General features: G+C 43.2%; 1 protein-coding gene across 1 annotated transcript; it reads left to right on the forward strand.

The window, feature by feature from the left end:
* Positions 1-24,704: 24,704 nt before the first annotated feature.
* LOC144824581 (gamma-crystallin-3-like) lies at positions 24,705-29,476 on the forward strand. Its single transcript, XM_078683634.1, has 3 exons — positions 24,705-24,795; positions 25,753-25,995; positions 29,135-29,476. Exons 1-3 carry the CDS (start codon positions 24,757-24,759, stop codon positions 29,408-29,410), a joined length of 558 nt encoding a protein of 185 aa, XP_078539760.1. The 5' UTR covers positions 24,705-24,756; the 3' UTR covers positions 29,411-29,476.
* Positions 29,477-72,089: the final 42,613 nt, after the last annotated feature.

Raw genomic sequence — 72,089 nt, forward strand, 5'->3', positions numbered from 1 at the left:
GCAGCCCCCTCCTTAAAAAATTAAATATATTTAGTCATGCCCCGGGGGATGGGGTCCCCGGAGTCGGAATTTGCCACAGGAGGGGGGCCCACGTGACCCCTTCCTGTTCAGTTTTTGTTTTAAAAAAGGGGTCACACCCTGGGGGATGGGGTCCCCAGGGCCCAAAAAAAGGAAAAGGAAGAGGGGCCACACAGCCCCCCTTCTAAAAAAAAGAAATAAAAAAAAGACCGGCATCATGCCAGAGGCACCGCCCCCTCCCAGCAACACTCTGCAAACGTGCCCTGTGGCGCATTTTAAGTTGGGGATTTAATTCCCCTTCAATACTGGGGGTCTCCGATGGGCCAACTAGCCCACCAGGTACCTCCAGTATGTGCCACAGGGCTGCCTTGCAGAGAGGTGGTCCGAGGCCACGTCCCTTTTTACACCTCTCTGCAACGCAGCCCTGTGGCGCTTAGTGGAGGTACCTGGTGGGCTAGTTGGACCCCAGGGACCCTCAGGACTCAAGGGGATTTAATCCCCCAATTTATATTGCACCAGGAGGCGCGTTTGCACAGTGGTTCAGGGAGAGGGAAAGGCCTGATTTGACAAGTGTGCAAATGCGCCCTGTGACGCGTTTTAAGTTGGAGGATTAAGTTCCCTTCAATCCTAAGGGTTCTTGGGGGCCTACTAGCCCACCAGGTACCTCCTGTAATCACCAGGGAGCTGCGTTGCAGAGTGGTGGTCCAAGCCAACGCCCCCTTTTTATACCACTCTGCAACGCTGCTCTGTGGCACTTACCAGAGGTAGCTGGTGGGCTACTTGGCCTTGGGAACCCTCAGGATTCAAGGAGACTTAATCACCCAACTTAAAACGTGCCACAGGGTGCACACTTGTCACATCAGAATTCTCCTTCAATCCTGAGGGTCCCTGGAGGCCAACTAGTCCACCAGATACCACTTGTAAATGCCACAGGGATGTGCTGCAGAGAGGTGCTCTGAGGCCACGCCCCTTTTTACACTACTCTGCAAACACGGCTTCTGGTGCACTACTGGTGGGGCAATGAGGACCTCAAGACACAAGTGGACTTCATCCTCTGGGCAGCAGTACGGCAGAAGCCACGTTTGCAGCGTGGTGTAAAAAGGGCCGTGGCCTCAGAACACCTCTCTAAAATGCAGGGGCCTTATTTATGAAGGCCTTGCGCCCCCGGTGCATCACTTTTAACATGGGAAAAAGTGACGCACCGGCGGCGCAAGGCCTTCATAAATAAGGCCCCTGGTCTTTGGCGCTTACTGGGTGTACCTGGTGGGCTACTTGGCCACCAGGGACCTTCAGGATTCAAGGGGCCTTAATAGGGATGTCATATTTAGAAATTAGCTTTTAAAAAACCATTGAAATTCACTGAAAACACCATAGATGTCAAGTACATTATAGTTAGAAATTAGCATTTAAAAAACCTTAGAAATTCACTGAAAAAAATACCATAGGTTTCAGGGACGTTATATAGTTAGCTGGACATTTCCCTCTTACAAAACCATAGAAATTCGGCCGTTATAGTTAGTTCAGCTAACTATAACTTGCGCATCCGCAATGCACTGCTCATGACGTCATGACATGGCATGACATGGTCAGTGACATCACTGATGACATCACTGATGACACCTCAAATGGCATCACTGATGACATCATCCAGTGACTGTGTGTTTCTGTAAAGTTTAAATGTGTTTTATGTATATTCCAAGGTGTGTTGAAGAATGAGTGGATGTATAAGTGTCTGGATCGAGGATTTAGTAGGAGCGTGACTGGCTGTGTAAGTGAGTGATGAAATGTGTCTCACTGAATGCATAGGTTAGTGACTAAACTGTGTGAATGGCTGTATCAGTCTGTCTGTTGTTGTGCAAGCTGCTGCATGGGTTGGTCAGTAGCAACATGAGTGTCTATGTAGGCTATTGATTGGTTGTCTGAGTATTTTTTGGGGAGATTGAGTATGTGTGTGAGTGGGTGGTGGGTCCTCCTCCTGCCCTGGGGACTGCCACCTCCCCGCGCTATCTTTAAACAGTAAGTGTGGGAGGGCTCGAGTCCTCCCATACAGCCCCAGGGATCACCACCTCCCGAGGGCACAAATGAATCAAATGCGGGGCTCTGTTGCGACCCCCCATCACCGGGGACCACCACCTCCCCGGGGCTACACAGAAGAATGGAGGGGGGCCATGTGGCCCCTGCTCCAGGAGCCCTCCTTGGCCCTGGGGATCGCCAATCTCCAGGGCTGGCTCTAGGAATGTCCTGGGGTGCCTACCCTGGACATTGCAGTTTGCTATGGCTTGTCATGCCATAGCAAACACCGCTTCACTTCATGGACACAAGAGCATGGAAAATGATCTAGCTTCCATGAAGAAAAGCAGAATTGTTTTTGAGCAGAGGGAGGGGATCCCCGGGGCCAAAAATGGCCTGGGAAGGGCCCCCTACCCTTTTTCCTATTTAAAAAAATTATATCCGGCCCCGGGGATGGGGTCCCTGGGGCAAAAATTGGCATGGGGAGAGGGGCCACCCGGCCCCCTTCCTTTAAAATAATTGTTTTTAAAGAAAAGAAATGGCCAAGCCCTGGGGGATGGGGTCCCCGTCGCCGAAATTGGCCTGTGGGAGGGGGGCATATTAGCCTGTAATTCTCAAAAAAGCCTCAAATGTAAACAACAGGTTCATTGATCCCATGAGACATTGTACTGAACTTAGAACCTGTTATAAACGTCCAGTTCTCTGCAGTACATGCATTCATTCCATGAGCTACAGTAAAGGGATTAACACCTTTGATCTGAAGATCTGTAGTTGCTCCTAAGCATTTATATATTCTAAGGCTCTCAGGGCACACACTGATGTGTAAAGCAGACAGCATCACTGCAATCCGTGATCACACTGCTGCACAGGGGTAGGAAGAGCAGCCCCATTCAGGGTAATGTGGGCTACCAGGGAAAACAATCCTGAAGCAAGGGGGAGGGGCTACGGGTGATTCTTGACAGTCTAAGCCTGATCTACACACTCACAACCGCTTCAGCCTGCAGCTCGGCACCAGCCCTTATTAACACACACTGAGCTGGCCGAAGTCGAAGTCCAGGGTCATAACGAGAGCAGGCAGCGCCACCGGCTGGGAGCTTTTAGCGAGCAGGCAAAACCGTATCTCAAAGAGCACAGGCAGGAGCCTTCCTCTGTGATCACAAAGAGAGCAGACAGCAACTGCATCCTGGCGCAGAGAGACAAAACGGACAGTAACTCGAGCCTGGGGTCACGGAGAGAGAAGGCAGCTGCTCTAGGCTTTGACCACACACACTGCAACCTGTTGCATTGTTGCTCTGGGGCAGGCAGCACCCACTGCTGGTATCCATGCTGTTGGCCCTTTTTGCAGGGTCATCCCTAAACTGTTTGCCTTTCTCCTAGCCTTTTTGCTGACATGGTGTTGATGGTTTTTGGCCTCTGGGCACTTTAGCACTGCTGTCCAGTGTAAAGTGTGTCTGCGATAAATTTAGTAAGATTGGTCTACACCTGTTTGGCCTACTTAATTTACCTATCAGTTCCTTGTAAAGTGGTATCTAGGGCTGGTGAATTAAATGCTACTGGTGGGCTTGCAGGGCTGATTGCGCCACCGACCAAAGTAGCCTTTTAATCCTATCCCAGGCCTCTGTCATTGCAGGCCCTGTGCACGTAGTGTTACTGCCGCTGTGACATGGCACCTAAAGTGTGTGCCATGTCCATGACCTCCCTTTTACTACATGCCATTCACCCCTAAGGTAGGCCCTAGCTAGCCCTATGGACAGGGTGCATTGTGGGTAAAAGATAGGACAAGTACCTTAAGTGTGTGACATGTCCTGGTAGTGACAAAGAGCCATTTTTGGTTTCTCACTACTGTGGGGTTGCCCTCCCACAGGAATGCATTGGGGATTCCCTGAGAAGTGTTTCAGTGGTGATTCCTAATATGAGAGGAGTAGCATGGTTAAGTTTGGCATGTTTTAAATAGTAATAATTAATGCTACGCAATGTGGTGTGCAGATTTAGTATGACTCATTTAGAAATGCCACTTTTAGAAGTTGGCATTTCTGTGTACTATGTGTCTGCCTGCCTGATGTGAATTGCATGTCTTGCCTTTGAGTGCCAGGGGCTGGGAGGTGTGTGTGGCTCCAGGAGGGGCAGGGTGAGTCAGGGCTAGGCTTAATGGGACATCTGCATTTGGAGTGGTGGGAGGAAAAGTCCCTGGTCCCTGAATACGATGGTGCCTGCCCTAGTGAATGCTGGCTCTGCCCCATGACGAGCCCCCACCTAACAATAGGTAAGAGGAGCCTCGTAAACAGAGTGCTCCATAACAAGTTCTAACTGGTTTCCCCAAGTCCTGTGCCAGGGCAGACAAAGGAAAACTAAGTATAAATGTAGAGGCTGTGACCCCATGTTTTTTGGTGTGCTGTTTCTGATCCTGCTGGGGCATTCTGCTGCTGGGTCCCAGGAGGAACCACCATGAGGGCTTGCCTCCCTGGGCCCAGCATTGCCCCCTTAATCTTCAGGACTTTGCTGCATCTGTTCTTTTCACTTTTATGTGGACTTCGGGGATCCTAGTGCCTGGTTAGCTCTTTATTTGGATTTTCCCCAAGAAAACGAGCATGGGCTGCGGAGCACTGAGCTGCAGCCCTTTGAGAGGGAATCCCCATCGTAGGGATTCCCCCATGATGCGAGAAATGGCGGGTGCCCACCCCTAATTTTTCTCTCTTTCTCGCGGGTCCCCACCCCGCTTATTTTGATATTATTTGTGGGTGCCAACCCTGTGTTTTTCTCTATTCCTCGCGGGTGCCTACCCCGCTTTGTGCTTGTTTAAAATTGATGCATGATGGTGCTTTTTTGCGGGTGCCCACCCCGCATCTGAGCTTTGTTTTAAGGCGGGAACCTACCCAGCACTGTGCAGCGCCGAAAGAGGGGACAAAGCCGCCGTTCCTAGGGAGCGACCCGGAAGCCAGATGGCCATGCCTGACACGAGGTGGGGCTCCCCGTGAGAGAAGGGAGAGCCCCCACCTCTTCACTGAGGCTGTTGTGGGCACTTTCGTAATCCTTTGTCCAGAGCCCGAGGAAGGGGCCTCCAACTGCTGAATCCGGTCGCCGAGGGTCTACAAAGGAAGAGTGGAGGACATGTTGCTTCCTGAGCCAAGAAGTGGTGGCCGGAAGTCAGGCAGCTGAGTCTGGTGGTGGCGTGGCTAGCAGAAATCCCGATCCAGAGCCTTGCGGCTCCTGGTGTGAGCAGAAGAAAGACCGGAGTCCGGCTGAGGTGACTGAGGAGACAAGGGAGGCTCGAGGAGCAGAGCCTGTGAGCAGTATTGCCGAGCTGACATGGGAAATCGCATGGCAGGACACCGCAAGGAGCCCACAACAGAGCCCCAGTGAGTGGGGGGCTGCAGAAGGCACAAATGGGGCCCGCACTGATTGTCTCTTAGGGGGCTAAGGCGTATTGGTGTCAAGAGATATCACAAGGGGGAGCGGCACTGAGAGTACCAGTGCTGTTCTTTTCAGCTGCCCCGCTTGACAGAGGGCAGCTGCTACGTTGGGAGCAATCTTTGCTCCACTGAGGCACATTGTCGGTGCCTGGAACCGCGTTGGTGCTCCCTGGGGCCCCGTATTGCCTGTGCTTGTTTTGTTTCCTCAGCTGCGCCGCCAAAACGGGCAGGTGCAATGTGGGGCAAAGTTTTATTAACAGAGTCCCAGAGTGGGGGTCACCAGGCACAGTAGTGCCAGTGCCATTTTTGTTTGGGGGCAGTTCTTTGGGAGGGAGGAAGGGGTGAGTTGCACCCCATGCCCCAGTGCAACTGCGCACTTGCAAATTTGCAGCATTGACAGCCCTGACTTTGCTGCTGCCAGAATTGGAGCCCTGGAGAAGGCCAGATGGCCTAGGGTCATTGTGGGTGAGATGGGTAGAACACCAGGCTCCACAAAACTACACAATGTGTTTTATGCCCCTTGTGATTGTGATTGCATAATGTGATTTATGTAATGTGATTTATGCACCCTAATTTATGCCTCTAATGATGTTTATCGTTATGATGTTATTGCATACTGTGTGTATGCTGGTGAGGCCTAATGCATAATGTGTTTATGCTGAGGTTTGGGCCTAATGTGGTTATGTCTACTATCATGCTATTATACTTTAGGAGGGTGTCTAATGCTAATATGATAAAGCTTAGGTCATTATGGTACCAGTAGTTACTGGTTGTGTTTTGCATTTACTGCCTGTTCTGATGGTTCTGACCGTAGCCCGATTGGCCTGGTCCTGAATATAATCCCCTGTGAATATTGCCTAGTGCCAGTTGGCACAGGGTAAGTGTGTGATTATGTTTCTAATGTGTTTATGATAATACAAAGGCTATTATTTGATTTAACCTTGTGTAGAGTTTGTTTTTTGTGGTGTGCCTAGTTTGTGGCTGCTGTGTGAGTGTGTTGCGCAAATGCTTTGCGCATTGCCTCTGAGATAAACCCGACTGCTTGTGCCAAGCTACTAAGGGGGTGAGCAGGGGTTATCATCAGTGTGTAACTCCCTTGCCCTGACTAGGGTGGTGGTTTCTGCCTGGCTTAGGCTCAAGCCCTAGCCAACCAGAAACCCATTTCTAACACACGCATACAAAGGAGTCAGATCCCCTAGCCTGGAGGCACTCAGACAGCAGGCAGGAATGCCAGACTGGTGTCACAAATAGTTGCCCACTGGACAAGGCAGCAAACACCACCTCGGAGGGCACAGAGAAGAGGCAGTAACTCTATCTGGGGTCCCATAGGAGCAGGCAGCAACTGAGTGATGCCTTGGATGACAAGCACAGAGTAGGCAGTAGCGTTAGTTAGCATTTAAAAAACCTTAGAAATTCACTGAAAAAGCCACAAGTTTCAGTGATTTTATAGTTAGAAATTAGAATTTAAAGAATCTTAGAAATTCACTGAAAAAAACACAGGTTTCAGGGACGTTATAGATATAATGAGCATTTAAGAAAACCTTAAATATTCACTGGAAAAAAAAGGTTACAAGAACGGTATAGTTAGGCTGACATTTCCCTTGAACAAAACCAGAGAAATTCAGCCGTTATAGTTAGCTGAGCTAACTGTAATTCACGCCCCCGCAATGCACTGCTGATGACATCACAAATTACCTTCCTGGCATGGTCAGTGACATCCCTGATGACATCACTGATGACATCTCAACTGCCATCACTGAAGAATTCACTGATTACATCATCCACATAATCTCTGATGCACATACTCACACTCCAATATAACCTTTCAAACACTGACTCCAAATTTGAGACTACCATTTTCAAAATCATTGACACACCTATACCAGTACGTACATACCCACTCACTGTTTTTTTTTTTTAGATTTTTTTTAGAGAGTTTTATATAGCGCGAACTTGAACCGAACCGAATCAGTTATCAGAGCGCTTTACATAGCACCAGTTACGTTACATGAGGACACACTTTCATTTTAGGTACAGGGAGATTAAGTGATTTGCCCAGAATCACAGGGGGATTTTGGCGTCGTTACCGAGACTCGAACCAAGTTCCCCAGGTCCGAGGTCGAGCGCCTTAGCCGTTAGGCCAACCCCTCTCCTCTGATTCATAGGTCTACATACACATTCAGTCACTCACCTGTACAGGCGCTCATACAGCCAGTCACTCACCAATACAGCTGCTAATATTGCCACTCATACATCCATAAGGCCACTCATACACTTCCAATCACCCATAGAGCTACTCACACACATACTCACTCACCCAAAGACTCAATCACACATCCACGTACCTACACAGAAACACTCACATATACTTACTATTCATAGAGATACTAACAAATACTTACTCTCCTATACAGTCACTGACACAAGGACACACTCACCTATACATCCACTCTCACTCTCCCAATTACTCACTCACACATACAGTCACTTATATACTCTAATACTCATATATACTGCCTTTCACTTATGTAGTTACTCAGCCGTAAGCCACTGAGACATCCATTCACTCACTGACACAGCCATATGCACACTCATTTACCCATACAGTCCCTCACAGATGCACTCATGAACCCATACACCCAGGGATTCACCCACTCATACATCCATACAGGGAGTCACACACACCCTCACCCCCCCACACAGACACTAGACAACTAATCAATAACCCATTTAGACACTCATGTTCCTACTCACCAACCCATGCAGCCACTTACACACCAAATGACAGACTGATACACACATTCACACACATTAGTAACTCACCCATACATTCACTAAGACACTTATATAGTTAGTCACACACCCACTAAACCATCCATTCAGACACTTAGACACCCACTCATTCTTCAATATAACTTGGTGTATATACATATACAATATTCTTAAACTTTGTAGAACCATTCAGTCACTGGATGATGTCATCAGTGATGTAATCGATGATGTCACAAGTGATGTCATGAGTGATGTCACTGACCATGTTATGAGCGATGTAATATGTAATGTCATCAGCAGTGCATTGCGGGCACGAATTATAGTTATGTCAGATAACTATAATGGCTGAACTTCTCTGGTTTTGTATGAGTGAAATGTCAGCTTAATCATAATGTTCCTGTAACCTGTGTTTTTTTCGGTGAATATATATATATATTTTTAGATAAATTTTTAGCGGCTTTCTCATCCGCGAGGACGCCTTGCCGCGGAAAGCGGATCCAGCATCTCGTAAACACGAGCGGCATATGGAACGGAGAGACACACTATGCAAGACTTTTAAAGACTGAACTAACGACACAACTGCCAGTACTGGGCTAACTTAATTTCTATTCACCAAAGATCTGTTATGAACAAAACATATCAGTCTAATGTAACATTTGTTACTAGTTTATTTAAATCATTTTTTTACATAGGATATTTTTCATTTTTTCAAGGACATTTCTTGTGCATATGCAAAATATATACAAAATATGTACAAATAGATACAAATTTTACAAAACAGATTCTGAATAACTATACAAAACATCCACACCGAATCTTTCTCACTGCATACAAACCATTCAAATTCACGAAAACAAACAACATATACCTCTGAGGTATAGGCCAGTGTCAATATAAGCATTTCATTAAGCCAAAAGATGAAACATAGCCTACATTTTATTGTTTGTCATTTATAATTTTGAAAACACAAAATTCAGTCAGAACAGATACTATTGTGTCTTAACTAAGTTGTTCTGATTTTTGTTACTGACTCTGGACCCACAGGGTCGACGCGTTTCCAACCCCCTATTGCGGGGTTCTCCTCAGGACCAAAGACGATTTCTACAAAACAAAAACAAAATTGTGCCAAATTAAATACCTAGCCTATCTAGAACCATATTTGCGTTTTAACACAGCCACCAATAATTGCCTCCCTGATCTTAAAATTCATTATTCAGGGAGCTACTGCCTACGCAAAGCATTATGGTTATGCTTATATTGACACTGGCCTATACCTCAGAGGTATATGTTGTTTGTTTTCGTGAATGTGAATAGTTTGTATGCAGTGAGAAAGATTCGGTGTGGATGTGTTGTATAGTTATTCAGAATCTGTTTTGTAAAATTTGGATCTATTTGTACATATTTTGTATATATTTTGCATATGCACAAGAAATGTCCTTGAAAAAATGAAAAATATCCTCTGTAAAAAAAATGATTTAAATAAACTAGTAACAAATGTTACATTAGACTTATATGTTGTGTTCATAACAGATCTTTGGTGAATAGAAATTAAGTTAGCCCAGTACTGGCAGTTGTGTCGTTAGTTCAGTTGATTTGGCTTAGCCTTGCTGGTTAAGAGTCAAGACCCAGTTTTGTTCTTGTGAGACTTTTAAAGACAGCAGTTTCTTTGTTTCCCCATCGGCACCAACCCACAAGGGAAGGTATTTTGGGAAAATTGAAGAGGTTACAAGCACCCACTTGGGATTGAAAAGTTGGGAAACTGCAAGTACCATGATGCTTAGATTCACACGCCTATATCGGGCGGGACTTGAAAATATATAATATGGTTTCCCAACAGATGCGGATGTTCTCTTACCTTTGCCAGTGATCAAGGAATGTTAATTCCGAAACGCGTTTGGCTTAAATGAGGGAGCCGACTTGGAACCTTGATTCTTCTGTTGGTCTGCATTAAAGGAGGTGAATTAACTCTTCGTGTGGGTGTCTTCAAGGAGAGAGCCTTTTTTGATCAATATATATATATATATATATTCACTGAAAAAACCATAGGTTTTAGACCATATATAGTTAGTAATTAGCATTTAAAAAACGTTATTTTACTCACACAAAACCATTGAAATTCCATATATAGTTAGTTGCACTAACTATATATCGCGCACCCGCAATCCACTGCTGATGATGTCACATATTACATCATTCATGACATGGTCAGTGACATCACTGATGACATCACTGATGACATCTCAAATGACATCACTGATGACATCACTGATGACAACATCCAGTGACTGTATGTTTCTGTAAAGTTAAAATGTGTCTTACATATTGAAGAATGAGTGGAAGTATAAGTGTCTGGACAAAGGATTTAGTAGGTGCATGACTGAATGTATGAGTGAGTGATTAAATGTGTCTCACTGAGTGCATGGGTTAGTGACTAAACTGTCTTAATTTGTGCATCATTATGTCTGTTGTTCTGTAAACTGCTGCATGTGTTGATCAGTAGCTATATGATTAACTATATGGGTTATTGATTGATTGTCCAAGTATTTGTATGGGAGAGTGAGTGTGTGTGTGGCTGGCTGGGAGGTGTGTGACTCTGTGCAGATCAATGTGTACTTGTATCAATGATTGTATAAGAAAGTAAGTATGTGTTAGTATATGTTTGAAAATGTAAGGTGCTCTATGTTTAACTGTATAGACAAGAAAATGGAAGTGTGATTGATTCTTTACAGGACTGACTAGGTGTGTGAGTAACTCCATGGATGAGTGGCAGAGTGTGAGTGTCTGTATAGGTGTATGAGTGCATATGATAGTGTTGTAAAGATGAGTGATTGTATGTATGAATGATTGTATGGGTGAATGAGTGAATGTGTGTGTAGACGTAGGAATTAGTGAGTGCGTATGTAGTAACTAGTATTGGTGTGTCAATGGTTTCAAAAATTATACTCCGTATTTAACACTGGGTGAAACAGAGGTTATATTAAAATGTGAGGATATGCATTGTATTGTCACATGAATGATATCATCAGTGATGTGGTCATTGATGTCAAATGAGATGTCATCAGTGATGTCATCAGTGATGTCATTTGAGATGTCATCAGTGATGTCATCAGTGATGTCACTGACCATGTCATGAATGACGTAATATGTGACATCATCAGCAGTGGATTGCGGGTGCGCCATATATAGTTAGTGCAACTAACTATATATGGAATTTCAATGGTTTTGTGTGAGTAAAATAAGGTTTTTTAAATGCTAATTACTAACTATATATGGTCTATAACCTATGGTTTTTTCAGTGAATTTTCAAGGTTTTGTAAATGCTAATTCCTAACTATATATGGTCTATAACCTATGGTTTTTTCAGTGAATTTTCAAGGTTTTGTAAATGCTAAATCCTAACTATATATGGTCTATAACCTATGGTTTTTTCAGTGAATTTCAATGGTTTTTTAATAGCAAATATCATAAGCTGTCGAATGTCAAGTACGTGGTAAGTAAAAACATTTTCGTGTTTATGCACACTGATCTGCTTTGAATGCTGCCCCCCCCCCTCATTTCTATTAGGAGTACTCTCTCTTTGCAGATAGTGAAGGGTAGTTAAAGCAGGCCTTTGCCCCCGTTGTAATCCGTCGTGCCTGCTTCTCTCTCCATTTGATTGATTGTTATCCAAGCATTTACTGTTTTAGAATTGGTTCTCTTTGGTTCATTCTCTATTTACAAACAAGCACAGAGTCGCAATACTCTGTTTAGTCTTTGCAGATAGTGAAAAATCGTGTAAAAAAACAAAAGGAATCGAGCAAAATCAGTAGGCCACTAATGGGATCTCTTTTTGACCTCGCTAAAATAGAAACATTAGGAACAACCCCTCATGAGAAATACGAAACTAGTGAGATGAACTGAGCTCCACACCATGATGGCTGCAAGACAGCTCGGCTCCGCCACCCAACCCGCCCAAAATAACGATAAACTCTATGCAAATATTACAAATATATACAACACACCAGCAAAGTAACAGGGTAAAACATTTTATTAAATAACTATTTACATAACTATTTTATACTTTTTGTTGCCCGATCCGGCTAGCTCAATCGATCGAGCATGAAACTCATGCACTCTGATAGTTCAAAGTTTTGAGGAGTGCTTGTTAGACTGTCTGAAGCTTATTTGCACCTGCTACAGCTTCACTATTCTCAATGTAAGTGGGGGCTGTTTGAGGACGTGACTGCATTTGAAAACAATGTGATGCGGTGCCTCCCTGAACCGCTTGACGGAGGCCCCCGAGGGACGGTGTGATGGCGCGGACTCGGAGGGGGCGCTTGGCTCCGGCCCCCTCCCCAAGTCGTGTTGCCCATGTGTGGCCTGAGATCGCCCCCGACATAGGTGGCCGGCTCCTGGGGTCAAGCGGAACTTTTTGCCTTTTGGTGACTCTTCCTTTCTTGACCTTGTCCCACAATCCGTTTGACCTAAAGACACGCTGTAGTGGGGCGCCCCTTTACCGTTTCAGTTGCCATTCCGCCCGCTTTTGCTACACTGTGCCTCTTCCGCTATTCAGCTGTTTACCGCCCGCTCTTGCGACTACAGCGTCTCGCTCACCATGTAGTTGAGTTGCTCCCGCTCTTGCGGTGCAGCGATAGGCGGCTGCCACAGGACTCTCAAAATGGCGGCCGGCTCTTCAGATTTGGGCGTGGTCCACTAAAATGGCCCTGCGACACCTTGGAACTCGGACGCTTGTCTGCTAGGGCTTGGGCTCCATTCTCGAAAGCGTCCCCTCAGCCTTGAAGATTCTACAAAAGTCTTGGGGGCCCCCGACTCCCGCAGGCTTCTGGTGGGGAGCGGCTGCCATGATTGCTCGTGGAATGGCCACGACGGAGCTACGAGATGGTGGTGCTCTCATGCTGACGCCAGCTTCAGTCTGAAACATCCAGAAACACTGTAGACTACCAATTCGATCAGTTCCGGTAGCGCCCCAATGTGACCCGGTAGAGAAGAACTTGCCCTCCCCTCTTTGACTGATGGTTCTTGTTGCCTGTCCCTTCTGTTGTCATTTAACAGAACTATTTAGCCTGCTGAAAGGGGTTGTGTTCCGACCGCTGGTTGGTGGAGACATTTTGACTATATTCTGGACCTGCGTTGTCGCGTAATGCGTCATATGACGCGCCGCGTTAGCGCATCCGGAAGTGCTCCGGTGCGCGAAGCGCAGCTTCCCGGAAGCGATCCGGGGCGCGGCGCACAGCGCGTAACGTAAGCATAACAGGTCATGTGACTTGTTAATAAAACTTTTCATTGGTTCATTTTACTTTTCTTATTCTAATGATGAAAGGCTTGGTCATATGACCTAAAAATTACGCTTTTTATTACTTTCGAACATTATTTTTTCTTAAACATATATGTTATAATGTTCCAGGCTAATGTACTTTCCCGGAAAATTTACAACTGCCCTGCAAGTAAAATATATTCCTTTTTCGAGAAAAAGGGCGTTTCTTCGTCCCATGACGGAGCCGTTGAGCAAAAGAGGCTCGGCCTGCTGTCTTAGTCGCCGATACGCCTGAATATCAGATTCTTATCGATCACTTTATGTTGCAGGAGTAGAAAACACAACAGCCCTTGACCATTTATCTTTACTGCGTTCCTGCGTATTATACCTTTTACCCTTCATGTAATTGGACTGCTTTATTTCACTTGCCTTTTACTGATTCGAAAACAGTGACTATTATTAAAAACTTTACCAATGTAAATACTACTACCATGTTTTCTTTTAAAAACCTTTATTGTGAAAATGTCAGTATACAAATACGGGCCTATAACCACGTGGGCCGGCCACGGAGCAAACTGTAATCGTATATGATGAGGAGACATTTACACTGTAGAGGAACGTAACGGGCGGGCCATTAGGTTGCAAGAACTAAGGTGTCTAACAGTTGCGGAATCGGTGGACGTACATTTTATAATTAAAATACGACAGGGCCAGTTACAATAAAATTATCTAGATATGCATTTGCGGGCAAGTACCATGGGTGACGTTAATTCGAACTTTCAATAGTACAGTAATCAATAACACATCAGAACTTAATATCAATAGGGATGTCGAAATATTCAATCAATTCTCGTCCCCGCCCGCCATGTGCTTCAAAACTGCATACGTATCTCGTGATATCAAGGTTGTGCAACCAGTACACAACAAGGAGTTACGAGTCCCATTTATTCCGGCGCCATTTTGGGCGAGGACGGGCAGGTCCAGGATATAGTCAAAATGTCTCCACCAACCATCGACTATGATGATGTTCATATGCTGTATTTATTAGAGTAACACTCATCTGTCCACATGAAATTAATTTGCCACAATCTAAACATGTTATTTTAATCTTTCCAAAGTTCTTCTGAATATTTGGGACCGTTTCCCTTGCCTCTGATGCTGTCAGTGCCACTTCTTTGGTGAATGTACTGGCAGGTCGGGGGTTGTCCTCCAAATCTCTCTTTTGTGCAGCACTATAATTAATCGGTGCCACCTCTCCATATGACGATGCATGGTATAATTACCATAACTATATTTTTTTTCGGTTCCTCTGGAGAGTACATCGTGGCAGATGAGGCAGGTAACGTACCGGGCATTTACCTTTTTTGCATGTAGAGGAAAGGAAAAACAATTCGAGCGTCCGAGTTCTAAGGTGTCCCAGGGCCATTTTAGTGGACCAGGCCCAAATCCAAAGAACAGGCCGCCATTTTGAGAGTCCTGTTGCAGCCGCCTGTCGCTGTAGCAGCAAGAGCGGGCGAAACTCAGCTAGATGGCGCTCCACTGCAGATGAAGTGCCTCAACCTGGAGGCGGGAGAGGCTCGTTTGCGCCGCCTCCCCCCCCCCTTCGGGCACCCCACGCCGTCTTTCGGCGCAGCATTGTAGGATGGCCACACCAGTGCGGCAACTTGCTAGACACCACCTCGGTGCCATCCGGATCTCGGCGCCCCACTGCAGATGAAGTGCCTCCACATGGAGAAGCGGGAGAGGCTCGTTTGCGCCGCCTCCCCCCCCCCCTTCGGGCACCCCACGCCGACTTTCGGCGCAGCATTGTAGGATGGCCACACCAGTGCGGCAACTTGCTGGACACCACCTCGGTGCCAACCGAATCTCAGCGCCTTGTGGTATCTTCCATTCCGAAAATATTGTTGGCAGCATTTTGAAAGGAAAGATAAACAGCCGTTTGTAGCCCTCACTACACCGTTCTCCTAGTGAGTCTCACATTGTTACATTTAGGAAGAATGTTGAAGAGTAGTATGTTGAAAATCTGAAACCATTGTTCTACAAACTCTCAACCTGCCTTGGATGGAAAAATCCTGAAGAATGTACAAACTGAAAACCAGTTTTTGTCTGTATAGCATCAGCAGCAACGCTTGAGTCAGCTTTGTGTGAAGCCGTCATTTTGATTCAATCAATAGCGTCCCCCTGCACACATTCAGGGACCTGGTCGTGTCTTCAGGTCAAACGGATTGTGGGACAAGATGCACAAAGGAAAAGGAAAAAATTCCGCCGGACCCCGGGAGGCGGCCGCCTATGTCATGGGCGATCTTAGGCCACACCAGGGCAATAGTGAAGCTGCAGCAGGTGCAAATAAGCTTCAGACAGTGTTACAAGCGCTGCTCAGAACTCTCAACTATGACACCACCTCGGTGCCATCCGGATCTTGGCGCGTTGTGCTGCCTTCGGCCTATTCGCACATCGGTCCGCTACTGACGCCACCTCACAGGCCAATGGGGCACCCCACGCCGACTTTCGGCGCAGCATTGTAGGATGGCCACACCAGTGCGGCAACTTGCTGGACACCACCTCGGTGCCATCCAGATCTCGGCGCGTTGTGCTGCCTTCGGCCTATTCGCCGCAAGTGCGCACGCAACTCAGCTGCATAGCGAGTGAAACACCAAGGGGCGCCCCACTGCAGCCGAGGAACCTCCATCTTGGGGGCGACGCACAGCATCACATTGCTTTCCAATGCAGTCAGATCCTCAAACAGCCCCCACTGACTGACGCGAACTCACAGGCCAACGGGGCGCCCCACGCCGACTTTCGGCGCAGCATTGTAGGATGGCCACACCAGTGCGGCAACTTGCTGGACACCACCTCGGTGCCATCCGGATCTTGGCGCGTTGTGCTGCCTTCGGCCTATTCGCACATCGGTCCGCTACTGACGCCGCCTCACGTGCCAACGGATTTTCTACGCTTTTATAGCCCTATGCCGCATAACAGGTCATGTGACTTGTTTATAAAACTTTTCATTGGTTCATTTTACTTTTGGTTTCCTAATGATGGAAGGCTTGATCACATGACCTAAAAATAACACTTTTCATTGGATTAAAACATTTTTTTTTCCCAAACGATGAAAGCCCCACCTTGTTTCTGGATGTTTCAGACTGAAGCTGGCGTCAGCATGAAAGCACCACCATCTCGTGGCTCCGTCGTGGTCATTCCGCGAGCAATCATGGCAGCCGCTCCCCACCGGAAGCCTGCAGGAGTCGGGGGCCCCCAAGACTTTTGTAGAATCTTCAAGGCTGAGGGGACGCTTTCGAGAATGCCCCACGCCGTTTTTCGGAGCTGCATTGTAGGATACCAAAAACCAGTGCGGCACCCAGGTAACATCACCTGGGTGCCGTCCAGAACTCAGCACGTTGTGCTGCCTTGGGACTATTCGCACAAAACACAGCTACTGACCATTGTTGCTTCTTTTTTCAAAAAAATGTTTAAATGTATTTACTGTTTTTGTTGCGTTGTATATATTTATAAGTTATTAAAGTTTTATAATCCTACTACTTTGTTGGAGTGCTATATATTTTTAATGTGACACATAATTGTAAAAACTTTGATGTACAAAGAGGCATCCCTGGAATCTTCCGCTTCAGGCTCGGTCCCCTCCCCAATCACAATACAGGATGGTTTTCAGATAGTAGGAACGCGTGTGGTGTGACGGATCTCATCGGGTGGGGGCCTTGATCTACTGTAACTCCTTTGAAGAGGGGTGATTCTTTACAGCTGGGGCCATAAACTACATCTGCAGGGCTAGGTGATAGCCTGGGACCGGCCTGGACAATCGGACAAAGAGGAAGAGGAGTGTCAAAGGGTGCGGTAGTGAATAGGGCGTAAGGGAGGTGTCGGGCGGGCACAGGGTGTGATTCTCAGGGAAGAGCAGCGCAGATGGGGGGAGGTTTATTGCCCATGCATAAGACAGAGAGCGGGGGTGACCAGTGCCTGGGGTAGATGCTTGCGAGGGTGGGGAGCCATGCTAAGGATCGACAGCGTGCAGAGAGTGGGTCTGGTCAAGGCATCTAAAATGGCTGCCGTGCACGACAAAAGTGTGGCATTTGAAAAAAGGCAAGATGGCGCAGACAATGTTTATCAACACTTCCTGATTTCCTTCGAATCGAACGTTAACAGACGTTATCTCTCCCACACTACCGGTCCCCCTGGGCTTAAACGCCGAGATGGTAGGGACTGCATCCCGTGGAGATAGGCCGAGATGTCACTCAGCAGAGGCTCTTTTAAAGCCTCCACATCAAACCTAGGGGGTCAGGGAGGATCTACTATGCCCCCTTATGGTCATTTGCCCCTTCGCTTTGGCCTCCTCTTGTCTCTCGATCCTACCGAGAGACAAGATGGCGGCCGCTACGGACTGTTTGGAATGTTTACAGACACCGGAGAGCCAATCAGCTTCGCTTCGCAAAGCTCCGTAACGCGAAAAGTACGCGAAACGGAGCGCTACCCGGGACGCTGTCACAGATATATATCTTTTTTTGAACGTTAATTTCTCAAAATCCACTGGAGCACATATATTGAGACCTAGCAAAGGCACATCGGGCTACCGGTCCCTACAATTTTGCCAAGTTTCGTGCAAATCCATTCAGCCGTTCGGGCTAAAAGTGAGGCCAACCGCCCTATGGAAATTAACATGGGAAAAACGCGTTTTGGGGACCCCCTTTTTTCTCGGCCCCCCCTTGACGAACCCCACCCCCCCCCAATTTTCAGTGGCTGCTCAGAAACAAAATGTTCCATTTTCCTGAAAATTTCAGCCAATTCCGTCCACAAACGCCAAAGTTATTAGACATAGAATTTTCAAAAATCCCATAGAGAAAAAATCCTAACTATATATACCTACTGGCGACCGCCAGTAGGTTATATATATATTCACAGAAAAAAACACAGGTTACAGGAACATTATATATATATATATATATTATCAAAAAAGAACGAACCCAGCCGGGCTCCTGTCCGCAGCCCAGCAGCTCGAATTCACCACAGCACAAATGGAATCCAGACGTGATTTCTTCAAAGTTGAGGTCTTTTTATTATATTACAACACCATTAGAGCAAACAAGGAGGACGGTCAACGCGTTTCGGCGGATGCCTTCAACTGGATATATATATATATATATATATATATATCCAACAACTTTCGGTGAAAAAGAGACCAGCACCGCTTAGTTACGGCGGGCCACAGCGGAGTTCGCCAACGCCTATAAATCCAACAACAGTCATCCTTGGAGTAATAGACAACACGCTGAGGCCCAATAGTGCTCCTTAGTGAGGTTTATTTGACACAATCCTCCTGACACGTTTCGCAGCGTCCGCTGCTTGTTCACGAGTTCAGGCGTGACATCACATCAATAAAGTTATACCAAAGCTAGACATCACGTGATATTCATTTCACCACAAATGAAAAAAGACTTATACAAATCATTTGTGTCCTTTCTGCGGTCAAAAATAATGATTATGTTTCAAATGAATGAGCAAATAATAATGTTCATTGAATGAACAGGCATAATATCAGCGCCCTATGTACAACAGTTCATTTCAAGGGAATTGTAGCTTTGCCTAGGTACATGCCATTGTCAATTGCCATACTCCATTTCCCATGATTCCTCCATGGAAAACAAGGGAACCCGGTTACACCTTTCAGCGCGAACATCTAGTAAATGCTCATATCGGTAAAAAGCTGATTATAACAAAACATCATGCCCATTGTGGGCAGGGAGATTCTTGGAACATAATACCATTGACTATATACAGCTACTATTTTAAATTAAAACCCCCGTGGGTATCGGTTCACATTGTATACAAAGTAAATGCATGCATTCATTTCATGTAAATATTCTTACTGCATGTGCACTCTAAGGCAAATAATCATTTCAAAAAAATCGTAGCCAGTCATGTGTACCGACATTGTATATTGCCGGACTACAATTCCCATGATTCCCCAGCGGAAAACATGAAAAACCGGTTGAACAATTAAATGAGAACCTCCGTTAACCTACTGTTCCTTAAATACTGGATTTTGACGGTCATTATGCCCAAGTGGGCCAACATTCGTTTATATGCATGATATATACATATATATGTTTATATATATATATATATATATCTGTATATATTACAGGTAGTTATAGCTAGGACCTAGTTTCCATAGGAAAAGCATTTTTTTGTTTTTCTTTGGCGCCGGTTGACGAATCTTTAGAAAATTTTCAAAACTAGTGGCCTGCTCCAGTAAACGCCGGTCTTGAAAGTTTCGGGGTGAATCGACATGCAGGGGCTGAGAAAAATAGGGGGGTCCTAAAATGTGTTTTCCCCATGTAGTTTTCTATAGGAAATTTTAGACACAGCTACAGCCCGAACTGCTGACTGGAATTACACCAAATTTAGCAAAAAGATAGCCATTGGTTCAGAAATAGCCCTTTTTCTTAATTGTGTAAATCCATTTAGTAGTTCCTGAGAAATTTGAAAAATAAAAAGTGTTGATATCTAGGGACGCGGTGGAGTCGCAACCCCTACTGAGCACAAGCTTCACTGTGATTGGCTGCCAACACTCCAAAAAAGGAAGGGTTGGCAGCCATCTTGTGTCTCAGAACCTAGTCACAAGAAAACAGTGAAAAAAAGGTTTAAAAAACAAAATAAGTGGGCAGGGTAGAAACACCCTTACCCCCCAGGCCAGCTCAGGGGGTCCCACAAGGATCCCCAGGGCCAATATATTTTAAAATGAAGCGCAGGCTCCCACGCTTCATTTAATTGAGACCCCGGGTGGGCCAGGTCCTGGGGGCATTGTCATAAAATAATGGCGGTGTCCGCGGGGGCCCCCGCATCCCCAGGGACCGCCACCTCCCCGGGGCTAACCTTGTAATATGCGGGAGGGCACGTGGCCCTCCCGCTGCCCTGGGGACCACAACCCCAGGGCTTGTTTAATTTGTGGGGAGGCCTCCAAGGCCCCGCCAAGCTCCGGGGACCACCACCCTAGGCTTTTTTTAAATATTCACGGGGGCACACAGCCCCCCACAGCCCCGGGGACCGCCACCCTCGGGGCTTCAATTTTTATTAATTTTCTAACCTGTGGGGAGGGCTCACCACCTCCCAGAGGCACTAAAAATGTAAAATGGGGGTCTGTTATGGACCCCCGAGCCCCGGGGACCACACCTCCCCAAGGCTATTTTCACAGAGGGAGGGGGGCTGCGTGGCCCCCCTCCAGGAGCCATCGATGGCCCTGGGGACTGCTACCCCCCCAGTGCCGGCTCCTGCAGTGTCCCATGGTGCCCACCTCTGGGACTGCTGTTTGCTATGGCAGGGTGGGAGCCGTTTGGATGTTGGAAGCGAGAGCAGGGAAGCCTGCTCTCTCTTCCAAAATCCAAAGCAGATTGCTTTTCCACACGGGGAGCTGCATATCAGCAGCCCCCCATGTACAAAGTAATGCCGGCTCCAGCAGGAGGCGGGGAACCGGCGGGATCGTGAGGGAATTGGGGTCCCCCAAAGGGTCCCCCACGGATAGCGCCGGCCACGGAGGATGGGGTCCCTGTGGCCAGAAGTAGCCCTTGAGCAGGACCACACGGCCCCCCTTCCGTTAAAAATAAATAAATACAAAAAGGATGACCGGGCCCCGGGGAATGGGGTTCCCAGGACCAGAAGTGGCTCGGGAGGGGGGCCACGCGGCCCCCAAAAAATAAATAAATAAAGGCTGGCCCCGGCGATGGGGTCCCCGGGGCAATAGAGGCCTCAGACGGTGGACCACCCAGCCCCCCTCATTAAAAATATATATATATGTGGCCATGCCCTGGGGGATGGGGTCCCCGGGGCCAGCATTGGCCATGGGAGGGGTTCCACGCGGCCCCTTCCTGTTCAGATTTTTTTTTTTTTAGAGGGGTCAGGCCCTGGGGGATGGGGTCCCCAGGGCCCAAAACAAGGAAAAGAAGGAGGGGACACACAGCGCCCTTCTTTAAAAAAAAAAAAAAAGACCGGCATCGTGCCAGAGGCCCAGCCCCCTCCCAGCAACACTCAGCAAACGCACCCTGTGGCGTGTTTTAAGTGGGGGAATTAATTCCCCTTGAATACTGGGGGTCCCTGGGGGCCAGGTACTTCCAGTACGCGCCACAGGGCTGCCTTGCAGGGAGGTCGTCCGAGGCCACTCCCCTTTCTTCACCTCTCTGCAACGCAGCTCTGTTGAGCTTACTGGAGATACCTGGTGGGCTAGTTGGACCGCAGGGACCCTCAGGATTCAAGGGGACTTAATCCTTCAACTTGCACAATACTCTGCTCAGGGATAGTACATGTTTTTACAGTAAATGTGGGAGAGACAAGGAAATGTTTTGAAAATGGGCAATATTTACTTAGAAATGGGTTGGGGTTAAGGGACATTGATGAAGGGGTTTAGGAAGGGACATTCAGATAGTAAAACAAATATGCAAAAGAGTAACGAAAGTGCTATTCACAAAAGTTACACCCATATCTATTACAGTAAAGTCAGGCTCAAATCTACTCGAGCAAAGTCTTGGAGTCTATCAAGTGCAGAGGAGGGCTACTTGTTGGTACTGCAAAAGACTTTCAGTGTTATCAGGGAATAAAATTAAGAACCTGAAAAAAAATTGAAAAATATTTTTGACTTGCCAAATGATTACATTTATAATTTTTATATTCGAAATTATCTGAATATAATTTTAAAATTGTCAACTAATTTTTAAATGGAAGTAATATATATCACATATTTCAACTAGTCTTCAAACATGTGCAATAACCCTGCGACTGCAAGGAGAGCGAACATTCTGGACTCCACCACATGAATCAGCAGGTGTAACCCATTGCACAATATGCTTTTCACACACCCCTAAAATGTGTTCCACTATTTTGGTAAATATATTTATTGCATGTAAGAGAGGGTTGTTGAGCTCTTACCTGGCCTTTTTGTGCCTCACCTTGAACAGGCAGGCCACATAGCAGGTCTGGGTACATGGTGTTGAGGACAAGCCCCTTGAGGGGTATGGGACAGATACAGGATCCAGATTCTCCTGAAAGAAGAGCATTTACATACAGTATCCTAGAGAACATTTCCTTCAATTGCCACACCTTAGTCCTGCCACTTAGGTACCCCCCAAAATGCGGCCCTCTAGCACAGGTACTGAGTCTGCCAACACCTGCCGCGTCGCCACCTTCTCTGCTCCACTGAGGGTGCATGGAGACAGATCATGTATTTTTTATGAACATCAACATCGATTACAAAGGTCTGTGTTCTACATAGTGAAGTTCCTTTTCATCTTTTCTGGGTCTGCATGCATCTTGGAATCTATAGCAGTTGTGTGACATCCTGTTTGGCAGTCCAGTGGAAAGAGGACAGAGACGAGAATGTGCAATGTATTTATAGGTTTGGAGTGTTATTGTGTGTCAGGCATTTGTGTTTTTGACTATTTGTCTTTTATTTCCTTATTGTCTTCGAATAGGAATTCACTACACCAGTGATGCACCAGTGGAGGTCTTTGCATCAGTAAAAAAGACCCCTACCGCTGGATTGGAGAACTCCCCATACTGGCGTAGGGAAGTAACACAAATCTAAATTTACTTCGAGAGCATCTGTTGTGGGGCTCCATCTCATTTATGGGAGTAGAAACTCAAATCCTACTACTATTCAGTTGGGAATCTGTACTTCGGCATAGGCGGAATCTCCATATGCGGAGCTCTCCTCATGCACATTTTCCTTCACCAGCTCTTCTCTCAGATTAGCTTGTGCCTAGTATCCTGAGCTTTTTCCTGCAGTCAGTAGAAAGCCAATTGAGTAATGTGATGGTTTCTTATTTCTTCATGATAAGGTAGGTTGAGTATGTCTGCCTGATTCAATACTTGCTGAAGTTTGTGTATTTGTTTTGGGACATACATGGATCATTCACCTTGGGATAGCATATGGCACATTATGAGATGTCTGTCAGAGAAAAGCATTGGGAGCAATGACCCTTTTCTTCTGGGATAAACTCAGCCTCAAGGAAACCAAAAACAAGTGTTGGAAGGAGGTTGGTAGAACCATCCCTAACCCTCAGCTACATGGACTTATCGATTGAGCAGAATGACTTCTTCTGTCACAAAGGTCAGCGGGCATATTATCAAGACAGGCGATAAAATTATCGCTGCTTTAGCGACAGAAAACTGCCGCTAAAACAGCGATAATGGGCTTGATAATATGCTCTATGGAATTCCAATTGAAGCCCATGTTAGATGTCAAGGTCATCTAACCTGAGTTTCAATTGGAAAACCATAGAGCACATTATCAAGCCCATTATCGCCGTTTTAGCTGCACTTTTCTGCCACTAAAGCGGCGATAATTTTATCACCTGTCTTGATAATATGCCCCAAAATCTCTTGTAGAATTCTCAGGTGGCTCAGATGATTGACCTTCTCTTACACCTGACGTAAAACCTCAAAACCTTTCTTTGACACCCTTTTCTCTGTGCCGCTCTTTTGGGTGAACATGCTCATACAGCTTAAGTAGGATGATGTCTTTGACATTTCGTTTGCGGCTGATCTCACTGAAAGGCTGTAACGTTTCCAAAACAGTGTAGAGAAGTGCATCTTTAGAAAAGTGATGTAACATCTCACGAGGATGCCTAACTCCTCTGCCTCCTACTGGCACAGCACATTATTTTGCCTCATATGGCTTAGTGGACAGAGGGCTGACTGAAACTCCAACATATTTTTTAAGATGTTAGCTTGTGAGGGCACTACATTTGGAATATGCCCAATGTCTTTTTATACCTAAGTAGAATAAGTGATGTCACGGTGACGTTCAGTGGTCGGCCCGGCACATTGCTGGGGAAGAGGCTTGTGTCTGAGCTACGCCTTGAAGAAGACAAGGTTTACCCTGGGATTGTTTTGTCGAGCCTTTAGATATAGTACATTCTAATTTCCTTTCAAATTTTATAGAATATTTTTATAGGGTTGCAGCAATTGCATAGTCTGCAACATTACAAAATAAAGCTGAGTAACGTAAAGCCACAAGCAGAAGCCTTTTTGAAGCGTCTATCCCGTGGTGCGTTTAGAGCTGCACAAACCTACAATTTTCTTTCCTGTAAGCACATTTTTTTCCACACTCAGCTTAAATAAACAACAGCGTTAACAAATGCAGAACATTCTCAGCTGGAATGTATGTTGGAACTGAATGGCCTATACATTCACGCCAGTGTTCAGAAAAAATCTCCAACGTATTGTTTACTGACCCGGAAGTAGGGCTCCCGGGCGTTTAAAAGGGCCGCTGTGACTGCAGTCTCGTCAATGAGGACGCGCTACACTTCTGCAGCCAACATGGGAAAGGTGAGAGATGTTGTCAGGTAGCGTGTTAAAGAGGTGTGAGGTGGATTGAAGACTACGCAGCCTTGATATATGACGCACCGACATTTTTAATTGCGCCTTCTGTGGGATTCTGAGCAGAGTTATGCACCAGCACTTCTTCCTTTATAAATGAAGGGGCACATTTACCAAAAAGTCATGCAGTGTAGCAAGTCACCTCTAGGGAAAAGGGCAGGAAGGCACCGCATTTAGCATAATATGGCGCTTTCCTGTCTTTTCCCAGAGCTGACGCACAATGTGCACCATGGTCTAAGGGTGTCTGTGTTGTAAGCAGGATTGTTTTTGTGAGGGATGGGACACCTTCCTGCACAAAACCAATCATCTGAGGCTTGTTCCTCTGTCTATGTGTGCTGCAGCATGCAGCACAAAAAGAAAGAGGAAGTAATGAAGACAATAAAGATATTTCTCCTTGTTACGCCTCCCCTGGGAAGGCATAGCATTCTGACGCATTCCCAGGTCTTGCCAGTAGTGGTAAATCTGGGAATGCTTCAGAATCCATGGGTGGATGCGTGGGAAAATCCATACTCCACCCATGGAACGCCTTCCCAGGGCAGAGTTACGCAGCATGGCAATATGCGCTGTGTTGAGTTACTATCAATTTATCAAGTCACTCAGGGCCACGCAAGGGGGCCTTGCATGGCTTGATAAATGAAACTTGAGGGTTGCGTTGCTTTTGCACCCCGTTGCATGGTGCAAAGGTGGCACTACCCGATGATAAATATACCCCTAAGCATTGAAAGATACATAGCTAAAGTTTCTGTTTATTCCCCTGAATGATAATGTGGCTATTCCAACCAGATGTAAGACTTCACTTGTGCCTTCCTCAATACTTTCTCCTTTATTCTATAAGAAATTCTTTTAGTAACGGTTTATGTGAGTTTCCAGAGCATATTGACAACTCATGTTATTTCATTACAACAGATCACTTTCTACGAGGACAGGAACTTCCAGGGCCGCTCCCACGAGTGCAGCTCTGACTGCCCTGACCTGCAACCCTACTTCAGCCGCTGCAACTCCATCCGAGTTGAAAGCGGCAACTGGATGCTGTATGAGCAACCCAACTTTAGGGGGCACCAGTACTTTCTAAGAAGGGGGGAGTACCCAGAGTTCCACCACTGGATGGGTTTCAATGACTCCATTCGGTCTTGTCGCTTGACTCCACAAGTAAGTAGTCATTTTATTTTGGTGCATTACTTTTACATTGAAAATCAGCATTCTGCATCTTCGAGCAACTGGGTTTTGGGAGTATTTTGAAAAATGAACAATATTTTACAGAAGAGGAAACCACTTTGGGTTCAATGCTTACAAACTCGGTAGAAAACTATCTTTGCTTTCAAATGTATTTCAGTGATTCATTTTAATTATTGCCTAGTTGTCATCAGTAATTTGGTAATAAACTTGGGTCTCTCATTGGGACACTTCTAATGGAGAGCACTGCTTATTACATTCCCAGTGAGTGGCCTTACTGCGTCTCTGGAGTATTGGACACCAGGGAGGTCTAATATGGAAACCAACTGTAGCTCCATATAACATTACCAGGTGTATATCGCAAAACACATCTGGCGCTGTTAGGCAGCCTGGGAGAATTCTGCCATGAGAATTAATTTTAAAGATGAGACCAACAAATAAGTTTACTGCACAGTTTTCAAACTATACTGGCTAAGAAGCATTATGTAATGCCTCATAAAATTGTGTAATAACTCAAGGTAAAGCAAAGGATCCAGGAAAATTGATTTTCTGCAGTACCAAATCATATATATGCATATTGGATAATTATGTGGCATGACATTAGGGCTGCTTCATGGTTGAAACCGGTGATAATTCCTTAGCCCGTCTTTGAAGCGGCCCTCCTCTCACAGCCTAGTGGGAATTTCTCTGTGTACTATATGGTCAGTCCCTGCCAGGTGAAACTATGGGGGTAACTAACACATGTGTTTTCCCCAAGCCAATGAGGAAATTCTGTGGATGTGAAAGATGAAACCTGGATGGAGATATATGACAGCATCTTTGGGGCAATGTTCCCCAATACTCTCTTGAGATCTCTCTACCCAGAATCTGCTGTTTCTGCCATCATTGATAGAAACTCACATTCAATCGCCAATGCCCTCTTAGGTCTCTCTCTCTTTTCCTTGAGCAAGTGCTCCACTTAAACCTTATACCCACCTGCTATCCCTTCCATGTGTTTCTCTACCAGGATACACTCCAGAATTCTCTCCTTCTAGCTACAAGGATGAAATCCTTTAACCAACTAAAACCTCAGGCTGGCATCATTAACAATTACCTGTGCTGTCACTCCGTTGATTTCAAATACATTTTAAAAAGTAAAAACAAAAACTCGAAAGCAGAAACTGCAAATTTAAGGAAATGAAAATAACTTTCAAAAGAGCCTACAAAAGTCAAAAAACAAACACCAAACAGCAAAGTACTGACACACAAATACACGTTGTCTAATACCAGCTAGAGCAATAAGGAGGGGCAACCCAGTATTCCTTGGAAACAAGGTAGAGCAGAAAATAATAGGAGTAATGGTTAGTCAATGATTCTGTAACATTTGATAGAATTAATCCATCTAAAGAGAGGACATCCTCTCTTTCTCTTCTTGCAAGGCTCCTTAGTGCACGAGTCCTAGGGGATCTTTTTGACCCCACTTATGAAAGTGATAGAATTGGAAACAATGTTTCCTGACTGCCTTTTCTGTTGTTTTGGTGATGCTGACCAAGTAGTTGATTAAGCAAGCCTCATATTTATTTTCCTGATGAAGACCCCACTTTAAGTTAAAATATGATATGGGTTGAAACGTTGACTTTTATATTTACTGGACTGCCTTCCAAGTCAATGTTGCTGGTGGAAATCATTTGAAATGATGTTGTTTGACCACTCAACAAATTTGCAGCCAATATTTTATTCTGATTTGAGCTGCTGTTTCATTCCCACGAGTCAGTATTCCACAACTCTCACACACTGCACCATTTTCTTTGTTTTTCTAACAGAGCAGGTTGTTATGTTTATAACTATTGCTCATTTCCTAAACTTTGCGAAAAAAAACTGTGTCTATGATTTAGTACTTCAAGGGATCATGGGTTTTCTTGTCAGTAACGTTGTGTGGATATTCATTGATTGATCCCAGCAGGTGTTACTTAAGCAATGAATAAGCAAGTCAGAGGGTACCCTGTTATTATTTTTCATTATGTATTACTGCCACCAAACCTCAGAACACCTATTAGCAGATTCAGAAATTCTTGCTTTCTCTCCAACGGCAAACAGTGGGCACTAATTCATTTTCAGTTCGACAACCAAACTCCTATGGATCTGACAACCAAATAAATTTAACCGTTTAGATGCTTTAAAATTACAAACACAACTCCAAAAGAGATGTGGGAGTTGGAATACGATTATAGGATAGGTCACTTCCACTTCAAATAATCCAGGGATTCGCAGGTCATTGGAATTCATTTACTGAGAGTTTCACTCAGTTTCACTATTTATATGGACCCATCCTCAGAAGCGGGGTATAGCAAATAACAACAATAATAACAAATTGCCTGCAAAGTCTGTTGAGACAATTTGAGACAAAGCTTGCACGTCATGGAAATATTAGGAAATGTATCAAATTGAAGCAAACATTTCCCGCTAAAACATTTTTGCAGGAGAAGTTTCCCCTAAGAAAGCTCTTCAGGGGACAATTTAATGAAAGTCAAGAACGGTGGGTTGGGGTTTTCTAATGAAAAACCCAATTTCAGAGTGTTCTTTCATGACTTTTTAATATTGATAATTTCGTAATTTTTACAAACCTTACAAAAAATTAAAATAACCTAACATTGTCATACAAGGTGAAATTTCATGATTTGATCATCCCTGCGCTGAAGGTGGATTACTATGTTTTTTTCAAGAAATGCTTTGCCGGCGAGTATTTGCTAGGAATAAACCCCATTCCTCAGTTGCTTTGATATTTAAAGGTTTCGACGTCTACTGTTCTGCTACAATTGGAGCAGCAGGTACTCCAGTAACCATTTGTAAGACACGTGTAAAGAACTTCGATATGATTCTCAACAAACTTTAAATTAACTTTTTTGAACTTTGGACACTCTGCTATCTCCTTGGAACAGCACTGTGCCACATGAATCCCTCTTCAATAAAATAAGTATATAAGGATTAGGTTATGCTCAATTTAAATGACATGAAACTCCTTTCGGTGCTGGTTCAATTTCCCCTCCCTAAATGTTCTAGTACAAGTTTTTCAAAACGTGTAATACACATGATTTTCCCTCTGTTTTTTTTCTTTCTTTCCTACTTGCTATCACAGCACCGTGGTTCCTACAGCATAAGGATTTATGAACGAGAGAACTATGGTGGCCACATGATGGAGTTCTCCGAAGACTGTCCACATGTTCATGAACAATTCAATTACCATGACATCCACTCCTGTAACGTGCAGGACGGGCACTGGATCTTCTATGAGGAGCCCAACTACAAAGGACGTCAGTACTACCTGAGGCCAGGAGAGTACAGGAGATACAGCGACTGGGGAGCTATGAGCCCCAGGGTTGGTTCTTTCAGAAGAATGAGGGAAACCTATTAAAGGCACGTTGTTGTAAATCAAAATATGCTGTTTGAACATTAAGAAATAAAGTCTCAAGAACATGTATATTAAGCAAATTTGTATTTTTTATGACTCAGCTTTGCAACTCGCATTATCATTGAGGCTACCATGTTGAGAAATTACAAGCCAAGAAATTATACCTTTATAACATAAATCATGAGACCTTTAAAGACACATCAGGGATGTTTTCAATATAACCCCTCCCTGCACTACAAGCATACTTATGCAAATGTAAGTGGTCTGCACACCTGGGCCCTCAATTATGGGGATTTGGCGTAGGGGAGCCCAGCAAGTCAGCTTGCTGCCCCACGCCGAAGTGAAAGGGCAGGAATGCACCATGTTTATGCAATATAGTGCATTCCTGTCCTTTCTCCCGACACTGATGCCATTTCGGCAGCCTAGTGCCAGCGTAGGCAACCCTTGCAACATGGTGCAAGGGTGCTGTGTTGTCAGCAGAATTGTGTTTTGTGCAGGAAGGAGCACCTTCCAGCACAGAAACAGTCCTAAATAAAGTTATTTCTCCTCGTTACACCTCACCTCGAGAGGCATAAGGTTTTGGCGCTTACCAAGGTTTGCATGGTCTTGTAAATCTGGGGAGGTGTAAAAATCCACTGGTATTGTGTGGGAAAACCCACTGCAATGCCCATGGAGCTCTTGAGCACAGAGTAAGGCAACGTTGCCTTGCCTTTCTCCATATCTATGAGGCTATTCAAAGTCACGCACGTGGCCTCATAGATATGATTGTTTGATTTTCATTGCTGGAGTGTCATAAAAGGTGATGGTCTGGTCGCACAAGGGGCTTGTATATATGCCCCTGGTATTAAGTAAGCATCTTAACAGTATATCAGATATAACCCTTACCTGATCGAACACACTCTATAAAAGAATTCTGCATTCCTATTCTAGGGCAATTTCAAGCATTTCCCCAAGATTCCACCAGCAGGGCCTGGCAAATTTGTTCTAAAAAGTGGAGTATGTGGCTCAATTGGTTGTGAAGAAGTGTTCAAATGTGGCTTCACTTGGAGTTCCAAAAATCTGGACCTTTAAAGTTTTATTCATTGAACAAACATTTGTTAATCACTCACCAAAGCACAAAGTATTATTCACTTTTGCTTTTACTTTAAGAAACAGGTTATCATTGCACTGCCTGCCTATATTACTGCTCCACATACTATACATATCTGGTGCAGTCTGACCTTCCATTCTGGAATGGCCTTGTCAAGGTACTGTTTGAAGGAAGCATTGCAACACCACTGTTTTTTATGAATTGCTTTTAATTAGCAGTATAGGCTGCTAAGTTCCTGTTGCTAACCAGTGGTAAAATGAATTTACCCCCCCTTTCAACATGATGAAAATAAAATTGCATTGATTGGCATATTTAACTTACCTATATGTCACTAGTATGTGGTACATCAAGGCCTGTAAATTAAATGTCACAAGTGGACTGCAGCACTTAAACTATAATGACAATGTAACCATCACTGCAGGCCTGCTACCAGTAGCCTGGCTATGCAGGTTTAAACTGCAACTTCGACCTGTCTAAATAAACCCTTTTTACAGGCCTGAACCCTGCTTTTAAATATTACTACGTTACCACTAAGATGGTCTAACATGCCCATAAGGCAAGGGGCAAGGTATTTAAAAGTACAACACGTAAAAGTTTAAAGCTAAACAAGTCCTTACTGTGAAATGTCCCTAAAGCTACTTTCACATTGGCGGGGTTAGCTTTTCCATAGGAAAGCATTGGGATACAATATTTATAAGAAAAGGGGTCATTAGTTGAGATGGGTGAAGTGATAAACACAGTCCTTGTCAGCATGAACCACATAAGTCAGTAAATAAAACTGTGCTTAACTATCTGGTAGCTTGGCACAAAAGCAATCAGGCTTAACTTCGAAGCAGTGTGTAAAGTATTTATGCAGGACTCAACCAGTAATAAAGGGAACACACAACCCAAGAAAAAACCCAAACCAATTGAAAACAATGGAGAACCAAAGTTATGAATTGTTAAGGTGCAAATAGTGTCAAGAAGTAAAAAAGCCCCTTGCGGTCATCTGGTCACGTTGGACTAAGTCAAAGTCAGAAGAATTTCAGGCTGACATCAATGAATTGCGGGTCAGATACAGGCACCAGGTTCGTCCCGTTGGAAAGTCTACCTTCTACTTAGTCCAGTTGCAGGTGAGGAGCCCGAGCCAGAGCTTAGTGTTGGTGGGAGTTGCGAGGAGCCTGTTATTGTAGTTAAGAACAGGTCACTGCTGGAGCTCAGTATTGGCAGGGGACAGGGGCGGTTATTGCTGATGCGATGAGGAGGTTCATAGAAGAAAAATGGTTCTGTCGGGTTCTCATAGGTTACTTATCAGCGCACTGAGTGTTGCATACGTGATATCCCAAAAATGAATAGTAGTGTATGAGTATCACACACACCTCAACACAGACGTACAGTTCAAAATAATGACAATAATGCAGTATGTACATATCCACTGTACATTTTTATCAGAATTAAATCATTCATATATGTTCACTTCTGCGGTAAATTAAGGCTGTTTACAATGGGTGAAATATACAAAGTGATCATGTAACATAAGTGCTTAGTGAAAAACAATGTGCAGTATATACAGGGTGGTTCAGGACTTATGTACATGGGAAAAGAAAAAGATTTAGGTGGCCAGACACGGAACCAATGACCCTGGTAGTTACTAGTGCTCCTTTTGGTCTGCAGAGCCTTGGTTAATCTGAGCCCTATTTTGTCGTCGACATTTCAACACACGTTGTGCTCCCTTCGGTTGTCACTTAGGGTCTTCATCAGGACAGAGTACGGGGGGATGAGTATGTAGTGCCAGCCTCGTGCAAACCAGATAGGGTTCTGGCTGCGTGTGCCTCTTAGTGGCGCCTGGCGATAAAATCTGGAAGGGCCCGGGTGTATGATTGGCTTCAGTCGGTGAGAACAGATCTGGCAATCTGCAGAGGAGACATAGGCATCAGTCCTGCGTTTTCGCTGCGAGTGAATCCCTGATGAGGAGGTTGCCACTAGAGGTTTGTGTTGGCAGGAGATGCGGGCAGTCATTGTTGATGTGAATACTAGGTCACTGTTGGAGCTTTGCGTTGCGTTAGTAACATGATCTGTTGTGATTGAATCGAAAGAGCTCAGAATCTCTGAATTTCACCTGGAGTATAGTTTTCAGGTGAGAGGGGTACACTCTGACACCATTCAAGGGTCCAGGACCTGACGAGGCACTTCTTGGAAATCTGGACTCACTCCAACAGAGATCAGCAGCAGGGTCCAGGCAGTTCCAGTTGGTGCTGGTCAGTTAGGCATTTGCAGGTAAGGCCTATGGAAGCCTGTAGCTCAAACAGGTGGTCAGCCAACTGACCCACAGTATCACTTCTGGGATCCTAGGTTCAAGGCAAGCAGGCCAAGTCCTCCTTCCTCAGGCAAGAGAGCAGACCTTCTTCTGAATATTCTACACAGGTCCAGGAGTGTTCTCATGAGAGGTTCTGAGGTTGCAACTTTTAAACCCAGTGCCAGACTTTGTGTGAGGAATGCACCCTTGGTGTAACCACCCCCTTCCTGAGTTTATCTCAATCTGTCTAGGGTAAGAAAGGGTAGGCAGGACCAGATGAGAGCTGCATTTCCCAATGACACAGCAGGCAGCTACAGAAGTTCATGTGAAGTTCAGGAAGGGCTGAGTACAAACCCTCAGGCTGTCATGCTCAGGACTGATTTTGTACAGAAAGGGACACATTCTTGTACACAACAAATACTGAGATGCTTTTCCTTCCTTCTAAGTGTGATGCAGAATGCAGCACTCATAGAAAGAGAAAACAAAATGAGAAGAAATAAAGATATGTTTAGTTGTTACGCCTCACCTGGGGACCTGTAGCATTTTGACATATTCCAAGGTCTACCACTAATGGTGAATCTGGGAAAGGGCCAAACTCCATGGCTGGATGCGTGGGAACACCACGCTCCACGCTCGACCCATGGAATTCTTCCCTGGTGCAGAAAAACGCAAGGCAATGACTTGTGCTGACTTGCGTTACTCTAGATTTATCAAGTGATGCATGACCATGCAAGGTGACCTTGAGTAGCTTGATAAATCTCACTTAGATTGTATCATCCTTGCACCACCACGTGTGTGTAAAACATTCTGTATAAACCAATTTGACCATGTTCAGAAGGAAGAACACACACACTATACACTGGTTAGCAGGAGTACTTAAGCCAAAAAATAACGGATACAGCAAATATACAGGAATGAAGGCAAAGATCTGGTAATAATCTGGAGGAACACCACACAAAAGATTGTCATATCCAAAAATATTAAATGTAATATTTGCTATGTCCACTTAGGAAACAGAAACAGAGCTTAATATTTGGACTTTATATATTATTAAAAGCCCAATACATTTGTAAAGTCAGATTGTAGTAGATATTTTAGGACAGGTACGTTTAGGAAAGTTACCTTTAGCCTCCAAAAAGCCTATACAAGCTCCGCAGATGAGTTGTGTTCTGGCTCCCAGAGCTGATTCAAAAACCGGTTTTGAGTAGCCACGGAGGAGGGGTTAATCATTTCGAAAGACAAACAGCTCATGGGCACAGTAGCTTTGCACTAGGAAGAATAGGTTCTGCTATGTTGGTTTTTGGGACGAGAGTGGCACAGTGGGACTGTATGCATTAGGGCACACACAAACTGCTGCAAACATGGGTAGGGTCAACCCTGGACTTTTAATCCATTGGTTAGGGAGTTACCCCTACTCACAGGCTGGCACTGGGGTTGAATGATGGAACCACGCATGCCATTACCTCGCATGCCTTTATACTACCCTCATCACAGGGCATACATCTTTACCACACATGCTTTTGCCATGAAAACTTTACCATGCATATGCCTTTACCACACATGTCTTTACAACACATTCTTTCATTGTAAAGGCATGCATGGTAAAGGCATATGTGTGATAAGATCTTACAGGTATTTATAACCCATATCTCTCTCTCTCTCTCTCACTCGCTCTCTTTCTCCCTCTCTCTCTCTCTCTCTCTCTATATATATATATATATAATATATATATATATATATATATTATATATATATATTACATATATATATATATTAGCGAGTATTGTTTAAATATTTAAATGTTTGTATCAGTGTTTCACTTTGTGTATAAGTGGCTGCATGGGTTGGTGAGTAGCTACATGTGTGTGTATATGGGTTATTAGATGTTTTTTTTTAGTATCAGTATGAGTGTCTGTATGGTTTGGTGGGGATGTTACTTAGCACATAGATGCATCAATGACTGACTCACTGTTTGTATGTGTTTTGAAGACAGCATATGTGCAGGACTGTATGGGTGGATGAGTGTGTATATGTGTGTGTTAGTGAGTGAATGACTGTCTCACTAGTGTCTTTATCAGTAACAACATATGTTTTAATCTAGTATATGTGAGTATTAATGTATATAAGTGAGTATATGTGAGAGTGAGAGATTGAAAGAGTTCTTGTTTAAATAAATATGTGTTTCTATAAGTGATTGTTTAAGAGAGTAAGTATGTGTAAGTTTCCTTAGAAGTAAGGTGGTAGTGTGTGTATAGCTGTATATGCAAATAAATGGATGTTCAATAGTTTATTTGCATGTGTGATTATGTGTGTGAGTAACTTTTGGATGGCTGTCGGTGTGTAACAGGATGTATAGGTGTTTCACTACATATGATGAGTGAATATATGTATGAGTGACTATATAGAACTGTTGGTGAATGAGTGGATGTGTATATAGATGGTGGTATTACTGAATTGGTTGTTGTAACTGGTATGGGTAATTTTAGTTTCTATTTTTGAATATGTTTTTCAAGGGTTACATTACACTGAAAGGAGGTCTGTCACCCGTCACAAGGATGGTGTCATCAGTGATGTCATGAGTGATGTCACTGACCATGTCATGAGTGATGCAATATGTGACGTCATCAGCAGTGCATTGCAGGCGCGCAAGTTATAGTGAGTCCAACTAACTATAACGTGGGAATTTCAATGGTTTTATGTCAGTAAAATTTCCAGCTAAGTATAACTGGTGTCAAACCTATGTTTTTTCAGTGAATTTAATAGGTTTTTTAAATGCTAATTCCTAACTATAACTGGTGTGAAACCTATGGTTTTTTCAGTGAATTTCATACGTTTTTTAAATGCTAATTCCTAACTATATAAGGCCTGAAACCTATGTTTTTTTCAGTGAATTTCAAAGTTTTTTTTAATGCTAATTCCTAACTATATAAGACCTGAAAGCGCACCAGGAATCTCCAGTATGCGCCAGGGGACTGCATTGCAGAGAGGTGTAATGAAGCCACGCCCCTTTTTACACCTCTCTGCAATGCAGCCCCCGTGCATGTTTGAAGAGGGGGAACTAATTCCCCTTGCATACTGGGGGCCCCTGGGGGCCAACTAGCCCACCTGGAACCTCCAGTATGCGCCAGGGGGCTGCATTGCAGAGGCTATGCCCCTTGTTACACCTCTCTGCAATGCAGCCCCCTGCCGCGTTTGCAGAGGGGGAACTAATTCCCCTTGCATACTGGGGGTCCCTGGGGGCCAACTAGCCCACCAGGAGCCTCCAGTATGCGCCAGGGGGCTGCATTGCAGAGAGGTGTAATGAGGCCACACCCTTTTTTACACCTCTCTGCAACGCAGTCCCCATGCATGTTTGAAGAGGGGGAACTAATTCCCCTTGCATACTAGGGGTCCCTGGGGGCCAACTAGCCCACCTGGAACCTCCAGTATGCGCCAGGGGGCTGCATTGCACAGAAGTGTAATGAGGCTATGCCCCTTTTTACACCTCTCTGCAACGCAGGCCACTGGCGCGTTTGCAGAGGGGGGACTAATTCCCCTTGCATACTGGGGGTCCCTGGGTCATATCTGCCCAAACACCGATATTCCGAACGATTGAAAATGACTTTTCTTGAGAAACATTTGGATTTGGATTATCATGTCCTATACTTTGGAATTTTTGAAAGACTGAATTTGAGGATGCTATAAATTACTCAAGTCTGCCCGAATTGTGTGGGTAAAATTGATACCTAGTCATTTTGAATAAGAATGTACTTACGTCTCGTCTAACATTTGGAAGAAATATCTAGTTATATGACAACAGGATACCGACATAACTTGAAGGAAATAAGAACGCCTGAAGAAGTTCTGTTGTACAGAACGAAACGTTTCGGCTGGCTGTGGTACATAAACTTAAGGAAAATAAAAGCATTTGAATATACACCAAGATTCAGCGCTTCAATAAGGACTCTAAGTGATATGATTTGATTGGACTTATTGTGCAAGTGGCGCTGTGCCAAACTTTATAATATTCTCCACTACTCTCTACTACTTACTCTCTCCTACTCCACTACTCTCAAATACTCACTCTCTACTACTCATTCTCTACTACTCTACTACTCTCTACTACTCTCTCTCTACTACTCACTCCCTACTACTCACTATCTACTACTCTCTACTACTCACTCTCTACTACTCACTCTCTACTACTCTCTCTCTACTACTCACTCTTTACTACTCACTCTCTACTACTCTCTACTACTCACTTTCTACTTCTCACTCTCTACTACTCTCTACTACTCACTCTCTACTACTCTCTCTCTACTACTCACTCTCTACTACTCACTCTACTACTCACTCTATACTACTCTCTACTCCTCACTATCTACTACTCTCTCTCTACTAGTCTCTACTACTCACTCTATTACTCACTCTCTACTCTCTACCTCTCTACCTCTCTCTACTTCTGTCTCTACTAGTCTCTACCTCTCTAACGCTACCTCTCTACCTCTACCTCTCTACCTCTACACCTCTACCTCTCTACCTCTCTCTACACGCGCACATATACATATATATATATGCATATATATGCATATGCATTTATATATATGTATGTGTATGTATATATATATATATATATAAACATATATAATCTGTAAATCTATATAAATACAAATATAAATGCATGCATACATATACATAAATGCATACAGATGCATGTTATTTACATGAAAGTTTAAAAAACACTAATAAAAGCAAAGCTAAAAAGCCACCTCATTACAAACAGAATGGCTTTAACTTAAACGAGGGCGAGATCTGTTGCATTTTCAATGCTTGTTTACTTTGGTTCCATCAAGAAGGCATTCAGATGTGTCACACATTTGCCATAAATTCTGAATGTTAGCACTCTAGTTATATGACAACAGGATACCGACATACAGCTCATTAGATCACTGTAGTAAAGCTACTGCTCACCAGGGAAGTCTGCTGCTGGTATTCAAAGTGCATGTTTCAGTCTGCATGTCAGAATTTTTTTAATGAAATAGAAGAGGATTTGAGAAGTCACTCAAAATGATCCCTAATTTTTCTTTCTGAAGCACTAATCATACTTTCTATGGCAAAATGAACCCCCTCATTTTGTTCCTTTTTAAATTAAATGTTTTCAGACTTACCACTTCATTCCAATCAAGATGGCTTCTGGTGTGCCATACTTTTGTCATAAGTAAGACTGTTAGCGCTCTAGTTGTTCTTTAGAACACTCTGGGACATTCTGTCATTGGGCTATACTTGGGCTACATCTGGGTGATATTTGGGCTACATTTGGGCTCTTTTGTCTCTGGTGGCCATCTTGGGAGACTGCATGTCAGAATGTTTTAATGAAATACAAGAGGATTTGAGAATTCACTCAAAATGTGCCCTAATTTTTCTTTCTGCAGCACTAATAATACTTTCTATGGCATAATATACCCCCTCATGTTGTTCCTTTTTAAATTAAATGTTTTAAGAGTTACCACTTTATTCCCATCACGATGGCTTCAGGTGTGCTATACCTTTGTAATAAGTGGGACTGTTAGCGCTCTAGTTGTTCTTTAGAACACTCTAGGAGGCTGCAGTAGAACACAAATGAATCAACTGACAGTCTCTGTCCTTGTTGGATGTACATGTTTTACTGAGAATGTCAGACTTCATTCTCACATGACTGAGAAAGATAATGTGAATTTACAGAAAATATGCTCTCAGTTTAGCTTATAGATCCCCTTCCAACCACTGTGGGAAAATCATGAGATATTAGTTTTCTTTCAAACATGATTCATGATATCACAGCAGAAGGCTTTTTCACATGGTAAAATCACCCTAGAACACACCACAATTCCTAAAATGAGTATGGTACCATCAACAAATGATTTATAATGTAACTAAAGTCCTAAAACCCTGTATTAACTACAATGCTTTTTAATGAGGTGCTATCATGTATATTGGTCCCAAGATGGCTGCCAACACTTCTTGGATGAAGTGCTGACAGCCAATCAGATCAGATGTGTGGTTAGGCTCCGCCCAGATATCTTTTTTTTTTTTTAACCTAAATTACTCAAAATCCACTGGAGCAAATATCTTCAGACATAGCAAAGGCACATCGGGCTACCAGTCCCTACAATTTTGCCAAGTTTTGTGGAAATCCATTCAGCCGTTCGGGCTAAAAGTGAGTCCAACCGCCCTATAGAAATTAACATGGGGAAAACACGTTTTGGGACCCCCCTTTTATCGAATCCCCCCAAACTTTCAGGGAAGGAGCGGAGCGCAGCGAGGCAAATTTAAGGAAAATTACAGGCAGATTCCTCAACCGGCGCCAAAGTTATTCCCAATAAAATGTTGCGGATTTCCGTTTCAGTCCGTTGCCATAAGCCAGGGTACATTGCTTCGGTGATTTTTAAAGCTGTGACCAATTCCCATTCTGTGGCCACGCCCTGTTCCTGCCTCGCAGGTGGAAAGTTCTGAAATACCACATCTGCTCCACTGCTGCATTATGGGCATTGTGGTCCACCGCAGGGACCCATACAGTGAGGGGTTTTCCTTAAACATCAAGTGATGGTTCCACACAGTGGTGGACGGCGTTCCACTTTCCCACACGCAGCCAAAGTGCAGAGAATTAAAAATCCTTCCTCCTTCCCCCTAATCAGGCAGCGAAGTACTGCCTCCATCTCTCCCCTCGTGTTAGTGAATCGCCATGTGGTTTGCTTCCTGCACAGAGGGGGGGTGACACGGTAGCAGTTTCATGCAACACCAAAAGATTAGCAGGTAAATCCGTGTCACACCAGACCAAGAGGGGTTCACAACACGCCAACACCTACTAGCTGGCGTTAAGTATCCATACCAGTCTCTCTCCTACCAGCGTGAAGCAGAAAGTGTGAACAACTCCGGGGGAACAAAGGTTGCTTTTAATGATGTAAAAAGTGCTGACAGAGAAATTAGTTCCTGAAACGCTAGGCAGACGCGTTTCATCCTTTGATAGGAATCTTCAGTGCCCCTTTCAGTCCGTTGCCATAAGCCAGGGTCCATTGCTTCGGTGATTTTTAAAGCTGTGACCACTTCCCATTCTGTGGTCACGCCCTGTTCCTGCCTCGCAGGTGGAAAGTTCTGAAATACGACGTCTGCTCCACTGCTGCATTATGGGCATTGTGGTCCACCGCAGGGACCCATACAGTGAGGGGTTTTCCTTAAACATCAAGTGATGGTTCCACACAGTGGTGGACGGCGTTCCACTTTCCCACACGCAGCCAAAGTGCAGAGAATTAAAAGTCCTTCCTCCGTCCCTCTTAATCAGGCAGCGAAGTACTGCCTCCATCTCTCCCCTCGTGTTAGTGAATCGCCATGTGGTTTGCTTCCTGCACAGAGGGGGGGTGACACGGTAGCAGTTTCATGCAACACCAAAAGATTAGCAGGTAAATCCGTGTCACACCAGACCGAGAGGGGTTCACAGCACGCCAACACGTACTAGCTGGCGTTAAGTATCCATACCAGTCTCTCTCCTACCAGCGTGAAGAAGAAAGTGTGAACAACTCCGGGGGAACAAAGGTTGCTTTTAATGATGTAAAAAGCGCTGACAGAGAAATTAGTTCCTGAAACGCTAGGCAGATGCGTTTCATCCGTTGATAGGAATCTTCAGTGCCCGTTTCAGTCCGTTGCCATAAGCCAGGGTCCATTGCTTCGGTGATTTTTAAAGCTGTGACCACTTCCCATTCTGTAGCCACGCCCTGTTCTTGCCTCGCAGGTGGAAAGTTCTGAAATACCACGTCTGCTCCACTGCTGCATTATGGGCATTGTGGTCCACCGCAGGGACCCATACAGTGAGGGGTTTTCCTTAAACATCAAGTGATGGTTCCACACAGTGGTGGACGGCGTTCTACTTTCCCACACGCAGCCAAAGTGCAGAGAATTAAAAGTCCTTCCTCCGTCCCCCTTAATCAGGCAGCGAAGTATATATATTCACTGAAAAAAACATAGGTGTCAGGGGTGTTATAGTTAGCTGGACATTTCACTCGTATAAAACCATTGAAATTCCCCCGTTATAGATAGTTGTACTAACTATAACTCGCGCGTCCGCAATCCACTGCTGATGATGTCACATATTACATCATTCATGACATGGTGAGTGACATCACTGATGACATCTCAAATGACATCACTGATGACATCACTGGAGATTCTGTGTCCAATGGTTATGCAAGGACCCGCAATACAATGTGAGAAGTGGCAGAAGGTGTTTAGTAAACAATCAGGATGCGTTGTAAATCGTGACGTACTCGACGGTAATTGGGTGATAACAGTCGGAAGAAACAGCCGAGGAAAAACCTTAAATGTTGCAGTAGGGTGTCGAGAGATAAATTACCAAGTGAAATAAGCATTGGTGAGCGTTCAAAAGTGCGTAGTGAATCATGACGTACTCGACGGCAATCAGGCTATTTAGTGAGGTTAACAGCCGGGAAAAAAACACCATAGCATTCCCAGGTCTGCCATCGTTGGTAAATCTGAGAATTCATCAGAATACATGGGTGGATGCTTGAGAACACCCACTCTCCCCGCCTTCCTGGTGCAGTGTAATGCAAGGCAGTGAGTTGTGCTGCTTGCGCTACACCAGATTTTCCAAGGCATGCAGGGTGCCTCTGCGTAGGACAGTAAATATCATTCTTGGTTTTACATCATCCTGCATTGCAATGTGTAGCGCAAGGGTGATGCAAAACTTTGATTGACCTGGGGTCAAGGATTTAAGTGGTATGTGGGAAAGGTGAGGGTGTGACCCTGTATTATAAAGAATAAAGTACCTCCTACCATACCTTATAAGGATGTTGCAAGTCACCTCAGAGTCCCCGAACCTTGTAAAGGAACTTGGCCTTTGGCCTATGGCCATTGAACTTTGCTGTGACTTTCAGTGTCCTTGTAATGTTGTAATGTACTGCAGGGAGTACTTTATCCAGGGCACAAGTCATGGGGGTCGGCGGCGTCCACCCACTATTTTCATAGGGTGGACGCCGTCCCCCCTCTCAAGAAGCTGGGCTACATCGGAACATGTCCCAGTGTCATTTTTCAACACCTGAACAAATTCAGCTGTGGATGTATGTTGGCTCCTCTACCTTCCGAGCAGCAATGTGCAGGCGCTGGAGGGGCTTTCTTACTTTCACATTAAACTGGGCCACTGACAAAGGCCTAATTTAGAGGCCTATCAGCCCTTCTTTGGCTTGAGTAGAAGAATCCTGACTGGGAGCTATCTCGATCCTGTCACTTAAATGCTAGAGCTATGGACGGGAAACAAAGGCACACAGCTTCTTATGCAACACTTAACTACTTAACAGAAACTAGGATTAGGAAGTAAGCTGTTGGCTTTGTTCAATCCTTTATAAAACCGATATGATATGATAAGATGTATTGATATGTGCAAGTATTTACATGAATAATAATTTAAATGCCAATTTGTATCAAAATGTATTCTATAGTGCCATCCCGATGTAGGGTGTCAAAGCACTTTACATCACATGCATGCATTTTACATTGACAATAAATCACACAAGTGTATAAATCAATGTACTGGATGTGTTTCATATGAAATGATGACAGGACCACTGGACTTATGCAGCAGGGATTGTCTAAATTGTTCGGAAGGGTTGACTAAATTATATGACGAGAAAAGACAAATTACGTTGCAAGAAAAGGAAAATTATTCAGCATAATGCAGTACATCTAGTGCTGGTATTACCTCCTTTTTTTTGAATTTATACACATGTTGACATTATCTGAGCAAAGGTTTCATCTCATTAGTACAACTTTGACATCCAAATACAGAAATAAGCAACAGAAAGGTGACCAGTCCACCTTTTAAAGGGTCTTCCACTGTGTGGATTTATGTGCCACTGTGCTTTTAGTAACTTTAATCAGTTTGAGCTAGAAACACATGTTTTTGTAATCTGCAGATCATGTAGAAAGCAATGGATTATGTGGCAAATCCGACTGTAACATCACATATTTCCAGTGGACTAGAATGATGGATCCAATGTATAGGAGTCACACATCGTCCTTAAAATATCACTGCGCTAGATTAGAAGAATTACAATTTATGAACTGCAAGTAACAAAAGGATCTATGTGTTAAAAGCACTTCCCTATCTACATAAAATAAAAATATGTAATCTGTTACATGACATGTTTTGTAGAAAACATATTAACCCTCTAGTCCACTTTGAGCCAAAACTGTGACCAGACAAAACAGATATCTCCAGCACATGCATTAATCACCATAGTTATTTTACCATTATTACTTTTCCTTAATATTTACTTGGCACACAAAAATATCTGCAGCAGTTGCCTTAACCCCATAAGATATTTTAAAATGTGGCCTTTGCAACCAGTTAAGTCAGAACATATTTACTGTCACCTATCTCCTTGTTGTCAATTTCTTTGTAGCAGAGTTGTATATTTTAAAATAAAGTTGACTGTCAGACTGCTTTCCATGACTCCGCCCCTCATAACCTCATCAGCATTTGTTGCCCATACACCTAGGTAAGCCAACAAATTAACAGGGAGACCCAAGCCAGAGTCGAGCAAAGGGTCTGGTTTGGCAGTATGAGCCTGTGCACAAGCCTAACCCTGAAAAGGCCTGGCAAGTAAATCATGCAACATCATCTTAGAATGTTACGGTGTCTTCATCAATTAATGAAGTATATTTAGCACGCAGAAGCCAGTCAGTCAGTCAAAATGTCTTTATTCAGTTTATGTGCAAACCATAAAAGCATACTAAAATACATGCAATGTCAAAAGAATTAAAAAACCATCAATTACATATAAATAGACTTAAAAAATGTGCAAATATTTACATACATAAAACAGTCGAAAAGGTAGTTTGGGTGAGTTACATCAGGACACAACAATTAATTAATATATATACAATTTGAGCTTAACTTGTTTTCCTTAAGGTTCTTACAGCCGCAGAGAGAAAATTAGCAATATTAAAATGTTTCCCATACATTTGACAATAGCTGCAGGTAGAGTAGAGCTGGCTTGACTTGCACTTGTTTGATAAAATTGGAAGGATAAAACGCTTCCGAATACCATTAAGGTGCTCGCAGAAGAACATAAAGTGCATAATGTCCTGCCCGGAAAAATTATCACAAGTGCAAACCCCAAGGTCATCAACCCTCTTCCATCCTGGCGTGTCACCGAGGAGAAAATGAAATTGATCTAATCTAAATCTAGTCAATAAGAATCGATGATTGGGATTTGTAACAATATCCAGATATGGTTTCAAGGACAGGGTAGTCTTTCGCAGTTGATGAGCCCTTACTGTTGGCTTTTCCAGTTCCCTCTCTTCTCTAGCCATAGTGGCTATTCGCAGATATGTTTCTTTGGTCCATTTTACGACTCCCCTCAATAACCTTTCTGGTGAGTTGTATATTTCAGGTCTATCCAGCTTCACAGATAGATTATAGACGTATTTAAGCCAGGGAATACAACGCCCATGATCAAGTGCCATACAATCTTTCAAAATTTCATGGTTTAGCACTAATTCAGGATTCAGCCAGGTCGCTATTCATTTTAACAGGGGTGCCACCGCAATAGAATCTTCTACAAAGCCTATTCCACATTCCTGGTGGACAATATAACTGGCTGTTGATTGCGGAACAGATAGAGTTTTTCTAAGGAGTTTATCTTCGACCATCTGAATGGTCTTCACATTCCTAATGCCCCACAAATCAGCCCCGTACATTGCAAGAGATACACATTTAGCTCTGTATATCTGAAAAAGGGCCTTCATTGGTCTGGCTCCTAGTATGCGGGCAAAACCTAGGACAGCTGCTTTGGCTCTAGTCAGAACAGTTTTTTTGCTAAAATTTGGGTACCCCAAGAACCCTGATCATCAAATAGGTCACCTAAGTATGGGAAGGTTGATACCCTTGTTAGTTTGTTCCCCTTGCAATGAAAAGTTTTAACCCTGGTTGTTTTCTGACCAATCGCCATTACATGAGATTTGGAGAAATTTACACTAAGATCCAGTGATCTCATTAAAGCCGCGAAGGAGTTTAAAAGTAATTGAAGTCCTACCGCAGTTCTGGCTAGAAGAGCGGCATCATCCGCATAAAGGAGTGCCGGGATCATTTGTTTGCCAGCACAAGGAATGTCTTTACATGAGGCACGTAGAGTGGAATCCAAATTGTTAATATAGAGTGTAAAAAGCAAAGGCGCCAAAATACACCCCTGCCTGACGCCATTTACAACAGGAATTCCATCGGTACAATTACCCAACTGGTCGTACCTCACAGTGGCTGATAGATCCCTATGTAAATCTGCTAGGAAGTGGACAATGTTTTTATCAACTCTTAAGGCCAGGAGCATGTTCCACAGTTTGGACCTGTTCACTCGGTCAAAGGCCGATGACAGGTCCATAAAAGCTAAGAAAAGTGGTACCTTCTTAGCAACTGTGTATTTCCCAATTAATAATTGCAGGTTTAAACATTGGTCTGTTGTGCCCATGCCCTTTCTAAAGCCATACTGCAGTACTGAAAGTTTTCCCGTCTCCTCCAACCAGCCAGTTAGTTGGCTTAACAGCACCCTTCCTAATACCTTAACTGAGGAGTCGATGAGAGATATCGGACGGTAGCAACTAGGAACCCCTGTGTTACCTTTTTTAAAGATGGGAACTATGACGGTTTTTGCCCATGTGTTAGGCAGACCCAGATGGCAGGCATTGACAAAGACTTATACAGTATCTTTGACCATGTCTTAATGTCAGACTTAAAAAGGTCTGCCGGCACTCCGTCCGGTCCAGGTGCCTTGTTGCTCGTCATTAACATTATTGCTTTGGCTACCTCTGCCTCGGTAAAGGATACAGTATATTCTTCAGTATTGAGGGCCGGGTTAGCACAGTGATCTTCCCCATCATAGACTTGTTTAAAATGATTGTACCAGACCTGTTCCTGAATACCACAGTCAAGCTCACTATTATATAAGTCCTGAAAAAAGGGTCTATTGACAACTGCCCAGAATTTAGCGCTATTTTTAATAACATCAATAGATAAAAGCTCATTCCAGGCCTCCTCCCTAATTTCCTTCTTCCGGTTCTTTAAGGCCACTTTGTATGTTTTCCTTAGACTAGCTATAACTGATTTATCCGGGGGGGGGGGTGGATTTCAATGCTATCAACAACTTCAGATGGGCTACGGAACAGTTGTGGTCGAACCATCTCTCCCCAACCCCTTCGTGGCCTTTACATGACAGTTTGAGATCCCTGTCAATTTGGGTGCAGATTTTAGAATAAGCCACCAGGACCTCCTCATCCAACTTTCCCTCTGTCAGACAGATGGACATTTCACGACCAACATTGACTACTAGGTTGTCATTAAACTCATGCGCGACCACCCGACACCATTTTAGTCGACGGGCTTGGTCAGTGGGCCGTATGTCTAGATTGCCCACTGTCCTGTTGAATTTCTCCTTTTTCTTTAAATTGTCTACCACGGTTAGGGTAATGGGGTTATGGTCACTAAAGGTGGACCAGGAGACACTATACCCACTTACCCTGTCGGTCATTACTGTGCTCACAAAAATGGATCACTGACATAATATCGACGACACAAATATCGAGATACACAAATATCGAGTCAAAAATATCGATTGACAAAATATCGACTCCCTATCTTCAAACAGGTAAGTACCAAAATATCGACTCCAAAATATCGACTTACAAAAATATAGACTGTCAAAATATCGATTTTTTAAAATGTCTTAAAATTAAGTTAAAAGTAATATAGTAATAAATATATTTAATATAAACTTAGAAATAATTATTAAAAAAATATAATTTTAATAAATAATTTATATAATTAAAAAAATTATATCACCAAAAATTACACACACACATATATATATATATATATATATATATATATATATATATATATATATATATATATATATATATATATATATTTTTTTGTCATACAAAAGAGGCGGCACAACCAGGATACTTTTTTAAGTCTGTTTATTAGACTTCACCCCACCAACGCGTTTCAGCCACAACTGGCCTTGCTCACGGTTGGTTAGTCCCTCTACAGTGTTGCTTTTTATATTCCCACAAATTGCCAATTATGAGGCATTGTGGGATATGTAGTTTCAAACGTGAAAATCAAACATTAAAACAAAAGAAAGACTTAGTGTGCTTTTATAATTGTTACAATCAAGTGACAAATCGTTCACTGTGGCTATGTTTGATTTATTATTGGGTTTGGTACCCATGATCTTTTTCTTAGTCTCAAGTATTGGGTATAGTACCCATATAAATAAGAACATTAATCCAGATGAACATGCAGGTCCTCTCCGAAATTCATCCCTCTCGGATGCTTTGTTCTGAGTCTGACAATCATTTTTGATTCCATTTGGCGGAGTTTTCGAACTGTGTCCCCGCCTCTTTCCGATTTCTCCAACATTTTTATTCCGTAGAACTGCATCTGTCTCCAGTCACCATTTTGACATAGACTAAGGTGTTTAGCCGTGGCATATTGCATGTTAGAATTTCTCACCGCTCGGATGTGCTCCAATATTCGTTTTTTTAACATGCAGGTTGTGCATCCAACATATTTCATGCCGCATTTGCATTCCACAATATATATCACATTTTTTGATGAACATGTGATTTGTTGGTCAATTCTCAGTGTTTTTCCATCAGGTTCCTGTATTTCTTTCATGCTCTTTCCGATTTTGCAGGCTTTACATGAATTACACGGTTTGAAACCTTTTCTTTGGTTTTGCAGCCAATTTGATTTTTGTTTTTCTTGGAAAAAACTTTTGACCAACAGATCTTTCAAGGATGTGTTCTTTCTATAAGTTATCAGCGGCGCTTCTCCGAGGGTACTGCCTATATCGGGATCTCCTTGCAAGAGATGCCAATATTTTTTCATGATGCCTGCAATATGACCACTCTCTTTATTAAATGTGGTTACAAACCTTGGAGACTTGCCAGTTTCTGTTTTTTTGTTCTGCTCAATTAGTGTTTGAGTTCTGGTTTTTAAGTCAATCTTTCTTTTACATTTACTTAGCACCCTCTCTGTGTATCCTCTGGATTTGAACCTGTTTTTGCTTTCCTCAATTACTTTTTCTGCTTCCTCTGGTAACGAGCAATTTCTCTTTAAGCGTGTAAATTCGCCATATGGTATGCTTTCCAGAAGGGATTTGGGATGAAAACTAGTTCCATGCAACACACTATTAGTTGCTGTTTTCTTTCGAAATAGTGTGGTTTCAAGCTTGTCATTGGCCACGTATATTTTAGTGTCCAAAAAGTCTATTTCCTGCGCACTGGTATTACATGTGAATTGCAGACCCACATCGTTTTCATTAAGTTTTTTGAAGTAGCTTTGGAACTGTTTATTTGTGCCATTCCAAATGACAAAAAGGTCGTCTATGTACCGGACCCATAATATTATTCGGTCAAGATCTTGTTGGTTGTTTTGATTCCAGGCTACATGTTTCTCCCACCATCCCATGGTTATATTGGCATAATTCGGCGATAGAGAAATGCCCATGGCAGTCCCACAGATTTGCTTGTAAAGTTGTTTTTCAAAGAGAAATACATTATTTTTCAGGCATAGGTTAATCATGGTAATCAGCATTTTTGAATGTTCTAGGTATACAATATTGCGTTGTTTTAAGTAGTACTCACATGCTTGCATCCCGACTTCATGTCGGAACGAGGTGTAGAGCGACACCACGTCTATCGTCACAAGGAGATATTCTGGGCACCAATTTACATTCATCAAAGTTCTCAAGAAATCGCCAGTATCCTTGATGTATGAAGGTAGACTTTGGGCGATAGGGGCTAGGAATTTATCCACGTAGTTTGACATATTCTCATACAGTGAACCGCACGATGAGACAATCGGTCTCCCTGGAGGATTTTTCAAAGTTTTGTGAATTTTCGGAAGAAAATATATGCAAGGTGTTATAGGGTGATCAACAGTTAGATATTTCTTTTCCTCTTCGTCAATTAGTCCCTTTGCATGCCACATTTCCAAAAGTTCTTGTGCCTCCTTTTTCATATTTGCGAAGGGGTTTGTTTCTAGTCTCTGATAGTTGTTTACTTGGTTGAGTTGTCTCATGGCTTCACACTTGTAATCTGTGGTTTTCATTAGTACAATATTGCCCCCCTTGTCAGCCGGCTTTATCGTAATTTGATCATTATCCATTAATTTTTTAATGGCTTCCCGCTCTTTTTTTGAGAGATTTTCACGTTTGCTATTCCTCACTTTCGATAGATTATCCAATTCTTTCGTGATAGCCTCAGAGAACAGGTCAATTTTGTTTCCTGGTGATAATATTGGATAGTATCGTGACTTTCTTTTCAACCCAGTTGTCGGCCTCTCATCTGTCGGAATGTTTAATTCTTCCAGCATTTCTGTATCCGAGAGTGACATTCCTTCAGTGTCGAACAATGATTCAAAGCAATTTCGTAAGTCTGGTATTTCGGCAATGGTGTTGAACTGGATTTCATCCAGGGCCAAGCGGAGAAAAGCGACAGTACCCCCTTCGCAATCGAAATCCGAGACCAACCTAATTGTAAATCTTTCAGACTATCAACCAACTGAAATAGAACGTAGTGTTCTAAATAAAGGGTTGTCATTTTGTCCGGAAGCCCACTTCGACTACACAGAAACGAGGATTGACATCTACAAATATATCAGGAAGCTGAAACTAGCCAAAATACATGCTGGAAAACAACATGAACCGACACACTCACAAGAAGAAATATTGGATGAAATCCAGTTCAACACCATTGCCGAAATACCAGACTTACGAAATTGCTTTGAATCATTGTTCGACACTGAAGGAATGTCACTCTCGGATACAGAAATGCTGGAAGAATTAAACATTCCGACAGATGAGAGGCCGACAACTGGGTTGAAAAGAAAGTCACGATACTATCCAATATTATCACCAGGAAACAAAATTGACCTGTTCTCTGAGGCTATCACGAAAGAATTGGATAATCTATCGAAAGTGAGGAATAGCAAACGTGAAAATCTCTCAAAAAAAGAGCGGGAAGCCATTAAAAAATTAATGGATAATGATCAAATTACGATAAAGCCGGCTGACAAGGGGGGCAATATTGTACTAATGAAAACCACAGATTACAAGTGTGAAGCCATGAGACAACTCAACCAAGTAAACAACTATCAGAGACTAGAAACAAACCCCTTCGCAAATATGAAAAAGGAGGCACAAGAACTTTTGGAAATGTGGCATGCAAAGGGACTAATTGACGAAGAGGAAAAGAAATATCTAACTGTTGATCACCCTATAACACCTTGCATATATTTTCTTCCGAAAATTCACAAAACTTTGAAAAATCCTCCAGGGAGACCGATTGTCTCATCGTGCGGTTCACTGTATGAGAATATGTCAAACTACGTGGATAAATTCCTAGCCCCTATCGCCCAAAGTCTACCTTCATACATCAAGGATACTGGCGATTTCTTGAGAACTTTGATGAATGTAAATTGGTGCCCAGAATATCTCCTTGTGACGATAGACGTGGTGTCGCTCTACACCTCGATCCGACATGAAGTCGGGATGCAAGCATGTGAGTACTACTTAAAACAACGCAATATTGTATACCTAGAACATTCAAAAATGCTGATTACCATGATTAACCTATGCCTGAAAAATAATGTATTTCTCTTTGAAAAACAACTTTACAAGCAAATCTGTGGGACTGCCATGGGCATTTCTCTATCGCCGAATTATGCCAATATAACCATGGGATGGTGGGAGAAACATGTAGCCTGGAATCAAAACAACCAACAAGATCTTGACCGAATAATATTATGGGTCCGGTACATAGACGACCTTTTTGTCATTTGGAATGGCACAAATAAACAGTTCCAAAGCTACTTCAAAAAACTTGATGAAAACGATGTGGGTCTGCAATTCACATGTAATACCAGTGCGCAGGAAATAGACTTTTTGGACACTAAAATATACGTGGCCAATGACAAGCTTGAAACCACACTATTTCGAAAGAAAACAGCAACTAATAGTGTGTTGCATGGAACTAGTTTTCATCCCAAATCCCTTCTGGAAAGCATACCATATGGCGAATTTACACGCTTAAAGAGAAATTGCTCGTTACCAGAGGAAGCAGAAAAAGTAATTGAGGAAAGCAAAAACAGGTTCAAATCCAGAGGATACACAGAGAGGGTGCTAAGTAAATGTAAAAGAAAGATTGACTTAAAAACCAGAACTCAAACACTAATTGAGCAGAACAAAAAAACAGAAACTGGCAAGTCTCCAAGGTTTGTAACCACATTTAATAAAGAGAGTGGTCATATTGCAGGCATCATGAAAAAATATTGGCATCTCTTGCAAGGAGATCCCGATATAGGCAGTACCCTCGGAGAAGCGCCGCTGATAACTTATAGAAAGAACACATCCTTGAAAGATCTGTTGGTCAAAAGTTTTTTCCAAGAAAAACAAAAATCAAATTGGCTGCAAAACCAAAGAAAAGGTTTCAAACCGTGTAATTCATGTAAAGCCTGCAAAATCGGAAAGAGCATGAAAGAAATACAGGAACCTGATGGAAAAACACTGAGAATTGACCAACAAATCACATGTTCATCAAAAAATGTGATATATATTGTGGAATGCAAATGCGGCATGAAATATGTTGGATGCACAACCTGCATGTTAAAAAAACGAATATTGGAGCACATCCGAGCGGTGAGAAATTCTAACATGCAATATGCCACGGCTAAACACCTTAGTCTATGTCAAAATGGTGACTGGAGACAGATGCAGTTCTACGGAATAAAAATGTTGGAGAAATCGGAAAGAGGCGGGGACACAGTTCGAAAACTCCGCCAAATGGAATCAAAAATGATTGTCAGACTCAGAACAAAGCATCCGAGAGGGATGAATTTCGGAGAGGACCTGCATGTTCATCTGGATTAATGTTCTTATTTATATGGGTACTATACCCAATACTTGAGACTAAGAAAAAGATCATGGGTACCAAACCCAATAATAAATCAAACATAGCCACAGTGAACGATTTGTCACTTGATTGTAACAATTATAAAAGCACACTAAGTCTTTCTTTTGTTTTAATGTTTGATTTTCACGTTTGAAACTACATATCCCACAATGCCTCATAATTGGCAATTTGTGGGAATATAAAAAGCAACACTGTAGAGGGACTAACCAACCGTGAGCAAGGCCAGTTGTGGATGAAACGCGTTGGTGGGGTGAAGTCTAATAAACAGACTTAAAAAAGTATCCTGGTTGTGCCGCCTCTTTTGTATGACAAGAATCTTCAGGGTCAGGATCCGACCCCTGGGCAGAGCACACACTGCAGAGCGCTCTCGACTGGCTTGGGGATCCCTTTGGATGTCGATATATATATATATATATATATATATATATATATATATATATATATATATATATATATATATATATATATATATATATATATATATATATATATATATATATATATATATATATATATATATATATATTTAAACCTATTATTAAATAAACATATATAACATTTTAGAAAATGTTTAAAATGTATTGTTACAACTATAGTGAGTTCAACATTAGCAAAAGTGTTGGATAGCGTAGAGGTAAAATTTACTACTCCCACTCCAGTGGGTGCAACAGTAGGGAAAGCGCTGGGTAGCGTAGAGGTTAAAATTACTATTCCCACTCCAGGGATGTATGACGTTACAACGCATACTTTTACAACGCCTACCATTACAACAAAACTTTTACAACGCAAAAACTTTTACAACGCATACATTTACAACGCAAGATTTTACAACGCATATACCTTTACAACGCATACCATTACAACATAAGTATTGGTAAGTATATAATAATTTTTTGAATATAAATTAATAAAAATTATTATAATATAATTTAATATAATTTAATTTTATTAAATAAATGTAATTTAAATGTAATTTTACTTTATTTTTACAAAGTACCCCTGTACCCCAAAAACCCAAAACTGACCCTGAACCCTAAAAATACCCCTTTACCCATAAACTGAAAACTGACCCTGAACCCTAAAAATACCCCTTTACCCGAAAACTGAAAACTGACCCTGAACCCTAAAAATACCCCTTTACCTACAAACTGAAAACTGACCCTGAACCCTAAAAATACCCCTTTACCCCAAAAACTGAAAACTGACCCTGAACCCTAAAAATACCCCTTTACCCAAAAACTGAAAACTGACCCTGAACCCTAAAAATACCCCTTTACCTACAAACTGAAAACTGACCCTGAACCCTAAAAATACCCCTTTACCCCAAAAACTGAAAACTGACCCTGAACCCTAAAAATACCCCTTTACCCAAAAACTGAAAACTGACCCTGAACCCTAAAAATACCCCTTTACCCAAAAACTGAAAACTGACCCTGAACCCTAAAAATACCCCTTTACCCAAAAACTGAAAACTGACCCTGAACCCTAAAAATACCCCTTTACCTACAAACTGAAAACTGACCCTGAACCCTAAAAATACCCCTTTACCCCAAAAACTGAAAACTGACCCTGAATCCTAAAAATACCCCTTTACCCAAAAACTGAAAACTGACCCTGAACCCTAAAAATACCCCTTTACCCAAAAACTGAAAACTGACCCTGAACCCTAAAATTAAAATATTTATCAATTAATCAATTATAATTAATTACCAATTATATTTTAATTAATTACCAATTAATAATTAATTAACAATTAATTTAAAAAAAATATCAATAAATAAATTAACATATTTAATTAATTATAATTAAATTACTTCCCACCCTATTCCCCTATAAACCCACAACCCGCTACAGAAAATAAATTACTAAAATTAAAATATTTATCAATTAATCAATTATAATTAATTACCAATTATATTTTAATTAATTACCAATCAATAATTAATTAACAATTAATTCTAAATTATTATCAATAAATAAATTAACATATTTAATTAATTATAATTAAATTACTTCCCACCCTATTCCCCTATAAACCCACAACCCGCTACAGAAAATAAATTACTAAAATTAAAATATTTATCAATTAATCAATTATAATTAATTACCAATTATATTTTAATTAATTACCAATTAATAATTAATTAACAATTAATTCTAAATATATATCAATAAATAAATTAACATATTTAATTAATTAGAATTAAATTACTTCCCACCCTATTCCCCTATAAACCCACAACCCGCTACAGACTTATATTACACAAAAAATAAAAATTATTATTAACTTACCTTAAATTCGATATTTTTGTTGTCTATATTATGTCTAGTCGATATTATGTCCATTCTATATTTTTGATTCGATATTATGTCCATTCTATTCGATATTAATTTTCTCTAGTCGATATTTTTGTTGTCTATATTATGTCTAGTCGATATTATGTCCATTCTATATTTTTTACTCGATATTCTGTCCAGTCGAAATAATTGACTCGATATTATGACTGTACACCCACAAAAATATAGTCTTTAGTTGACCCGGGGCCTTTGCCCTTAAAGGTGGGAATATCCCCTTCAGTATGCTTTGTGTATTTCAAATCATATTCTACCATCAATTCCTCCAGATAAGATCCCTGTGGTGAGTGCTCAATATGTATGTTCTCTTGGTCAGTTGGCCCTAAACTATCCCAAACATAACAATTTCCTTTACAACAGGGAACGTTAAAATCACGCAGAACAAAAACCAAATAGGAATTTCCAGTTTTTTACTATATATTTCAAAAAAATCATATAGACTAACTAAATGTTCATTATAAAAAGCTTTGTCAAAAGAATTATAAAAATTAACAATAAGCCAAGTCCCAGCAACCTTGGTTAAGATTTGAACAGCCAGACAATAAGGTGTGCTAGTCTCCACTTTAGTGTAAGTGCCCTCAATTTTGAGTGAGATCAAGGTCAACAACCCTCCCTTGGCCCTCCCCATTGAGGAAGCAACTGCTGGTGACCAAAATGCTGTGTAACCGTCCAGGCAAAAAGTATTTTTAGTGTCCCAGGTCTCCTCTAGCCCAATAATGTCACACTCTGTGAGGCAGTCCCTCCAGTTGATGTTATCGGCCTTGTTACTTAGCCCGGCGATGTTCCAACTAAGTAACCTTGGGGCATATTACCAAGCCCTTCATAAATGCGTTAGCGACTTTTTAAAGTCGCTAACACATTTATTTTCATTTCGCACTATTCCCAATACGTCTCTAACCTGAGTTAGAGACGTATTCTTGACATTATCTATCGCCCCGCGCTGGGGGCGATAGATAATGTCTGTCCAACTCCATGTTAAATGCGGTTGGAGGTGTTAACACCCTATCATCAAGGCAGGCGTTGGGATAAGGAGACCTGCGATCAAACTTGTTTATCGCAGGTCTCCCAACACCTGCTTTGATCAGGTGTTAGGCATAGATAACATGGGGGTGTGGATCATAAAGCTGAATCCACCCCCCATATTATCAAGGCACACATTAGCGTGTGAAAACAACGCTTGTTTTCATGCGCTAATGTTCCATATCGCCGGCCATTGCCGGATTTGATTTTGCCTACCTGATGCACGTTGATAATTACGCGCTATCACAGCGAAACAATCCGGCGATAGCCGGCGATATGAAAATGTGCGATGTGCATTTTTTAACGCACATCTAGATAATATGCCCCCTTGTTCCTACATGGGTGTTTATTATTGGCACGCTAGATACAGGAAGCTCCTTATTTACAACTATCCCACTCGGCATGTTGATATCTGCTGGTACTGGGGAACCCAGTCTGTCTATTTCCTCGAGGTTGGTAAATGACTCAAATCTATTTTGCATTGGGACAATAAACTCATTTGGTCCCTGGGTTTGTGCCCTGCCAGACAGGTCTATCCCGCTTCTTTCTATTTGAGTGGTGTTGCGATAAAAGAACCCTAAGGGTAGGATGTTGATACCTACACCCCTTAGCTTCCTTGTCCCTGCCCTCTCAAGGATCAGCTTAACAAGTTGCGGGGAACCAAAATTAAGCACCACATAATCCCCACCGCTCAATTTCACAGAATCCCCAATCCAGTGAATTCTTTGAGTCATTTTAAAGTCTCTAAAGAGACAGCTGACCAGCCCGGTTAAGTTGTCAAGGTAATGAAGGGCCTTGTTTCTAAGGGAGGACCAATGTTCCTCCGTGCCTTGCTGCAGAGGGGGGACATTCGATAGGATGACAGTGAGAGGGGTGGCCTGATTAGGTCGATGTGTGGTTTGAGCTCCTCTTATTTCTGTTGTGTTTGCTGTGATTCCCGGCTCCTGCTGCGGAAATTCCACAGGAGACTGGTTAAAATCTAGGGACAGCCTTTTTTGGGTTTTCTCAATCTCCTGGAGTAATTCAGTTTCAGCCCTAATGAAAAAAGCATCAAGAGTCCCCACAAGGCCCAGCCCCTTTTTTGTTTGTCTCTTCTTCATTTTTAGCAGATGGGCCCAGACAAAAGTAAAGAAACTATAACAGCAGCCCTTGACAAAGGCTCACCAGAAAAAAAAGCCTTACTTGCTGACCCCAGTTCTTGTAAAGTTCATTGCTCCTTGTGGCACAAAGATCCAGATAAAAGAGGGGCGGCCCAGCCCAGCCTCTCCCACTTGCTGACGGGCGCGGACGGGCCCGCCCTTGCCCCCCCCCGCGCGCGTCCCGCGCTGCGGGAGGCATCCGATTGATTTATGCGCCTCCAGGTGCTTCTGATGACCCCGATGGGACCCCGATGGGATGTGCCCCGCAAAGTAGCCTGGGAGTTGTGGTCCCAATGGGCAGCCGGCGCAGGAAGCAGGAGACGCGAGCGCAGGGCTTTCCCCACGCTCCGCGGCGCTACAGGCAGCAAGCAGGCCCCCAACAGCAGCCCCGGGCTAGCAGGTACACAGGTTAGTGCTTGACGATATTCAAGGTCTCCTCGATGTCACGCAGAAGCATTTCACCTTAGTACATCAGATTATATCACTGCATTGATTAAAAGTGATGTTTAAACATAAACTTGGAAGCTGTACTGCCAACCCGGGCTCCGGCTATAATAGTATTAGTAATCTAGGAAGCAAGTCAGTTGTACCCTAAAAATGGCCCAGATTCTTCTTATAAATGGAACAACATTGTAGTCTGATAAATCACATACAAGTGGTTTATAAACGGTGCAAATCCTGAGCTTACCTTTCTGTGCAATTTAGGACCTAGATGGGTATCTTTTTGTGTTAGCTATTAATGCTTTGTCTTCAACTCTTGGTGCACGAGGTTGGAGCATGGTGTCAGGCAAAAGACACATGAAAGCTTAGCATATATTGGGATCATGGCCCAATAAGATCTCAAGTGAGGCAGAACTAGCCACCTGGTTCAAGACTAGGTCAAACTTTCATTGGGTCGCCCACCTCTTTTGTACGCCAATTATAAAGCCAAAACGTGCTATTTTTGTTCTTGCGCCCCCTAAACATTTCTTAGTCACTCTGACCCTGCCTTCCATTGGTGCTGGAGCACATGCTGCACATGGACAGAAGGAGTAGGAAAGAAGCAATTTGAAGATTGCGGGTGGAGAGAAGTAAGCTCTTTCGAGTCCTGCATTCCAGCTCTTGGTAAGTACTAGTATCCCAGACAGAATTCACTCCATCCCATTGCAAAGAAATACTGCGTCCTATCTTTGGAAAAAATGCTGCCCCTGCTGCCTGGACCTTGACTGGACCTGCCTGTGCCCTGCTGGTAACTCCAAGAGTGAGTCCCTAATCCCCAAGAGGTGCCTCTCCAGGTCCTGGACACTTGGCTGGCATCAGAGTGCACTCCTCTGACTCAAGAAGGAGAACTCCTAGAGCTTTGGGCTCTTCGCAACCAGGTCCATTCACACTAAGGTCTTGTTGCCCGTGCAGACTGCCATCATGAAGCTCAAGTGAACGCAATTCTTCGCGCTACCGCAACCACCCCCTACACACCTCGTGACCTCCATCACAAACGGAACTCTTTGCAATGGACTTCAGAAGGTAACTTTTCAGCTGGACAAATCTGGTCCCTGAATTTGCCCCTGCTCCTTCATGGTCAGCCTGAACTTGTGACTTTTACCTGGTCTCGCAAGTCCAGATAACCACAAGTGGCACTTTGTGGTTTTAGGTGCTATACTTACAAGAAAGGTTTAAAATTGCTTATCTCTGGTTCTACTTATTGGATGTTTGTTGTTTTGGTGTAATTTTATTCATGACATTTTATTCAATTTTTCTAAATTGGTGTGAGATGTTCCTTGTGTGTGATTTCACTTTATTACTGTTTTTGTGCTGCATAAATACTTTACACATTGCCTATAAGTTAAGTCTTAATGCTTTTGTGCCAAGCTAGCAGATGATTATGCACAGGTTGATTTAGTGACTTTTGCAGTACCCTCTGACAAGGATAATGGCCTCTTATATATTATATACACATTAGTTTATACGGGTGCAAAGCAACCGTATAAGATACAATACGTCATGTAATAAATAAAAACACTATTCATCTAAAAAAAGTATTACACTGAAATTTTAAAAACATGGCTGTTGTGTAGTGTGTTTATCTAGGTACCTACATTGATACTCCTATTTCTGACCCTTGTCCGGATATTAATTCACTAATGTCCATACACCGGCACAGAAACCCGTTTTCAGATTAGGTCATAGCGCATGCTGTCACATTAAGCAAGCACTATCCCTCCAGCCCCCTAGAAAGCACACCGAGTTCTCAAAACAAATCAAACCTCCAGCAGACCTGGGAAATCCCCCGCAGCTATTGTTTTGATTTCGCTCGAGAACTCCTGTAAAGAATGTAAGAACGACCAGTCCTTATGACATTCTTGCTGACGTCTTATTTCCATCCTTACGTCAAACACGGCACCTTTCAGGTATAAATATACCGACGCTGCCCTAAGCTAAGACGCGGTGGTGACGAGCTTGGAGCAGCGCTACTTGCCGGAGAGCCCAGCTGATGCAGAAAAGCCCACGGACGCTGCCCCTCCCTTTTGACGCGCTGAGAGAGACGCTGCCTTTTCTCCTGCCGAGAAATCCAGCCTCCAGCGTTCCCAGCCGCCCTCGCGGGTAACTGGGATATCGAGTCCTGAGACAGAGATACCAACCCTCCAGCCTTCTAAATCCCAGGTACTGAGCTGACTAACCCCTTACAGAGAATTCTTGAGTCAGATTCTTGGCAAAACGAACTTAACTTAAACTGCTACTTATTTACTCCCACCCAAGTATTAGGCTTAGGTCAGGTACACCGGGGTAGGCGTAGTTAGAAGCACCAGTTGAGAACGATTAGTCAATGTATATATGTATGTATATCTTTTATCCATTAAAAGTATCATATGGCTAAGAAACCATATAAATGCTTTTACAGTATTATTTTATAATTCTTTTTTTACTGTATGCACTTTACTTAACTATAAGTATTGCAATAATAGCGATTCATTTCTCTTGTATGAGAAAAGAGACTGATCAATAAATAACATCTTTTTATTGAACCACGCCCATCTCTTATTTCTCTACAAACTGGTGAAACTAAGAATGCACGTACTGACTGAGTAAAATAGTTGTCTTTTGTTTTCACACGACTCTAGAGATATACTCTTGATTAGGGGAGAGCAAAATTGTCATGTTCTATGGTTGTCAGAAACTAAATCCCTTCTTGTCTATCCAGGGAGGTTAAACTCCTCCTTGCCTATTCGAGAAAGTTTCTAGTGAACTCTGAGCTAGCTGGCACACATAACTTTAAGTCTAATATCGTCAGTAGAAGACCTAGTTAACCGCAGTCCTACGTCTATACTATTGAAGATATTATTCCAATGCGCAGAGCCTATTGGGATAATAGGAACTACACTACATGGCGCCCAACGGTTTGGATAGGCGATAAATCTAACGCAAGACATTAGAGTAACTCAGTCGTGCTTTTCACACAGACCCTTTTTTCCATAAAACTCCAAAGACGTCTGGAGTGGGTGAAAGGTTAAAATCCGCCAAACTTAGTAGGAGGAGACTCCTATGTATGGTTTTTGGTTTATTCAACATTGAAGGATACAGTGTTCCAAAATATTGTGCATCTAATCTTTGTTTCCGTGGAAACCTGATCTGCAACAAAAACCCTTCTTGACAGTAAAATGTCAGAAACTGAAGAAGAAAGGGAGACAGCTAGAGTAGCAGCTCAACTCCTAGCGGAAGACACAAGTCTCGTACAGCAAGACCCGGATGCAATACTCATCCCGGTCAGCATAAGAAAAACTATAACGGAAGGGGAGGGCAAGATGGCCGCTGTAGCTTGCAGTCTGCAACCGCGGGAAGGCTACGATGCAGAGCTCCGTGCATTTTACAAAGAAGATGCTGCATACTTGATGCGATCCGCTGGGACGCACCGCCGATGACCATTAACGACATAGGATACTCCCTACTTTCGCGGGCTTTTAAGATATTACATGTGGAACCTATGAGACTTATGTGAACAAAGCCATGCGACTTGCTCGACTCGAGCAGATATTGTAGTGCTCCCCTGTTGTTTACCCTGTCCTGATGAAGACCCCGATGTAAGGCACTAGATACGCCTACACATGTAGCGTGGGGTCGAAACGTCGACGGCTACCTCCATCCTTTGTTCAGTTGACACTCCCGCACAAATTTGAATATTCCTGTGTCAACAGAAACTGATCTAACTTTCGGGATATGTTATGATCCCTCGTTCTTCGGCTCAGAGATCTGAAGCCATGTAACTGTATTGTAATTTGAATTAATTTCGCAATACACAAGTTGTAACTAACTTTATTTCCTCACTTTCCTCTTCCCTCACAGCATCACGCTATCCCACTCCCGTTTCCTTTCTGGAGCACTGTCATTTACCAAATAATATGGTTCATTCATTGTGATTAAGTGACATTGTTTGGTATTTATTTTCAATGCTCTACAATAAATTTAACCAAAATGTACTGATTTCCACTGGGACCCTTCTTTACTACACCATATAGCACCCAGGTCCCATGCGGATTGATTGGGTACAACCCCCCTTTATAGATAATAGCTGTAGCGCTGTAGGCAGAAGTCGCACTTTACCCCCTCTCTGACCGAATGCCTAAATGAGGAGACAGGGGACTCAGGACTGTAGGAATGCAGCCCCCCCCTCGAACTACAAGGTTTTATCGAGGCGAGAGCAGTAGAGCGTACTGGCAGAGGAAAAGCGGCATAGCTGCCAGAGCTGTATTCCTCTGGAAGAAGACCAGGGCTCTGTCCACCGCTGTGGTCGAAGCACTACACTGTTTCCTGGCGGAGAGGGTGATGGCGCAGCGCGGCAAGGAGAAGCAACAGCCGCTGTCTGGCAGCACGATTAAAGAAGCTAGTCAGAAGGATGTTGCGAAACTGGGCGCAATTCCCAAAATTAAGATGCCAATGCCCCCTCCCAAGAAAGCCAAACCGGCTGCCCTAACGTCGTCTACTGCGGTGAGAGCGCAACAGCGCAAGCAGGAGAAAACTCAAGAAAAAGAGAGTAAGCTGACGCGAAGCGCTACTGCAATGGCTCGCAGTAACGGGGGTCAAGAAGTGCCGGCCCGGGGCTTGATGGACAAGAGAAGAACTGACAAGGACCCTACCTTGAGGCAGCCCTCGGTAGTAGAGGCGTTTGGCACGATGGCGAACACGGGGGGAGCAGGAACAGCGGCGGCAGGCAATCCGACTGGAGCGGCAAGCAGGAACGTCCTCGAGGACGCCAGTGAACGCGTTGCTAAGCAACAGGAATACGCGGCCCCCACGCTTCCCGCGGAAGCTACCTCGGTAGTAACCCCAGCAGCAGCAATGGCAGACGGTCTACAGCAGGAGCCGGAGAGCCAGGATGAACCGGGAAACGCTGTCTGGGGGGTAAGGAAGGATGCGGTTGGCGCTGAGAGCCACAATAACTCTCAAATGTTGATGGCTCTAAAGGAGATGGAAGCAGAGATGCTGGGGGGGCAGAGTCAGCAACAGGGGCCCAAGGAAGTAGAAGGGGGTAGCCTGATGAGCCTGGTGAGCGCGGATTCACAGAAAGATTTGACAGAGCCAGATTTGGCTGAAGGGCCTGAGGGAGACAGATTCTTCACAGTCCCAGAGGGCTCGGAATCTACCACTGCCAGCAGCGACGAACAGAAAGAATTCTCAGATGTAAGTCTTGGCACGGATAGCGGAAGTTCTAGAGGCTCTAGGGGGTCCAGGGGGAGACGCACCCTGAAAAAACGCAAGGTGGGAGGAAGGCGGGGCGGATCCTCCCCGAACACTCACAAAAAACTAATTTGGGACTATTCAGCTACCTCTAGCATTTATAAAGAGGATAGACAAGATGGGCAAGCTGAGGGGGAGAAACTTGATATGATGTTTGCCATGTTAAAACAAATGCAAGTAGAAGCAAGAGGGGAAAGTAGAAGAGCTAGGCATGACACCAAGAAAATCCAAGCCACAATCAGGAAAGTAAACAAAAAATATGACGAGGTGGAAGAGAGAGTGGTATGCGTCGAAGAGAGAACCGGTAGATTGGAGGATGAAGCAGCTGATTGGAATGCATATAAAGCTGAACAGGAAAAGACTGTGGTGGACTTGCAATGGAAAGTGGAGGAGTTGGAGAATCGCCAGAGGCGCAATAACGTCAGGCTCCTTGGCATAGAGGAAGGGGTGGAACAACAAGATCCAAGAGGGTTTGTTATCAAGTTGCTAAAAGGGTCCTTCCCCGATGTGCCATGGCAGTGGGAGATGGAAGTCCAGAGGGCTCATAGATTTCCATTCACCAGAAAGAAAAGACAGGATGGAGGCCCAGATATACTCCCAAGGGCTATGCTGGTGTTCTTCGGGAACTTTCTTGCGAGACAAGAACTGTTGGACAAGGCTAGGCCAGACTCCAGGAAATCCTTTGATGGTGTAACATTCTTTGCCAGACCTGACTTTTGTCATGTGACTGTGGAGAGGAGATGGCGCCTCAGACAGCTAATCCCAGCATTCCAGAAGCTAGGGGCAGAGGCGTACCTAATGTTTCCGGCAAAGTTAAAGATTATATCTGCAGGGCGGATGAGAATGTTTTTTTCTGAGATAAAGGCGGGAGAGTTTTTGACAGAGCTGACAGAACAACGTAGAGATAGGAGCAAGGAATTGGTAAAGTGAAGAAACAGGGGGGGGGGAACTGAACAGGGAGGGCCATGATATGCTTTTTGCTTTTTGCTTGTAATCTAACCTGAGTCATTGCGGGCATGAAGAGGGGAGGAGAGGGGGGGCGACACTGCAACGCACAGCGATCACGCATAGGTCAGTTCTGACCTATTTGCCTGTGTTGGGGGGGGGGTTCTGGCGGGAAGAGGGGTGGGAGGGGGTTGAGGGGGAGGGTGGTGAGGGGGGTGGTGGTGGTGGCGAAGGAGAAGTGAGATATGCAGTACAGAGATGTAAGATACATAAAGGAGAGAGACAACTATTGCATAATTCTGTAAGTGGAATGGGAGAGATGGCAAAATTAAAACCGACTAATGGCGGTTAGGATAGTCACGCTTAATATCTGTGGGCTAAATAATGCAGAGAAAAGGCAAAAAGTAGCCGCAGCATTACGATTTTGGAGAACCGACATAGTTTGTTTACAGGAGACGCATGTGGCTAGGAAAGATAACTATATGTTTGAGCAAATGGGGTTTGAGGTGCTTGCCTATACAGGGCAGGAAGATAGGAAAAAGGGGGTGGCGATATTAGCTAGGAAAGGGGTTTTAAAAGTTAAAAGGAAGAAAGAGGATCAAGATGGGCGATGGGTATTGCTGGATGTGGAAACAGTGGCCGGGAGACTCACAATTACCTCAATATATGGGTCAACTGAAGATGAACCTGAACTGTTGGAATTTCTGGATGGGGAATTGGCACTCTGGCCAGAGCCTGTAGTATGTTGCGGGGACTTCAATATTAATGGTCTGGATGGCTTAATCAAGAGGGATGGGGGCAAATACCGGGGCAGGAAGATAAGGACATACAAAGCAGTGCAAAATCTTGTTTGACACAACGCCTTGGTGGATATGTGGGCTGAGAAAAATCCCATAGGTACAGGCAGCACCTATTACTCAGCTCCTCATAGAAAGGTTACTAGATTGGACTATTTCTTCATCTCGAGTTCACTGATGGGAAGAGCTGATATTGAACGACTTCCTAGATTAGTGTCGGATCATAACCCGTTAATTTTAAGTCTGACAGCTGGTAGAGAAAGGGATAGGACGCTCAATCAATGGACGTTCGAACGGGGGCTACTAAAAGAGGAGGAGTACGTGAAAAGGATGAAGGAATGGATTATACAATATTGGGATATAAATAGATACTCAGCCTCAGCAGATATGGTGTGGGATGCTTTTAAAGCTGGGGTAAGGGGAGAGACATTAAGTTATACTATGCTAAGAAATAAGAAAGAAAGGGAGAGGACAGAGGGGAGGCTTAAAAGCCTGGCATGTTTAGAGGAGGGCCTTGTGGGTGCAATAAGCAGACAAGCACCTATTGAGCAGATTTTATTGGACATAGAGTTACAGAAAGCAGAGATAGGAGTAACGTTGGCGCAAAAAGCAGCAGGGAACTTTCTGGCAAAAAAAGAGAAATGCTACGAGTTTAACGAAAGAGTAGGCCATTTACTGGCAATAAGAACTAGACAAACGTTAGCTGCAGGGGAAATAAAAGAAATTAAGGACAGTACAGGGACTATAGTTAATAAGGTGGAGGAAGTGCAGGAAGTCTTTAGGAAGTTCTACGAATCACTATATGACCAGGAGGCAAGTAATGATATGCCAAGGATGACAGAATATTTGTCACAAATACCAAACAGAGGGTTAAGTACGGAAGAAAGGGAGAGGTTGGATCAGCAGTTAACACTACAGGAGGTAAGAGAAGCAACATTTAGCCTCCCCTCTGGCAAAGCAACAGGACAAGATCAAATTCCGGTAGAATTTTATAGGACTTTCTGGGATGTACTGGGTACAGATCTTTGGTCAATATGTTGTATGGCGCAGGGGGGAAGGGTGGTTCCACAGTCCTGGGCCGGGGCGGATATAATCGTAATATTAAAAAAGGATAAGCCACCAGTAGAGCCAGGGTCATATAGGCCAATAACGTTATTAAACGCAGATGCCAAAATATTTTCTAAAACACTAGCAAAAAGGCTTAGTAGGGTTATTGAGAGCTTGGTGTCCCCAGAACAACATGGCTTTATACCGGGTAAGGGAACCACCCAGCATACCAGACAGATGATCACCGTTCTGGACGCAACTGAGGTGGCAGGAGACCCTGTCGCGGCTATTTTTCTGGATGCTGAGAAGGCCTTCGACAGGGTCTCCTGGGACTATCTGTGGAAAGCTTTGGAATGGGCTGGGATAGGTGATGGCTATATAAAGGCAATTCAAGCACTCTATAAACATCCAACGGCCAGGATAAGAATCAACAAATCATACACAGAGGCAGTACGGATCCGACGTGGGACTAGGCAGGGATGCCCAGCTTCACCTCTCTTATTCGCCATTTATCTAGATCCACTGCTAAGAAGACTAACATGTAATAACAGGATCCCCCCAGTTAGATTACACGAACAGGAATATAAGTTGTTTGCCTATGCAGACGACGTAGCAATCATAACTCCAAAGCCAGAGGAAGCCCTAACAGAAATAGAGCAAGAGGCAAAAAACTTCGGGACTTTTTCAGGGTATCTTATAAATAGAGGTAAGACGCAGATAGTGCAGAACAGGTTTGCCAATTGCCAGGATACTAGAATAGTTCCGGAAGCAACGTATTTGGGGATCAGGGTTTCAGCAGAATTGGACAGAATTATAGAGATTAACTTAGAGCCACTCTTAGGGAAAGTTAAAAGTAATCTAGAGAGAGTCAATAATTTACATCTAACACTAATGGGGCGAATTAACATGATTAAAATGGTCACGTTTCCGAAAATTCTATATATCCTTAGAGCAATTCCTTTATATATTGAGGGCACATGGTTTAACAAAATAGAAGCAGTTATGAATAGGTTTATATGGGCTCAGGGGAAGACACGAAGGGCTTATCGTTTTTTGACACTATCAAGGGAGAAGGGGGGGTGGGGTGCACCTGATTTTAGACTGTATTACTGGGCAGCAGCTCTACAATACGCGCAAGGACTATTAGGCGATAGGAGCCAGGGTGGAGAGAGTTCGGGCAGGGTGAACGCTTATGAAGCAGTTCTGGGCAAGGAGGCAGGGAACGCCTTGGTGAACACACTGGATTATGTATATTTTAAACATACTAGGTTCAAGACACTGAGTGCAATCTTCAAAATTTGGAAGGCTGTCGGGAAAAAATTAGGAATCGGGAGATATAATAGATATCTTAGGTTGTTCTCGAACAATGATCTCCCCGCAGAAATCTTCAGAGATACAGTCATGAAGGAATGGGATGGAAAGGGGATTAAAAAACTAGTTGACCTGTTGGATGCAGAAGGGATATTCCTGTTATTTCAAGAGATTCAAACTAAGTTTAATATTCCAGGTTGTAATTTCTTTAAATATTTACAAGTTAGAAGTTATTTTTATAAAAAACAGGGCGGGACAGCAGGGATGTCTCATTGTAGGATAATGGACTACCTGGAGCGTAGTACACGAGTAACAATTAGACAAATTTATGCGGAATTTTATGCACTAAAAGCAGATGATAGAGAGAAATTCTCCAAGAAATGGGAGGAACAAGTAGGGGCGCATCCTGACGGCCTACAAAACTCATTAGACTTAGGACGATCGGTGTTGTGTTCAGCCACGCTACAAACTCAGCACTACAAAACGATTTATTCTCTTCATCATACGCCGGCAAGAATTGCCCAGTGGGGGGGCATTACGGGCATAACATGTCCAAGATGTAATTCAAGTGGTGCCAACATTGTACACATGTTTGCACAATGCCCACAACTGTATACATTAAAGCTGGCAATAGAAAAATTTATGGAAGCCTCATTAGGGATAAAGATTAAATTGTCGGAAGAACTGATAATACTAGGGGTGAATACAAGAGATTGCAATGAACATCCTGAATTTTTGTTTATGGCCACAGCAGTTTTAAGGATTATTATTGCAAGGACTTGGCTTGATAAGACGGCACCCACATTTCAGACATGGATAGCAAGGCTTCTCTCCATATATAACCTAGAGAAGGCCATTTATGATAGGAAAGGTAGAAGGGCAAGGGCATTGGGGGGCAGGATCTGGTCACCCATAGAGAAATGGAAAAATAGGAGTAAATAGAGGCTAAAAATATATGAAGGTTGATTTTGTTCGTATTTGAATTTTGAATTTTGTATTTGTATCCGAACTTTGTGAAATGCCTCTATTGATATTCTTACAGTCATTCTCTGTACTGCTAAAATATATTGGTATTATTGGGAAAAATGAGGGGTAAAACTCAATACAAATATTAAAAAAAAAAAAAAAAAAAAAAAAAACTATAACCTTAAAACGTATAGAAAATGGACTGACACCAAGAGGTGGTACAGTCATATTCGTAATTGAGGCACACAAATATCGGCAGACAGAGGTATTCTATTCATGGATAAATTTTCCAGCAGCAAACGCTGTAACAAAGGAGTTCCATTATTACAAGATAGAGGAACCTCCGGATGAGTACACCCCTTTCGAGGAGGTGGAAATACCACTCAAATACCAAGAGCACCTGCTCTGGTTTAAAGGCGCCCTAAAACATAATGATCACATCACCTGGCTCGGTCCACTAGGTAGACCAGGAGTAACGTGGCCGGTTCTAGCCAGCTACACACCACATCCAGACATTGAAAAAATGTCAATACCAGAACTTTTAACACAGTTAAAACAACTGATTAAAATACACAGACAACTAGTCCAATATGTAATGCGGACTTCAACAGTCCAACCAGCTATTAAAATTCCACAGTTGACCCCTCATCAGGGGAACACAAATAAAATCACACCACAGAACATACAGTCCTGTCTAGGTAAAGTACCCATTAAAAGGGAACAAATTCCATTCTGGTTAGCACAGAAAATAACTCAAATAGAGGCGGTATTTCCAGATACCACCCCTGTGGAGAAACACAGAATTCTGACTATCTGTCTCCCAATGGGGATCGCACCACATGTGGAGGACTGTGACACTTGGGGTACAGTCTTTGCTTCCATTTACACAAAAACACATGGTGTTCCGTCCATTGCGGTAATACCAGAGGTGCTAAAACAGATTCAAAATGAATACGGTCCAGAACCTGCTTTAAATCTGGGTATGAAATTACTGAAAGACTTCAAGCAGGTCTCTGCAATATTACTAGCAAGCAAATGTGGCGATCCGCCAAAGATTGAAGGAAACAGATATAGCAGACCAACCATCTGAACTTGCCAGAATCATAGAAAAATCCTATGAAGAACTAGGAAGAGATAGTTTGGGTGGGAAACCAGTGAAACCCCAACTAATAGAAAATCCTGAAAAGGTATTTATTAAAAATAATCTAAACACTTCAAAAAAGAACTGGGATGGAAATAAACAATCCACTCCCAAAGAAAAAAGATTCCAGTCCAGAGGAAGGTCTCCTCGGCGGAGAGAAAGATCTCCGGACCAAGGACACAAGTCTCCCCAGAGGGAGCCCTCTGAGAAAAAATACAACCTTAGAAATAGGGATAATTTGAAGAACCTGATAGATAGCAAGATATTGATACCCGTCCCTCTCGATCTTTTCAGACTTCCTCGCAGAAATCGGAAAGAAGAGGACGGTCAGAACACAGGGAAGAGCACGTCAAGTCCAAAGACAAAGAACCTGCTCATCAAAGTAAAAAGTTACAATTTCCAAAGAAGAAGGTAGCCAGAATTAAAATAATCAAACATGCCGAGGATCCTGAGGACTCAGCTGAAAAACGGAGAGTGGGCTCAGACAATGCTAGACAGCGCAGCAGAAGTGAGCATAGCTCGCAAGATCCTGATGAATCATCTGGAGACAGTGTACACGAATGAGTACATTCAGGTGGAAACTGCAGATACCAGAGTTAGCAAACCTCATAAAATATATGAAATAACCTTACGTATAGAGGGAGATAAGACTAGGAAAATAAGGGGTCTATTTTGGGATAATCTCTCCATGGGCTATGACATCCTTCTAGCTGAAAAAGACTGGCCACCAGAGTTTGTCAGGGAGTGCCCTCATGGCGAAGAAATAATTATGCCTGCCTTCTCAAATCATATTCCAACTCATAAAAAATATACACTTGCAAGAAAGTGGGCAGTAGCCCAGGCTCCTGCACTATATAAAAATCATGTGGGATGGGATGAGGACTCTCCTCCTCACAAGATCCAGTTAAAATCTCAACCGACTGCACAGAGGCAGTACCCAATTAAGCAAGAAGCTAAAAAACAGGTCAGGGAGATCTTAGATCAACTTGAATACCAGGGAGTGATTGAAACATGCACCTCACAAATGAACAATCCTTTGTTTCCTGTCTCCAAACCAGATGATTCATATCGTCTAGTTTTGGACTACAGACACCTTAACTCATGCTGCAAAACGTTTGCAGTACAAAACTCACACAGTGCCGCACTAATGAATAGCATAGTGCGCAAAAAATACAAAACAACATTAGACATCTCTAATGGATTCTTTTGTCAAAATATAGCACCAGAAAGCAGATATTTGACCGCTTTCTCAATAAATGGCTCGCAGAAAAATTTCTGTCGTTTGCCCCAAGGGTTCAAGAACAGCCCAGGATTATTCTCAGCGAGGGTAACAGAGTTACTACAAATATATGATGATGAGGCATTATCTTATGTCGATGACATCTATCTAACAGACGATGACTTGGATACTCACTTGAAAAGAGTGAACACCATAATACTTGGGTTCGCAGCAGAGGGTTACAAATTCAACTTCAAGTAGTCAATAATTGCCCATCTGACTGTCCTATTTTTAGGATATGAATTATCAAGTGAAGGCAAAAGCCTGGCTGACAATTTCCTAGAGAAATGTGCTGTAATCCAAGCACCTAGAACACTGAAAAACTTGCAATCAATTCTAGGTTTCCTGAATTTCGGAAGAACTTACATTATAAACTATGCAGAGAGGGTTAAACCTCTCTATGATCTAATAAAACCAGATTTTAAAAGAATCAATTGGACTCAAAAACACACAGAAATTTTGAGATCTTTACAAACAGACATTTTAGTTAAAACAAAATTGCAAACACGCGATAACACACGCAACCTTGTGATTCGAGTCATCCCAGGAAGATGCGGATTCACATACCTAACCTCTGATGAGGGAGAAAAGGTACCAATAGCATACAAATCACATTTGTACACAGAAGCTGAAAAAACATTCAGCATTAAGGAAAACATTGTTCTCGCGGTTCTAACAGCTATAGCAAGAGAAAGATACCAAGCTGACGGCAGACAGATTACAGTCAGAACAGCAGAATCGGCCTTTGAGGCATTAACAAGCCCATGTAATTTACCTACTATGGCACTAAATCCAAAATGGATACAATGGGAAGATTCTCTTGCTACAGACAGAGTGAAATACTATTTTGATCCAGAAATGACAAAATTAAAAAATCTAGAATATGAAAGAGAATATCCTCTGCCAATCGACATTCTGCCCATACGACAGTATGCCTGTGTGATACATACAGACGGACATGCTCAGCCCTCAGTTTGGGGAGAACAAGCTTATAACGCCACATGCGAGATTACAAAAGACGTGTGGCGCGGAGGTAAATTAAAACCTCTGTTTTCAAAAACACACTCAGTGGAAAATAATTCAGAACAACAAACTGAAATAATAGCGTTAAAAATGGCGCTAGATAATGCAGATCGCGAATTCCCAACACTAATAGTGTGCGATTCATATTACTGCGTCAAATCATACAATAACGACTTGCAGAAATGGGTTGAAAACGGGTACAAAGATGACACAGGTGCCACAATAAAGCAAAAATCGCTTTGGGAACAAATAGTTCTTTTAAAGAAAGAACTACCAAAGACTAACGTGATACACTCACTGAGTCATCAGCGTGATGGCGTTCACGTTGCAGGGAATTCATTGGCTGAGACAGCCACAGCGGAAACAACTAAATCGGCTTCCGTAGCTACAAAAAAGCGTTCAGTAAAATACATTGACGGGGAAACAATGCTGGTGGTGAAAAACGTCATCAAAAGGCGACTGCTCAGCGCTACCCCTCATGTATCCACTCAATTATACATACATAATCGATGCAAACTCCGTTCCTTTTGCTCGAATCCCTGGAGTGGGGGATAGAGTGATTCCAAACATGGACAGGAGAGGCTTGTTAATAGCAGACGCACATATGGGTGAGGGTCTTAGTCACCTTACACTTAAGGATTCTCTAGAAGAATTACAATCAACATACTGGTGGCCAGGAATGAGCCTGCAACATCACATATTTGCAAAAAACTGTCCAAACTGCAACAGAGATCGCAGTGGTGACCGAGACGGTGTATTGCCATGGCGTTTCACCCAATAAGGATTAGGCTATCGACATAAAATACCCATTATGAATAATGTGTCATATTAACATGTAGAGACTATTTTCACTTATAATGTAGACCCCAGCTCTCGGCTGACGTCTGAACTGTTATAAAAAGATTTGCGAGTCTATAATGGCATATACGCAATTGGCATGCTACATTCTGACCAGGGTCCTGCTTTTAGCTCTCGAGCTTATAAGGCGGACATGGCCGGCATGGGCATAGCATTGCGGTACTCTTGTCACCTCCTTTCTGAGGGAAACGGGATGGTGTAAAGAAAAAACCAGGGCATAGAGCAATCTATAACAGCAAAGGTATTAGGTTCGGGAGCTGGGTGGGTCAAACATTTAATAAGTGTCCAACGTAGTCTTAATAATCTGCCAAGAAATTCTCTGAGAGGTCTCAGTCCGTACGAACTATTGTTTGGGACTAGAATGTTAATCCAGGACCTTGATAGTCAAACTTCAGTGGTTAAAGAAAAATGCTTTGATATCAAAGATCGTTTGGCTATTTTACAGGACTTAAACGAAACGAGAAAAGACCTGAGCAACATAAAATTGAAACAGCAGCCAATAACCACTGAAGAGAAACTACCTGTCCCAGCAAGGCCTGTCTGGATTCCAAAAATCGGGGATCTGGTCAGAGAGAAGATTGCGGTGAAGAAGGAATTTGGGCCTTCTTACAGAAAAGCAGTTCCTGTCTTGTCTGTCAACAGGACAAGATCAGTAGTACTACCGCCCCTTGCTGGTAAAAAGGAGAACCGAGTTGTATCCATCGACCTGGTTAAACCACAATCATGTG

This window comes from Lissotriton helveticus, chromosome 3_1, assembly GCF_964261635.1.
Source record: "Lissotriton helveticus chromosome 3_1, aLisHel1.1, whole genome shotgun sequence".
NCBI lineage: Eukaryota > Metazoa > Chordata > Amphibia > Caudata > Salamandridae > Lissotriton > Lissotriton helveticus.

Coding starts and splice junctions, on each gene's coding strand:
- LOC144824581 (XM_078683634.1), top strand. CDS start 24,757: ATGAGGACGCGCTACACTTCTGCAGCCAACATGGGAAAG. Junction 24,796..25,752: donor CTGCAGCCAACATGGGAAAG/GTGAGAGATGTT, acceptor TCATTACAACAG/ATCACTTTCTACGAGGACAG. Junction 25,996..29,134: donor CTTGTCGCTTGACTCCACAA/GTAAGTAGTCAT, acceptor TTGCTATCACAG/CACCGTGGTTCCTACAGCAT.